Below are 70675 nucleotides of genomic sequence, written 5' to 3'. Positions count from 1 at the left end.
CTTTGGATATGGTAAACAGGAACATATCATCTGCATATAATAGCATTCAGATCAAATTAGAGTGACACCATTAGCATAATATTGGCAACAATGGATTAATACAGTCTAAGGCAATTTAAGAGAGATGGTGTTGATGAAGACATGGTTATCCGGAGTGCTGATAAACTGCCCCGCCTTGGAAGTGCGTGGGATTCCAGTCTGTACCTCAAACTGACTGGAATCCCACTGTAATCCTTAAACTTACCGTCACTTTTATAAAGTTTTGCCCTGTTGAAGTTCTTTGATGAACCTACAGTGTTGTACAAAACCACCAGTGCTAAGACCAGAAAACCGTAACCATAAAGGAACCGGTGTTGTACCAATGTCTGATGCAATCAAGGTAGTGAGTTATGCCAGCCAATAGAGGCTCTGCTGCGTCTTCATCAAACATTAATGTCCCCCGTCTTCTTTCTCCTCTAATCTGCTCATGACACAGACGGATATACAACAGATGACATCGTATTCTTTTGGGAAGGAGATGACAAAGCTGTGACCGGGGTTAAAGAGTTGGAATTACCTCAGTTCTCCATTGTGGACGTCCGCCTGGTGTCCAGGGAGGTCAGGTTTACTACAGGTAAGATATTATTTGACTTTCTGTCCGAGTACCTCTAAAATGGCAGTGAAGCAGTCCATAAACAACTGTTTTATAGGTACAGTATACAACGCAGTGAGTTCTGGCAGCACTAGCATTGCACGACTTAAAACTCCGGGCTTTTAATTGGCACAAGGATCGTTGGTTTCACTGCAGAGTTTCCTCAGATTCACTCACTGTGTATATACCCCATATTGTTCCAGTGTAAAGGCGTGAGCACCAATCGTCCAATTTTAAAATGCTCATTTGGTAATATTTAGAGGACAGAGAAAGTGCAAAAAAAAAGAAAAGCGGAAGCAGCTCGCTGAGACAATTCTCACAGGGACGCTGAAGCTGCCTGCTGAGATAGGGGCTTGCAGAAAAATGTGCCGTGTTTGCGACTTTCTGCCATGTTTAATTGGAATCGAACTTGTCCCTGGAAAGGAATCTATCGCTTTGGGGAAATTAAGTGCTCCATCTGAACAAATGGAGAAATGACTACCCCGTGCATTGTCAAAGTGCAGACTTTGGAACTCTTGACTTGTGTCGACGTTTTCCCCCCTACTCCTTCCTTTGGCTTTCTCTGATTTTAGTTTTTGTTTTCCTCTTGCCCTTGACTTCACTCCATTCTATTTCCACACAGGTTCATATCCAAGGCTCTCATTGAGTTTCAGGATTAAGAGGAACATAGGCTATTTCATCTTGCAGACGTATATGCCCTCCATCTTGATCACCATCCTCTCCTGGGTCTCCTTCTGGATCAATTATGATGCCTCTGCAGCTCGCGTGGCCCTCGGTAAGACACAGCCACCGCTACGTTATTAAACTTCTTACTGCTCCCGTAAGAATCCGCTAATTATCACAGAAGCAAATAACACACAGCTGTCACACATGTGTAAATGTTCCTGCACAAATCTTCCACATTTATGGACATGGAATAAGGAAGCAAACATGTTGCCGCGGGTTACGAGCGACTCCTGTTAATTTCATTTTGCCATGTTTCTCATTTTGAATTTCCCCTGCCTCTGTTTGATGTTGCCACAAATTGGCTGGTGTTGTGGGGGTAAAAAAAAGAAAATAGGAACAGCAGGGATACAGTGTAATCCACACTAATATTGTATATAATGTGGGCTGATTATTAACCCTGAAAGAGACTACACCCAGTGAGGCTACTATTAGCAATTTCATGTCTAATTGTCTAAATGTATAATGGTGTCTCCAGTTGCCACTTTTAATATTAAAAACTGCTAAAAAATTTAATTTGTCATTTGTCAGAAGGAAAAGCTTGGATGACTCTTGCATCTTTTATTTTTCTGTTTATTGCTAATCCTGGCAATGCAAAACAATACAGAGCTACATCTTGCAGCCTCTTCCCTTTCCTAGAACTAAAGTAAATATTATAGGTGTAGAGGTGTGCCGATCGATCGGTCACCGATCATAATCGGGCCGATTTTCGTGAAAAAGTGCATGATCGGTGATCGGCGATCATTGTCTCTTTTACCGATACCGATCACCTACTTCTCATTTCCCAGCCTGCCTGTGCAGCTGGTCTCCTCTTTCCTTCACTCTGCGCAAACGCACAACAACAAATCTTAAGCGATGTGTAACTATAACGCACTGAGTGAATGGGGAAGTTTGCTGCGTGTTGCTGCGGAAAATTGAAGCACGTCAAAATGCATCAACATGACGAATATAATATGGCATAAAAACAATGCCATACTTGACGTAGTTTGGCTACATCGAGGCTCACTGCAGTAAAAAAGACATACGGAGGATCAGATAGCAGGTAAAGCAGCGCACAGCTACAAACACTCACCCGGATTAGCATGACGGTCAGAAAGCTAAACAAATAACCCGCAAAATTATTTAAGTCTTCGAGCTGCGATGTAAGACGCTGGTTCTCCTGTTGAACCGCTGCTACGCTACAGGTAGTAATATTTCACAGACGGAGCTTCGCTTCTGCTCCACCTGGTAGTGACTCTCACACCGAACCTGCTTAAAGCTGCAGCATCTAACTTAAAAAAAAAAACATTTTACATACGTATTAAAACTTTCGCTGTCCTAACATGAGACAGATAATCTCTGAAAAAATAATTGATCTCCTCCCTGATCTGCATAATTACTCCGCTCAGTCAGAAACAGCCAATCAGAGCTAGCAGTAATCAGCTAGCCGCCATGCTAACAGGAAGTTTTCATTCAGTAACTCTGGATTGTTTATTGTAATGGAACCTGTTTTTGCCTTTGAATGTTAAGTTTTATACTTGAATTTTTTTGGCAATGTTGAGAGGTTTTATTTTGGCTCTTTGCATTATTTAGCCTCTTCAGAGCCTTCATATGTTATCAGTCTGTTAAAGATAGTATTATCAATAGCAGTACAATTTGCACAATGCCTGTTTTGTTTAGTTTTCTTCTTGAAAAAAGTAATTAAAAACAAGTTTTTGTCTAAATTAAGGTGAAATCATGGTTCCTTTTTCCACATAATGTAACCGGTAGTGCTTATGATAAAAAAAAAAAAAAAAAATAATAATAATAATTATGTGATCGGTATCGGTGATCGGTATCGGTGTATCGGCCCTCATGGGTGATCGGTATCAGTATCGGCAGGAAAAAACCTGATCGGCACATCCCTATATAGGTGCATATTATTTGTCAGATTACTGTCAAATAAAGTCCACTAGTGCTAAAAAAAAAAAAGACATTCTTAAAGAAAGAAAAAAAAAACACTACGAGAGACATTTGGATAAAACCAGGGCAGTATGTAGTTTACTTATTGCAACGGTGGCTTATCCTTCCACTGAAGCACAGCTAGTTTATAGTTACCATCTCTAAATTATGTTTGGGAAAAAAAGACTTCTTTTAAACCTTCATAAGTATGAAATCCTGGAAAACCGTTTGAGACAATAAATCGTTTTCTGAAGCATTCTTTAGAAACGTTCATTTTTACGATTCAAGCTTACAACGTTAAGCACAGCGATTAATTTTGATTAATTTGATGACATTTTACAGTCAATCGACAGCGTTAGTCTAATTACAAAAACTAATTTAAAAAGCAGATGAAAAAGTAAAGAATGAAGGCTTTTCCCTGATTCTTTTTAGGATGTATTTGCTTGTTGTCTGTATAATGTAATTTTTATTTTTGTCATTACTGTTGTTTTAATTTTTATGCTTTCTGAAGTGAGGTCTTAATAATTTGGGAACATTTTTGTTAAAAATGTCAGTAGACCTTCCCTGGAGAGAATGGGTCCGTTTAGAGAAATATTTAAAAGCACAGGACAACAAACTCTGAGATCTGTGTCTAACAAAGATTCCTTGGCTTCTCTCTCTCTCTCTCTGTGTGACACAAGGTGTGACAACGGTGCTTACCATGACCACGATTAACACCCACCTTAGGGAGACCCTCCCAAAGATTCCTTACGTGAAAGCCATCGACGTCTACCTCATGGGCTGTTTTGTGTTCGTGTTCCTGGCCCTGCTTGAATATGCCTTTGTAAATTACGTGTTCTTTGGCCGGGGCCCTGCGCAACAGAAGAAAATCAATGAGAGGCTGGGCAAAGTCAACAACGAGCGTACGAGATACGAAGAGAAGCGCCTGAGGGAACAGGTTTGCATCTTCCTTCTTCGCCTTATTCCCTTACCTCTTCCGCGTCGGTCAGAGTTCGAGTAGGAAACAAGACTGTTCGGCGCGAAAAGATTTCTGACCGTAGCCGTATCACGTGAAGCCACTCGTACAGTACGCAAGACCCCGAAGCAATCCTCTCCACATGCATACCGATGTCACCACAGCCTAATACGCATTCACCCACCATCATCCATCGCTTCTCCCTCAAGCAGCGACTGCTTTTTATCGAGCACAAACTTTCTCGTTGAGATAGCTATTCATCTAACTCAGCGGTGGTGTAAACGTTCTCATTTCTTATTTAGATTGTTGTCTATGTTGATCCTGTAGGCTTTATTCACTCTCACTCTGCTACCTCGTATTTAAAGACTTTTTATTAACAAATGGGGGGGGGAAGAAAATGCCTTTTCAGAATTTCAGAAAAGTTCTTCCTGTTGATCTCTGTCTTACACGTTGTGCAATTTCTGAGAAACTATGACTATATATCTGCCTGTATTTCAGTCGTTTTAATGTTCTTTCCATTTTTTTTTCTTTCGCATTGCAAGGACTCCATTTCCGTGCCGTTTCAAACCAACACCTTCAGGTCATTTACACAGCGAAGAAATCTGTATCTCGAGGAACAAAGAAAAGTTGGGGTACATGCATTTAGCAATCCTATCAGCTGTAGGCCAGCCCATGCCATTTAGAGTCATCTTGTCAGCATTTCTCAGATGACTTGCCTTTGTCTTGCAAGTGAAAAGCATCAAACACTAAATGTCTATATGAAGAAGCTAACTATTTCTGTTGCATGCGAGAAAAATACATCCCATATCATCCCTGCATTTTGCTTAAGCTTGACAGCTAAAAGGGCGGGAGGGGAGTTTTTATTTTAGAATACCATGTTAGATGTCTAAGGGGATTGTTGGGGAATGCTACTCAGCATTTTTCCCCACCCCTCTCTGATTTTGGGCGTCTTTTCCGGTCTCCCCCCCGCAGGTGGACGCTTACGGGAACATCCTCCTCACCACGCTGGACATGAACAACGAGGTGATGCCTTCCGACGTGGGGAGCAGCGTCAGTGACTCTCGGAATTCCGTCATGTCCTTCGACAGCTCCGGCGTCCAGTTTAGGAAGCCCATGGCGCCCCGGGATGGCTACGGCCACCACTCGCTGGACCGGAGCGCCATGCGGAGCCGCGCCAACTGTCGGCTACGGCGACGCTCCTCCAAGCTCAAGTTGAAAATCCCCAACCTGTCCGATGTTAGCACCATCGACAAGTGGTCCCGGGTCATTTTCCCCATCACCTTTGGATTTTTCAACCTAATCTACTGGTTGTACTATGTGAATTGATGCGCATCCCACTAGGAATCATGGGCCATATTTTGAGAGCACATTAAATTGGCTTTGATACAGTTCCAAAATATGTATACACATATACAAGTTGAACATATGTATATGCATATTTCCATATATTATATTTATATATACACATGTGAAATCCGAAGAACCTTTCTGCTGTACAAAGTATTACTAGGATGACTTGAATGTTTAAGAATACTTGTGCGAGAAGAATTTCAACGCTTTTTTTGTTGTTGTTTTTTTCCTCCTGAAACAAACATGAGATCCTCCCCACCAGGGTTTTTTCAGAACTGAAGACTGCATGATATTTTTGCTAAAAAAAAATAAACACAAAACAAAACAAAAAGAAAAGTGAAAAAAATAGCAAACAGAAAGAAGGGGAAGTGAAAGCTCTTGAGAGAGAAGATGTCTCGGAGTCCCATTGACTTTTTATTGATACTTATCGTACTCAGAAATCCTCTTCTGCAGCTCGAGAAATCAGCGGTGGCTCGCGCGTCCGGGCATCGACTCACTGAGGTCCTTGACGCCACCTTTGCCCCCCCTCCCCCCCTGTCGTTACCCCACAGGAGGACGACATGCACGGAAACCGCTCTGTTTCTACTATGTACAGCAACCTTGTTTGGATTATGTGTTGTTCTTTGGCTTTTTTTTGTTTTGTTTCTAGAGTGAATATTGTTCACCTTATGAGACACCAGCTCCGGCCAAATGGTCTCCATTCAGTTGGCGTACGGATAGGATGTCTGACTGCTGCATTTCCACCCAGAGTCAACTTGTATTACCTTTTCATTCTCTTTTGTTTTTTTGTTGTTGTTTTTTTCTATTTTATTAGAAACACATCCTCGGAGTGGTGGGATGTGGGTGGGATCGTGGTTGAGGTTACCGGTGGAGAAAGAGGTGGGGATTTTTAAATTTTCTTTTTCATTCTAGGTAAAAAAACAAAAAAACAAACACTGCTTATTGTAGATATGATTTCATCTTAACAAAAACTGTGATTTCAGAGAGTCAGACCATGTTTTAGGGGTTGGGCATTATGAGATAAAAGAGTAAGAGGCGTGCATTGCTGGGTCTGATCGTTTGGGGGAAAAAGATATTCTGTACATTTAAATCATTCAGTATTCTCACAAAGGTATGCTTGTGTTTTTTTTTTCCTTCTTTCTTCCTAATGATTGACTCGCGTTTTCTTTAGATGCAGAGTTCATTGACGTCGGATCCTGCTTTGTGTTTGCTACGCAGGAGCAGGAAGGGGAGCGGGATGGGGAGCGGGATGGGGAGCGGGATGGGTCGCCTTTGTTGTTTGTGTGAAATTATTTCTAGGTGAAGATGTGAGATCATGTACATTCAAAGAGATCCACCAAATCCTCATTCATAACACGGCATATCTTTGTTTGCTCAGCCTCTTTTTTGGTTTTCCCAGTCAGTGTGTGAAGGGAAGAATATTTTGGATTCGGATTGTACCGGGAAAGAGGCGCACGGAGGAGGGGGTTTCGTCATTGTAGCCTTATTCGACAGCATGCCCCAGAACTGCTGCTACAAGATCAGGAGGGATTTACTGTTTCAGAAAAATAGCCATGAATTGAATGAAATGATGACCAAAAGGCCTGTATTTCATGTATTCCCGTGGAATACACACACGTCGCATTTCTAGCGCTGATGTACCGGCGGGGAGGGGTGCTGGTTATGTTCCCTCTTTCGCCATTTCCGACCTCTGCAGTTTTGGTTTTTCAGTATCCAAGATTTTCGATTATGAAACATCGCCGTTCAGAATGTCTCCTACCCGGTGTGCATCAGTTCACCCTTTCCAGCGGGATCTGTCACACCCACTTTAGCAACTTACAATAACTGTCTGTATTTTACTCATGGACTATTAAGAGTGTGATACAAAAGGAGATAACGTAGAGTATTTGTGGCCATGAGCTGTCAAAGATTATAACCATAGCCAGGTTCTCAAACATCAGATCTATGAAACCTGGCTTTTTCTCCCCACCTGCATATTATTCATACCCTTCTGTATGATCAGTAATAAAAAATCTGAGCTCTTATGAAACATTTAAGCTACTTCTAGTCAGAAAAAAATAAAATAAAATTATTACCTTAAATGTCATTCTGCTAGGGGCATAAATAATTGCAGCTACAATAAAAAGACAACAGACTATGCCAAAAGTTCGAGATTAGTGGTACAAAGTTTAGGGAAGACGGGACAAAACGGAGGTTTCAGTTGGTGAAAGGGTGAACTGACGCTGCTGCTGACTCAAGAATTACTATAGGATATTATCGTGTGCCAAATCAGACTTTACTGTAAGACATTTCTTATTAATATTTTTACAAAACGACACTTTTTTCACTTGCCACTTACTTCGGTTGAAAAGCTAAACAGAAAGAAATTGCAGTTGTACATGAAGAACTAGATGAATTCCTGCCTGGGAGAGCAACATAACGACGGAAGAGCTGCAAACATATCGATTTATTGTCGGATATCTGCTTTCTTCTCTGGAGCGCTGGGTATCCAAAAGATTCCTTCAAAAAGGAAAACTGATCAGAAACCAATGTCTACCTAAGTAATAGTGAAGTTTGTGCAGTGCTGTGACCAGTGGTGCAATATGACTTTTAGTTGGGTTTTTGGGGGGGTTTTGGGATGAATTTTATACAGCAATGACATATTTTCAAGCAGCATCTTTAATTCTTGAAATCTCCACTTTTGTGTCTGCAATTAGGAAATTTAAGTCAAAATTAAAAAAAACAAAACAAAACAAAAAAAACGGGTGGCAAGATAAAACAAAAAAAAATGATAAAATGCCTTCTCCAAGCAATAGACGGGAAACACTCAAAGACTGAAGGTTAGATCCAAATGTGTCCTGCTGAAATTAAATGAACTCGAAAACAGACTGTTTTAGCCCAACGTGAGGTTTGCGAGCACTTTACTGATTTCACACAACAATCTAATATCCCGCGCTTAGCTGTAAACTTCTCACAGAGACGTTTACGGCCACAACAAACCAGAGCCGTCGTTTATTTATTATTCCCTTCATTCCTCTCGCCTGGTAAATCTTTGCCCTCCTCCCCCAGCAGTAAAAACCCGACCTGCTGAGATCGTTTGGGGGCGTAAAAGCTTTACTCGGCCTCTTCCCACATATGCAGTAGCAGCCCCCAACACCTGTAAGCTCACGCCAGTGTTGCTGTTCCCCTTTAACTCATTGCTGACGTCCCTGTGACATGTATGCTGCAATTCTTAACTTCTGCCTTACAGAAGTTGTCTTACGGGGAGACGCTCAGCCGGCGTCACGACTAGACGAGGCTCTCTTTTAGCCAGCCATTCGTTGCAATCAGATCAACGAGTGGAAAGTGACTGCGCGTTGCCACAGTGTTGATCGCGTCATAATTGGTACACTTTATAAATTGTTAGATGTGGAGTAGTAATTTTGACTTAGGGGTGTTTCAGATGGGTACATTTTTGTTACAGTAGTAACTATGTCAACTGTTTTTTTGTTTTGTTTTGTTTGCATATTTCATTGTTAAATTGTTTAAATTGAAATATGATGGATCTTTATGAAATTACGCTTGGATTCAGACTATGTGGCCAGAGGATTTTGTTTGCTCCACTGCAAACCAGGCAGATGTTTCTGTGTTTAACTGCCTGCTCTGTGGTCTCAGTGAGATGCACTCGCAGTCTGCGTTTTTTCTAATGTAAACTGACTCAAGTATTAAACTCTTATTCAGGTTGGTGTTATTCCCAGAAATGAAAGCCTGTTCAGGTATTGTACTGTTTAGATAGTACACTAAACGCATATGGAGGGGAGAAAAAACAAAAACAAAAAAAAACATTCTCACAGTAAATATATTCACTGTTCATTTCAAACACCACATGTACTACCAGCTTTCTGGACATGAAATTAGCACCTCCATCCCAAAGGCTGTGAGGACATTCTGTTCTGAAAGTTTTTCTTGCTTATATAGAGAGTTTCTTTTTTCTTTTCCTTTGAACACTTAAGCTCAATAAGTAGAGAAGGAGGAGGGGGAAAAAGTGTTGAACTGATTTCAATGTGAATTTTCTTGCCTCTAGTGTATATGTGTAATTACATGTGAATTGTACTGTAAATATGATATCTTTCACTTAATAGTTCTTAATGCATGAACAAAAACATGGCAGTTCTTAATACCAGCTAGCCTCACTGCTAATGGCATGGACAGCTTTTCTAGCATTGGCATACTTCTGCAAACGAAACCTTAACAAAAAAGAAAAACGAGAAAAAAAAAATCTGAAAACATAAAGGAACACATGGTGTGAACAAAATAATGGAGAAACCATGACAAAGTTCTCTCGCGGTGATGGAGTTTCTGGCGGTTCAAAGGGAACGCTAGCGCTAAAAGCGTGCGTTCAGCTAGTGGGAAAGTGATGTTCTGGCGATTTAGGCTTTTTGCGTTTGTCCGTTTAATGTGACCGGAAGCCTTTCAGGAGTTTTCAGCACATTCTACCCACTGCACTTACCTCAGCCATTCACAAACCACTTAGTCCACAAGTTCTCCCAAAAAAATATGATCAGCTAGCTAGCTTGCTATGGCTAGAGGAGCAGGGTTGCCTTAAGAGGGCGAGTGGGATGTTTTTTGTTTTGTTTTGTTTTTATTCCTGTTCCTCACCAAGAAAGTCTGTAGTGCCCTTGAGCAAGGCACTTTACTAATTGCCCAAGTGCAAATGGTTGGAGTCTGTGATGCATTGTAGCAAACATCTTTAGCTATCTGAGAGCAAGGCTAGCAAATCTGTCCTGGACTGTAGCAAACACTTTAGCTAATTTAGATCATGGTTAGCAAACTGTAGCCTGGAGAAATAAATGAAGAAGTGTCCCTTTGTTCTGTAACAGCACAGAAATCCCAATATGGACAGCTGGAAAACGTCTTTTCACTTACCTGAAGTGCGCTAACACCGTATTACATCCGTCAAATCACCAGAACAAAGTTAGGAGGCTCCATACTGTCGGACGAATTGTCGCTGGTGGATTCATTATTTTGTCCTCACTTTGAAGGTTTTGTTTTGCATGACCTGAGTTAAAAAAAAAAAAGGGTTTATTTTCGTATATTTTTACTCTACACCATCCGACTCATATCCACAGCCAGGAAGTAAAAAATAAAATAAAAAAATGTTTGATTCAGTGTTTACATGCTCAAATTGCACTTGTTTTACAGCCAGCTCTATAAATCTTGTGGAACAAACTGTTCATAAAGCTGAAGGACAAACATCACAGTAGAGCGCACATTATGTGATTTCGTCTTCTTCTTCTTTTTTTTTATTTGATGAATCACAGTTGTGCACTTCTACAAAAAAAAAATATTGTAAATCAGTTTGAGATAGATGCACCAAGTGCATGTTAGAGTTTTATCCGATTCAGCTTAAGCATCCCATCAAACGCCCTTCAACTACAAAGGATGTAGAGGGTGCTCTCCTGCAGCATCTTAACATATAAGCCATGTGATTGCACACTGAGTGGGTGTTCCCTGTATTTCCTCTTTGATAAGTTGCCTCTGGTTACGGCCTGCTGTCAATTACTGTATGAGGGTGACTTGCAAGACACTGTGCCGATTCCCAGTTTCCCACATGTCAGTATACTGTACCTCCCTCTTTTTAAGACCCTTCCAGAAAGACTGTCTCATATTTAACCAGTAGGTAAAAAAAAAAATAAAAGAAATAAATAAAAAATAGAAGCTTTTTCAGCAGTTGCAATTATTTGGCAATGAAAAGAAAGAAGCCCACAAGATCAACACCTTGTTTCTTTTTCAGTAAGAATTAGTAAACCATTTATTTAATTGCGGTGTTCATTTCTGATTTATCGTATTTGTAGCATTTGTTATGGATTGTTATTCTTACTGTTGTAGTTGTTTTACTTTCATGAGAAGGAAATGTAATTCATCCGATATACAATACGGCACTGGAAGTTTTTGAAAACAAACAAAAAAATGCATTTGGTTTTTACGTACTGTAATTGTTTTGTTCACATTGGGCGCTTCTTTGATTCATTTGTTTAATACGGTGTTTGATTTCATTTCGGGTAAACAGTACTCATGGAATCAACATTTGTGTGGTATGAAGTTGTATTTTTTTCTGTCAGTGCAATTTAATGTTATGGTGTCAATCAGCTTTTTTAGGTGTTTGAACAAAATGTGTTTTTTACAAATACAAAGTGTTCAAGTATGTGGTATAAAAAGGGTTATCATTCAAACAACCAACTTTTTACAAATAAAGGCTTATACTGTAAAAAATAAAAGCTGCTGTCGTTTCATTTGCCTTTTGTGAACTAATGTGTAGCACTGTCTTTTCACTTTCACATTTTAACTATTAGGTTTCATATATTAGTTCCCAAAAGGTAAACTGCATAATTCTGTCACTGATGATGTAATCATTTTCACCTCTTAGTTGGCGTCACGGTTTTTGAAAACAACTTCTAGATACAAAGCAAGTCCGAAAGACAACAATTAGTAAGAGTAAAGAGTTTCTTCTTTTAATTTAATTTAATTTAATTATGAAAATTTGCACGTTTATGAAAATATACCTATTTTCTGAATAAAAAAAAAGTGACTCCTGACGTTTGCCAACTTTTTCAGCTTGGGAACTTTTTCATTAGGAACACTTTTTTTAGTGTTAGGATATAAAACTGTATTTATTTATTTTTTAGTGCAGAAAGGCAGGCTTGGGGCAATTTTATTTATTTTAATCTTCAAACGACTCGGTTATTAGTCTGTTTGGTTAGGCCACTTTGCCAGGACTCGTCCTGCGATTCAGGACATGCGCCGCTGTAAATGGTTCTACATTTGGACCTTTATTTCTGTCTTTCCGATGCCGATGATGTTGAGATGCTAAAGGTGACTCTAACAACCTCTAACTCAAACTCCTCCAACAGCAGAGCATTAATGACAAGATTCTGTGCTACATATGGCCCTTTCCAGATGAAAAACGACATTTTACTGCGCAGTTTGCCTCAGAGTAAAGAAACTCTGAGTTTATTTGGGCGCTTCACAGTTTTTGTCTGATTTCGAAGTGCAAACATAATTAGAATCTCGCTCTAAAAATAAAGAACTGAACCCACAACTTTTCATACACGCTCTATTTAATTATCTGCAAAAATACAATATTGATACCCTAATAACTTCTTAACTTAAAATGAAATCCCATTGACTTCATAAGCAAGGATAAGAACATTGGAATATATGTTTCTAAATGACATGGTAACACAAATTATTCCTGAAGCAAGGCAGATTATTAAGGGGAGGGACGACTGAAGGAGAGATAATAAAGACGTATATTTTTACTGTTATTTAAATTTGGAGGTGGGATTAATTTGGACCCCACAGGCGTGAACAACCGAACCAAGACGAGACTGATCAGCCTCACTTGTTTGATGCTCAGCCTGGATCACTGAGGTAAGTGGCAGCAATATTCAGATTACCAAGAAACAGACATAATTAATCAGCTCATAACATCTTTCTTCTTTTTTTCACAGTAACTGCAGTAATGTTTAAACTAATAACCCATATCAATTATTACACTATGCGACTTGTGTCCAAGTTACTAATGTCACTTGAGGGCTCAGCTTCAGAAAATCAGCTGTGGGCTACTTCCTTTACGTTACGAACCACGGCTATGATCACAGTCATAAACCGACACATGGATTGTTTACGTCTTCAAGGCCCATCCTGTGATTGCTACAACAGACGAGTCTAAAATTGAATTATTTTGCATTCCAGAAAAATCAACTTGTTTTTCTGCAGTAGGACTTGAGTAGCTCACCATCACAGAATCCACTAAGAATCCTATAGCGGGGAGGAAAATGTCAGATCATCTATAAAAAGAGTGAAAGGAGATTTGGAGCTTAATATATGAGAATGGCCCAATAAAAACTAGTAAATGAATACAGTAACCTGCTGAGCGTTAAGAAAAAGCTCAGATCTTAAACTTACTGAAACGCTGTTGAGTGGCTTGAAATGGGCTGTACATGGAAGAAACAGCTGAAAATGAAAACTTTGCAACTTTGACTACAACTCATCTTACATCAGTCAGTTATTGGAGGATATGACCACCTTATTCTGTTAATGGTCCAAAGTGAGGTTAAATATTGTTGCTAAGAGATTTTTATTTTTTATTTTTTTACCAGAAATAAACAAGACAACAAGACTGAACACACATGCAGGAGGTTTAGTCACTCTCTACCATTTACCACTTGTGGCTTCGGCACAGAAAAACGAACGACCTTCATCTTTCACATTCTGACTGTGTCACCGTCACATACGGTTTGTCTCAGACGGTTCACCGCGTCCATCTCCTCCACTAGTCACGGTGACCCGGGTAACGACCTTACGCTCGACCTGTCCCTCCCTCAGACATGACGCAGATTTAACGCAAGGGTCTTTTCTAATTGATTTCTTTTAATTTACTTTCAGTCGACTCCACAGCCACTCCAGCCGCAAATTGCGCTGAGCTCACCTTGAGAGAGAGGGAAGTTGTGGGGGGGGGGGGGGCAGGGGTTGGTTTATATATAATGTCCAATATGCGATGATGTAGAGAGTTCACCTCTATGAAGCCAAGATTAACATATGACCTCATCGAGCTCATCAGAGCTCACTGAAGTCCTTGGGGAAACAACAACGCTGTTTGGCGGAGGGAAGGTTTTAAATGAACCCTTTAAAGGAGTGATGCATGTTGTGCTTGCGAGGATTTTCTGTTCTGTTCTTTTTTTGTTTACTTTTCGACGCACGGCCTCCTTATGCGCTGAAGTGCACGGCTACGCTGAGAGGACAGAATCAGAGCAGGTGGAGCAGCTCAGCAAAATGTTCCCTCCATTTCCGTGGTCTATTGTCAGCACTCCATATAAAAACATAAAATATTGAAAGGGTGCATTAACATGGGTCAGGAATTGATGGCTTTTCCAGTATGCTTGTGTGTGTGTGTGTGTGTGTGTGTGTGTGTGTGGGTGCGTGTGTGTGTGTGTGTGTGCGTGCGTGTGTGTGCGTGTGTGTGTGTGTGTGTGTGTGTGTGTGTGTGTGTGTGTGTGTGTGTGTGTGTGTGTGTGCGTGCGTGCGTGTGTGTGTGCAGGGAGGAATGTTGCATGGTGGAGGGGGACAAAAGTGAGCTGAACTGCTTGGTTTCGTTTTGTAAGATGTAAGGCGATATATCATTAAACAATAAAAAGTAGAAGGGAAAAAAATCAGCAAACTGATTCAAGTGACTTTAACTAGAACTGATTTCGAGTTAAAGTCCAACAAGCTTGTAGAATAGGATTTTAATAACCGTCGAGCATTCTTCACATTCACAGAAACAATCCCATGTGAAGAAATGATAAACATTTTCATGCAATCAGCTGTTATGAGTGTCCCTGCTGTCAGTCCAGAGCCACATCCAGGCACGTGCAGACTGTTGTTGTTGTGCTATTAGCTAGCTGCTAGCTAACGACTTTGCTAGCAAAGCTAGATAACTAAAAAGCTTCTTTCCTGTATCGCTAATGATATCAGTCATTCTTCAGTATCGCTTATGCAATAGGGGCACATGGCCCGTCCAAAACCGATCATCTCCATAATGGACATATGTCTGCTAATTTCCTTTACTGCATAATGTACACTGCATTTATTCTGGCGTTAGGTAAATGTGTCTTGAAGGAGAATAGCACTTAAATAAAATCCAACAAGGATATTCATTTAGAATTAAAAATAACTCACCCTGATCTACCATGATAGATATAATGTATGTAATAAAAGTGTGTCGTCATTAAGGAAGGGGAAAAACTCAATTTAGGGTCTGGTTCGCAGAGTATGAAGTTATTTTTGTTTTTTTATTTAAAAAAAAAGAAAAAAAGACCTCAGTTAAGTAAAATAAAATTGTTAATAAAACTTTTGGAATTGTAATGATTTTTTATTAAAAAAAAAAAAGTTTTGTTTAAAAAAACTTTTTTTTTAAATTTAATAACTCATTTTTGTCTTGTGAACTTAAAAAGTTATTTGCCAAACAAACTTTTATTTGCACACATCATAAATATTTTGTTGTGATTTTAGGCCCTGCCCATGATGTCATGTGAGAATCACAAATAGTTTTTTCACTTCATAAGACAAAAATGTGTGATTTTAATTTTTTTTTTAAATTAAGCAAAACTCAGTAGGCTTTTCTCATGGTGACATGCATTAACAATTCAAATTTTTCTTGTTTTTTTCTTTTTTTCTGCAGTCCCACCTTAAAGTTTGATGCAGCTATGCTTTCCTGAATGGACCATCTTCATCTCCACTGCAGTAGGAAACAAGCAGCTCTTTTTTTATAGATTACAGTTCACTAAAAGGTTGCATTGTGCCCTTGTTTACATTTTTAATAGTGTAATTCTGTAAAGACAATATGTCTGGTGGTCCAGCTCTGATTTACATATCTTGCTAAATTGCGGGTTTGAATATTGCAATACTTTCCTATAACAAAATAGACCTGCAGAAAGAAATTAATAAAATATCTTGCTTATGCATAGTTGTATGTTCTATACAAAGATTTTTCTTAGCTTTGATTGCAAAATGACAAAATTTTGTAATTTATCATTGTTTTATTAAACTCTGAAAACTGCGTGGCTTTGATATTCTGTCCTAAAATGCGGTTAGATGTGCCCTTTTTTTTTTCTTTTTTTTTTGAGCACCTGCCCCTTTAGTGGTCTCTGCACAGCCCTGGTCTTTTCCCATAGCATCTTACAAGGTTGAAACTATGCTATCTTAGTTTCAGTTCACTCTAACTGTTTTCTGTTGGGTTTTGGTTTGTGGCCTAAGAAAACCTTGGGAAAAAAAAGGTTCATTTTGTGCCTGGGGAGCAAGTTTTGTGTTGATTTGTCCATATATTTTTTGCACCATAGTTCTGAAAGAAAAGCAAAAATATTTTTGCTTCAAACATCATTATAATCAAAGACCTTCCATATCATTACAGTTCCTCCACCGTGGCTAACAGTGGAGTGGAGTTATTAACAATTTGCAGATGCATTTTTGGATATATTGTTTCACACCAACCTCAACTGGAACAGTCAAATGAAACACCTACATGAAGAAGTAGAGGCTACTTTGCAGCTCTGGATAAAATTAAGAGAACCCTTGAAATGATTGGTTTCTCTGATTTTACTTTTTATAGGTTCGTGGTTAAGTAAAAATTAACATTGCTATTTTATTTGATGAAATACTGACGACATGTCTGAAATTCCAAACAAAAATGTTATATTTATTTGCGGAAAATGAGAAATGGTCAAAGACACAAAGAAATAATGCAAAGAAAACAAGTTCGCATTCATTTAGAAACAACAATACTGATGTTTTAACTCAGGAAGAGTTCAGAAATCAGTATGTGTCATGGTCATGGGCCACACAAAATACATTTCACCAAAGCCATATAGTTCAAGAAGCAATGCCACAAAAATGTTGCTATTCTGGATATCAGCATGTACAAATCATTCTGGGAATAACCAACTAACAATGAACCTGGTTGTCACAGTAAAAACTTACAGGAGACAACAACTGTGGCACCTAAACCCCATCAATAAGTCTCGTCTATAACCAGGACTGCTCACTTTCTGTACTCTACATTTTATTAGGCCATGTCCAGAACTCAAATTGGGAATTATGGATTCTATAGAACGTCCAGTTGAAGAACAAAATCAGGTACTTACTGTTATTTCTTGCTGAAGTAGCAGGATGCATACTGTGTTCACTTACATAATCTAAAACAATGCATTATTCAGTTAATAGACATTTACTGGCAGATTATCCCAAATAACATCGAACAGGCTATCATCTACATTTTTTTTTTTACTGTTTCAGAGTTTTCATTGGCGTTGCTCCAGACCTCTTGCTTTGGGCTTTAAAAGAAAATCCGCAGCATGTGTCCAATAAAATATTCAGAGCTTTTATGTAGTGTGGCCACAACCAAAGCACAAACTCAAAGTCCTCTAAAATCCGAGAGAATAAGGAAACAAAAGGAAGCTGCTGCAAGGCCTGAGGTGTACAATTTGCACAGTAGGGGCAGGATATGTAAACAGGAGTGCAACGCGTCTCTGATTTCATGTGGCTAACAGACCAGATAGGCTATAGCAGTAGCCCACTTATAGCGCGGTTCTCATTCTGAAAAGGGCGTTGATTGGAGCTTTCTAAGTGAGGTTCTGCTTACAGTTCACAAGCAGGTAATATTTTACCTCTATTGGCATCTTTGTTTTGCATAATTCAGGATTAGTTGGTTCTAGAGACTTTAGCTAAACAGCATGAAGAGAGGGGGGGGAAGAAGAGCATAGATTCTCGTAATCCCACTCCAATCCTAAAATTGTCAATTGTTTAAGTAAGGAGTTTTATGAACATTTTAGGTCAATATTAATAAATTCATAAAGCATGACTATTTCAAATTGAAGTTGTTTTAACAACATACAGGCTGTCACCATTGGTTTTTGGGGGCCCTCTCAGAATAGTTATCTTCAGATTATTTTGGATTAATGACGATGCCTACAGAGTGTTTTTGCTGCAGGTAATACGATCGTAAGCGAACTTCAAAAACACCATGGTCTGGTATTTTATGCTTGACACATGGAAAGAGCCCTAAAACATTAAGGTACGATCTTTTCCTCAAACAATATCAGGTCATGTTTTTTTTTTTTTTTAGCAGCCTGCTTTTCATCGTATTTTGGCGTCTGTGTGCTGAGAAAGATCAGATTTTAGGGAGCAAAACATCCTCAGTCCGAATGGGTATAAAACCTAACGTGTGGTGGGAAAGCAAACCGTTTCCTTGAGCCTGTCTGGGTCATCTGTGTGATTGCTCCTTTTTTTTTTTTTAACCGTCTGCACTTTGTGGAAGTTATAGCCTAAGTGCAACACTGACAGGCTGTCGATGAAGCTGTAACCTGATGTAGATGCACTTCCATCCTCTGTTTCCCCCCTCATCTCCCTTTCTTCCCCCTCTTCCTCTGCCAATTCGCTATAGGTCACCTTTTCAAGCGTTACACTTTGAAATTGAAAGACGAAATTAAAAGGAAACGCGGCCTCACCGTCCCATTTTCTCTCGGTTTGCTTGTGCAATCATGTCAATCTTTGTGGAGGCACACTGTGTCACACTCGGATTTGACGCCGATGTGAAATGATTGTTCGGTGTCACTGGGTTTGGCTTTTGGAGTAAAGAAGCAAACAAACGGAGCGCGGAGGAGACCTTTTCCTCAGCGGCATTTTGCCGCTGCGTGTTCTTGTTTTTGCATACGATTTGGATTTGATTCTGTGCTCTTTCCCCCCTCCCACCCACCTCCTCTCTTATGAGTGCAGTGCTTTGCTTGGTAGCTGTAGGGACATAATGTGAAGTCATTCTAAATGCCTGCCCTATTTTTTATTTTTTTTTTCCCCAAGTTGGAGAGGAGCTGAATCCGTACTGTGCTGCCCTTGGCTCTATTGCCATCAGCAGCATTAAACGCTCTATAACACACACACATACTCACGCATGCATACATACAAAATAAATCCCAAGCATGTAACAGCCTGTCCTGCCATCTTGTGGCTTTTGTCTGAATTACACCTCAGTCTTCCCAGAAGCTCTACAGCTGTGATAGCAGCACAACACTAGGCAGATAAATCACTGTCTTTGACGTAAATTATAATTCTGCATGGCGGGTAACCAACGGATACAACATCTATGATGTTTATGCTACTGATTCTTTGCCAATTAATTTATTTATTAAATGTTGGGAATGTTCATCAAAGGAGTCATTTGTGTTTTTGACACTTATTTGAGGTTGAAGGCAGAAAATGTTGATCATAGAGCATTCCTCCCTGGAAATCGGAGCAAAAGTCAAAGATTCCAGACATTGCTGAGGGGGACAGCTTGCATCGAGGAATGATCTTAAAGTTTTAATTGAATAAAAAGAAAAACGACGGTGTTGTCTGAAGAAATGCTAGCATTAGCATGTAGCTAAATTAATTTCTGTGCTGCACTGGCTCACAAATTTGACCCCGTTCTAAAAATGTAACTTATAAAAGCACTTTAAAGCATTAAAGTGCTTTATTAAGGTGTTTAATTGCTTATATTCCATGGGATAAAGGCAAAGGCTGACTTCTTTTAAGTTTTAATAAAAGACAAAGAAGAACAAATGGTGTTGAGCAGATCAGTGATTATTTGCTAATCTTATCATTTAGCTAAAATGTCATTTCTGTTCTGATATTTGCAGCCGTAAAATCACGTGTTTTCTTCATAACACAGTCTAAATTGTTGATGTCAATTTTAGCATTTCAATTTGTTTCAGTTACTTGGCTGCAAAAAGAAAGACGAATGTTGACATTAATAATATGAATGCTAATGTGCTTGTGTAAACATGTACCCCAAAAGTGGCTGCCTCTATGCATAAATCTGACCCAAATGAGACACAAATGCATGACTTTGTAATAACATCATTTACCCATTTAATCATCTTAATTATGAATTTGTTATTTATATAGTGCTTTAGTGGTAAGAAAGAAGATTTTAAAGTTGCATATATTTATGGTCTTTGGCTTTAGTCCGGTGGGTTTTTTTTTATATTTATACACATAGTAATTTCATTCAGCTAATGAAAAATGGTTCAGTCTTTACTGAGAGGCCAATCAGTTGTGTTTTAACCCTCATTTCTTAATAGCGAGAACTAAATAAAAAAGGTTGCACAAAAATAGGAAACCAAGCCAGGCACTGAAACGAAGCTTGTAATTTTCAAAGTGCAGCTGTGAAAGTTGCGTTCCAAATGTCCATTTCCTACACAGCTTGAGTCATTTCCCTTGAATTGTTTGGAGGATGAATAATTTGTGGTCTACAGGGTATTTTTCCACCTCAGTTTATACTGGAGTAACAGAACAAAACTACTGCTTTTAAGTAAATATCCTCATCCTGAACGCGGTTTTTCACGTCCGTCATGGTGGGAAAAACCTCCTGAACTGTCACCGGCTTGTCATGAGTCCTGCTGTTACGTTTATTTGTAGAGCCCCTCCACACACACGCACACACACACGCGCACACACACCACCCTCTGTCACATCAGTGCACCCAAACACACAGCTGCCAACACATGTTGTTTTGATCAGAGTCTGAAGACACCGAGGTCGTCTTCTCTTCCCAACCTACAAGTGTCTTCTGGGTAATGAGCTCCACACACTTCCCTCCCCTTTACTACGCGCTCCTCTCACCTCCCTCTTCTCCTCCCTCGCCCTTCCAGTCACCCCTGATCAACATTCTTCACATCCTTAATCACTTTTGTCAGCCTCTGGTAATTACAGACAATTAATCATGTATGATTCACCGTCTCTCTCCCTCTGTCGGCGTACGGGCAGACGCTGACAGAGGAAAATTATATATATATATATATATATATATATATATATATATATATATATATATATATATATATATATATATATATATATATATATATATATATATGTACTCAATGTTGTTTTTCAAGAAAGGTGGATATCGGACGTAGCAAATGGGAAATTACATTTTTTTTAAATAATTTTTTCTGCTAGGTTCCCTGTTAAGGCAGGAAGATAGTTAAGTAGCAGTTACTTCTACTTTTAGAAAACATAAACTCCCTGCAGGAGCGCTATAACGATATAATGTTTTATATTATAGCTACTCATTGTGAGGCTGAGGTGTTAAGTCAGAATAAATCCCAGAACGACGACACACGCACACACACACACACACACACACACACACACACACACACATGCATATTTACACAAATGTTTCAGCGCTTTGTATGCTCCTTTTTGTGTTTGTCACATTACCAAACTTATCAAAACCACTGGCCCTGAAAGCAGGGAATTACATTCAGCTGGAATCGTCTCATTCACCCAGTTACCAGGACAACTTGGTGGGCACGCCTCCGTATCCTCTGTAGTTTCCATGGATACCGCAGCAGTCTCCTCATTGTCAGTGGAAATTAGAAGAGGACTGTGACTGCATCTCTGTACCGCATTCGGAATACGCATCCATGCCTGCTGCATGTAAACGATGCCGTTCGGAGGGGGCCAGTCCAAGTGTGCGCGCTGTAAACATGCACAGTGCTGATTTACATGGTTTCACCCACTTACTCTTGCATGCAGTTATGATGTGATGTCAGATAACGAGCGGCATATCATGAATATGGACATCCATTTCCGGCAAAATCATCGATCTGTTATATGATTATATATGTTATAGGTTTTAGTAAAATTTAAGTGGGAGTGTACAGTTACTTTCAGTTCATTGGCAGAGTTGTAAGGTGACATTTTGAGGCTAATAATGACTGATTTACACATGAAATGCACACAAATGAATCATTCATAAGGGTTTGCTTGATTAACACATCCTGCGTTTGAGCCCACCTCACAGGTTTTGTCTCAGCAGCTCACACAGACTGAACAGGGGACCCTTACACATTTGTTTTTTGTTTTGTTTTTTGTACACACCTCTGCTTTGTGATTTGTTCACTCAGGTCAAAACCAGCCAGTGAGGTGTGGGGCCGACACTCGCTGTATCGAAGGCACCCGAAGTGAAAAGGACGCAATCAGAAGAAGAAGAAAAAAATAAATACATTCACAGATATTGATAAATTATTTCTCAATCTGCACGTTTTAAGCCTTTACATTACATTACATCAGACTTATTGTCTGTCAGAGAAATTCATTGCTTATTACTGTTTGAGTGTTGAACTACACTGTGATGCATTTGAACCATTGTCAGTTATGCAACTCACAATTCAACAACAACCAAATTTGCTGTCTAATATGTATTTGCACAGCAAGTGTTACTTGACATGTTTTATAGCGAGTTTGATTTTCAGCATGAGTTTATGTGGCTAATTAAAACTCAGCTGGTAGATTAGCTCCTTTAAATTGACTGTTTTCTGGCACAGCGGTGGCTTGAAGGCTTTTATCTGAGGTCAAGGATTAAAAATATGTATATAGTGTTGGCCCACTTTATCAACTTTAAAATCATATTTTATGTGCATTTTTCTGTTCGACAATAAATTTCTCAGAGTTTTAAGGGGTTTGTATAGTGAACAGTCAACCCAGCAATATGGAGTTAAATTTGTTTCACAATTATTCAACCAAAAAAAAATGAAAAAAATGGAGCATCAAAAAAAAAAAAAAATTTAGACTCAGCCAAAAACTTAAGCTGTCAACCAAAAAAATCTGACATGCGCAAATAAAAGTTTCAAACAAAAATGAGTGATTTCAATAAAAAAAAGGCTTTTTAAACAATTTTTTTTTTCAATTTAAAAAGTGTTTTGACTGCAGTTTAATTTTGCTTAGAGATAAGTTTTTTTGTTTGATTTTTTTTTGACATGTTTTTTTTATTTTTTATTGAATAATTGTGAAACAAATTTAACTCCCACAGTCTTAATCCTGCCCTCCGGAATCTGGAATATGGTGAACATTAAGCACAGCTGACGTCTGCCCACAATATATACATTCTGACTGCATTTCAAACCTTAGAACACTGTACCAGCACTCAAGCATGGCAGTGGCTGTATCATGCTTCAAACTCTCCCCCTCAGCTCAAAGCAACAATTAAACTGTAGAAACTGCAAATGCATAGATTTTACTTAAAGGCTTGCTAACTATGTAGAGACCAACCAATTCAAATGAATAATTCAGTTTTATTTAGTTAAGAGTTAGAGTGAAAGTTCCAACTGGAGTTATGCCAGAAACTTGCTGATGGCTGCAATAATAATAATAAAAAATAAAAAAAATTGGATAAGAATCCAGAGTGAATTAATTAAAATGTGATCAGTTTGTTGTTTTTAAAACTTATTATGGTTGAATAATAATTTGACCTGTAAAAAAAAGAGCAGTGTAAAATGAACAGACTAGTCATGGTCAGGAAGATCAGTTCTGATTAGCTTTGTATGTGTGTTTATATACACTGCTCAAAAAAAAATAAAGGGAACACTCAAATAACACATCCCAGATCTGAATGAATGAAATATTCTCATTGAATACTTTGTTCTGTACAAAGTTGAATGTGCTGACAACAAAATCACAAAAAAATCATCAATGGAAATCAAATTTATTAACCAATGGAGGCCTGGATTTGGAGCCACACACAAAATTAAAGTGAAATGTTCCCTTTATTTTTTTGAGCAGTATATATTACAAGGACTAAGGTAGGTCAGCCTTTCGTGTTTTTGTGACTTTCTCTGGCAACCAGATTCTTTACACCCAACATTGTTTTCCTGGCACGTTCACTTTTGTTTCTTTAGAGTGTTGATAGGCTTAGACTATATACATATACATATCTTATGTCATTTTATTATTAAGATTTTAACCTAAAAAGTGGAAGGTAAACACTTTCCTTTTCCACTAGAGGGAGCCACAGATTCCTTGGGTAAGGTTTCTATAGCAACTACATCTAGCAACCTCCTTTGCTGAAGAGACAGGGTACACTGAGAGCAACTGGATGGACGTCACTGGTTAAATGATGGACCATTTGGAACTTTTGTTTAACATGAATCACGACCAGACTTCACTTCATAAGATGAAACTCATCATCTTCATTTTCCATTAGCTTTTTATTACATTTACTACTTTTCCATCCAACTCGTACTGATGTAGACATAAATGTCCCAGACCCTGATTAATGTCAGACTCTGTTATTCTCCTTCATGAAGACTTCAAGTTGCAGGACATCTTGAAAGTCCTGCAACTCCTTTTAGATACCTACTTATATTTATCATCAGGGAATCATATTGAGAACCCAAAAAGTACTAATAAAATGGCTGATTTGGTGATTTCGCCAGGTAACCAGAGTAAAGAAGGCTAAATACAAATGCATGCTGCAGTTTTATGATTTTAATTTATAAAATTAATATTGAAAATCATCCACCTGTTTTTCCCCCCCTCAGTCTCACAAATATGCACAGCTTTGTTTTTGGTCTATCTGAGAAAAGCTTTGTTTTTGGTCTATCTGAAGCTTTTGGTTGCCACAAAACCAAATTGGAACAGGTGTAAGGGGTATGAATACTTTTGCAAGTCACTGCAAGTGCACTGCATCAGATTTTCTTTCATTCAGTTTCTAAACATTTAGAAAAATCTCTGGATCTTTCTATTGACAGAAAAGTGTCTGGTTTAATTAGAATCCATGTACAAATCTGCATACGTAAAGGCATACATTTATTTTACACCAGGAAACGAACTACTATATTTTAATAACTTCTTCTTTGGCTTAGCAGCACATTTAATAAATAACAGGCCTCCTGCCCTGTGCCAATGTCAAAGCAAGTGAACATTAAATTATTACTGATTTGGCAAGAGTAAAGGCAGCAAATAAATGAGCAATGTGTTTCCCTTAACAGACCTACAAAGTAACTGCTGGATGCTTTTAAGAAGTAGCTATTTTTCGACATGCCTTTAGCTTTAATAAAAGCCTCACATTACCTGAAAAGCAGCCTTTGTTGAGCCATTCATTCACTTTCGCTGTAAATGAATGGTCGGTTGCAACATTTGTAAAACTGTAAAACCGTTGGGTAAGAAGAGGCAGCTGAGGTCATGAGCAAGCCTTCCAAAAATTCACTGTGTTTGCTGTAGTGGTCAATCACTACTGCTCAATCAAGAACTAAATATTTATATCCTTTCACATTTCACATTTTATGATATTACTACAACACATTTTATTTGTTCTTTTTTTATATAATAAAGTTCTTTCAGAAATAGGAAAAGTACGAAGAATGTTCATATTGACTCTGATACACAGAATTCAGCACAGTCACTTCAGCCTTGTTTTTTAAATTTAATCTCAGTGTGAATCTGTAAGTTTTGTGAAGGCCTCAGAGGTTAGTTAGAACAGCACAAGTCAGGTAACGGAGAATCTTAAGGATTAGGTTCTAAGACAATATCCCAAACCTTGAGCTTCTCACACGGCACTGCTCAATTCTAAAAGAAAAAAAAAACCCTGTAAAAACAAGCAATATTACAAAATACATATGAGTAAAGCAGAACATCTTCCTGGACTGAAGGGACTCCGAGTCCAACGTCAGACAATTAAGGCACTGAAATGACAGAATCTGTATGTTTAGGCTTGCAGTCCAAAGCAGCGTGCAGCACTGAGGACGTCGTCTCGGGTCAGATAACATCCACAAAGCTGCCTCAAGCCGGTGAAAGATTCCCTCCCATGCAAGACCCTCCAGTTGTCAATAAAAATCACCTTAGGGGACAAGAGAAAGAGGATATTTACGTTACATTTAAGCTTTGAACTTCAATTGTGCAGCTTTTATATTCCTGATTAAAGCTTCAGCTTTCTTACTTTGCCTGGAGTGAGTTTCACCCACAGCTCGTTCTCCGGCCACCGTAGCTCTGTGGTGAGCTCTCGATGTGCTACGTACCATCGTCGGATGGTGTCGTGGGGCATCGTGTTCATCACCGACCGGTCGTAGTTGTTATATCTGGAGTCGTTAGGACACCAAACAGTTAGCATAACTCATCAACATCTACGGCCCAAAATCCATCGGATTTCAACGTCAGCATACCGGATCATGTAGAGTTCATTGTTCCAAGGGTAGATGTTGAGCACGGGGCCAATGCCGGTCATGTGGTTTCGGTGATTTTCTGTGTTTTCAATGTACTCGTGCCTGATGGGGACGCGGCACAGCAGCTCGAAGTTCTCGGGGGAGCGCTGGCGGAGCTTCTCCGCAGCGTAGAAGCCATCCACCAGCAGTGTCTTCCCTCCAGTACCCTCATGTCGGAGACAATGAAACACCTGGATTCTGCAACAGTGGCCAAAAAGACACTTCTCAGTGATAAAACAGCAGCTTGTTCTACATAAAGGCCCACTGGGGCTAGGCTTCTACCTCATATGAGTCAGAGTCTTGCGTACAAAGTCCCCAGAGTCTGGAAAAGCTAGAAAAGGTATGGCACATTCTATTGTACCTACCCACATGGCTCCTGAAAGTAAGACGTGTCAGTGTGACGGTCGAGGGCCAGCTGACTGTAGGCAGTGTCGCCTCTGGAAAAATCGGATGTAAAACTCCACATTCTCCCATAAGTAGTCTCTCTTTGAAGAATCACACACAAAAAAAGAGATCAAGTAGTCAGTTAATGTTGCTCACGTGGTAATGCAATCTATGACGAATATAGCTGCACTAGAAACAAAACAATCCGAAACAAAAAAAAAGTGCTACCTGATCAGACTGACTCTCCTGGTGACTTCCTCAGTGGCTTCCACCGTCGCCGGAACGTCGTCCACAAAGGCAATTCCATAGAGAAGGTAGTTCTGAAGGAACTTCTTCAGCTCGCTGTCGCAGCTCATGAACTTGTCCCATTTGGCTGCTGGTATGCGAGCGTTTTGGTAGATGTTAGCGTTCCACAGGATGCGCGGCTGCTCCATGACCGTCTTCCTTCCTTCATGGCTGTTCTCGGCCAACCAACCGAGGCTGAACTTTGACACGTGGCCACCAGGCCCTGTAAGCGGAGTGGCAATGCAATCAACTCTGAACTAAATTGAAGTTTGTTTCTTATTTGGTTTGTATTTGAAGGACTTTCTTTTGTGTGTGACTGTCCCTTTTCTCAAGCCCTACCTACCTACATGGGTTTAGAAGATTGAGCTTTTACTGAAATGAAGGTGTCGGAAGCATGGCGCTCGTGAATCAACACACGCAGCTGACCTTGAACATGCTGAGCTAACATGAAGCGCCACATTATTCCGTACATCACCACCATCTGTCTCGAGGCTACCACCTCCTCATTTGTCACTTCATGTAAGTTGTGAGGCATACTAACACTATGGCAGACCCACTCCCATAATTTGGTCCTAAGATGATTCCAGGGAATGGTATTTCTCTAAACATGTGTTTTAAAAAAGTAAAGGTCTGGAAATAAAAATCACGTTGGCCAGGATTTAACGATGCCGATTTCCTTCATTTTGGGAGATCGGTGACCGGCCAATACTTACTGTACTTACATGTGAAGCCAGTTTTTTCTACCTCAGCAAAGGCCTAAAAATCAACCACAGTTACACACAAGACAAACAAACCAAGGGGCAATTTATTTCAGACACCAATTAAATGTGGGAGGAAGCACTTTAAACTCCACACATTAACTAATGTGAGGGGTTAATGAGTAATGACCAGGGTAATTACTGGTGAGAATTACATGTCAATAATGACAATATTATCACTTTGCATTTTATTAATTTAGATATTAAAAGAAACATGCTATTCACACATGGGGGTTTAATTAGATAGAAGTAATCATTAGCTGTTTATTATAGTAGGTTTCACTGGCTGAAGAAGAAGAAAAACGTCTTTCTGAGATGCCAGCTATGGTGACCAGACTATTTCTCGTTCGTCTCAAATAGTCTAGAGACGCAAAATAAATTTTTAGCCCATCTAAAACATGTTCATTCTTGACCTTCTAACCTCTTACCAATGAAACATTTTATTATAGAATGAGGAAAGCATGTTTTTTTTCGAAATTCCATACAGCTAATTTGTCTTAGTTTACATCTTTCGCAAAAATTTTTGGGTCTGTTTTGCATCCAAGTTATTGTTGGAAAAAAAAATCAACAACTGAAAACCAATTGTTTTATTTTAAAAAATGGGAAAAAAAAGCTAAAGGATTCTTGGCGTCACCTGCAACGAAGCAAATCTATATCGTCTGTCACTTTATAGAGACAAAGGGTAAAGATCATCATACACTGTATACTGTAAAAGTACTACCGTATCTTCCCATAGGACCCGATCTTAACCCTAGTTTATCCTGCTGAAATAAAGAGTTGGTGTAATTTTATACTCCAAAATGCATCCTTCCTATTTTATAAAACAGCAGATATGCTTTAAATTATAGTGGAAAAAATATTTGTTCTGCTATACTGTGAAGTATTACAGTGTTAAAACAGATTATTTCTAGGTACAGCTGTACTAGACAGGCATGAGAGCAAATTCAATTGGGAAAACCCGAATTAATAAAAGCAACCGAAGGGGCTGTACTGTGTTTAATCTCACTCAGCATTTCACACTCACATGTGAGGACGAGCTGACCGTCTTCCACCGCGGAGCTCTCAGGGCGCAGGGTGAGCTCTATGCTCCCGGTGTCCAGGCTCCTCTGGTGGGTTGCGGAGTTGTAAGAGGACGCCGAGCGGCAGTGGTCCCGCAGCCACACGTAGTTGAAACGCATCGGCGTCCCCTCGTAGCTGACCTCTGGTGATTTCCACACGCAGAGCGCATGAGATCATTATGGAAGTAGATGTGCACTAAAGCAACGGCTGTAGGTTAAACTCACCGAGGCAGTCTTCGAGCAAGCGGAGGGTCGCAGAAGCTGCAAAGCGGAGCTGCAGCAGCGACGTGCGGGGTTCTGAGCGGGCAAACGGCAGCTGGAACTGCCTCATGGCAGAGCCAGCTGCTCTGGGAAGCACGCTGAACATGCCGGCTGAAAACACAACCGAGTATGCCTATAAATCTGCAAAACACCGTTAATCCGATACCTTGCAGATTCCAGACAGACTGAACTGCCTGGTTATTCCCGTCTTTGCAGATAAATCGTTCAGGTCATAAAACATCTCAGAGTGACGTAAAAACCCAATAAAAGCTTAATCATTAGACACTTGCAGGACTTAAATGTGTCTCTTTCACACACACATACACAAAAAAACGTTTGTTCAGTTCAGGCATGCGTATTTCGCGCAACCGGGATGTGTGACTACGTCAACGTCGCCGCCATATTAGAAAGGGAGTCATTTACGAACACAAATTAGAACCTCACGAACTGTTGATGGCGACACTGAGCACTGAGATTTATGTTTTACCAAGTTACATCTGAATTATGACCTACTGTACAGTAAGTAAACATTGTGATGTCCAAGGAAATTCCACTTCTTAGGCCAAAAAACTATTGTATGTTAGTGGTGGCCGGATCAATCCAAAATGTTAATATCACACCAGATTAGTATCAGTGTCTGCGATTTCCTCTTGAAAATTTTTGTTTTGTAGTTTCACAACTCAACCTCAAGAAGAATTTTCTTTTGATTTGCTCTCAAATGCTATTCTGGTTAGGAAAAACATCAAAAATAATAAACTAAGAGGTGTGCTGTGGTGGTGCAGGGGCAAAGCACAACCCACATATTGAGGCCTTGGTCCTCGTGGTGGTGGTTGCAGGTTTGATCCCCGCCCTGGTGACATTTGTCGCATGTCTTCCCCCTCTTTCCTGTCGAACTACTTTCAAATAAAGGCCACTAGAGCCAACAAAACCTTTAAAATAATAAACTATGTAGACATTTTTACACTTTGTCCAAACACCTGTCCAAGGCTTGAACAAAATAATTCAAAGGAAAGAACACAAAAACACTTGAAGGTCAGGAGTTTGATGATCAAACTTAAATGAAAAGTATCAGTATCAGCATTTGTATCGGCAATATCCTGCATGTATTTGGTATTGGATTGACACCAAAATATGTCCAGTATCACACATCTTTATTGTACTTTATCCAAAATAATGGACATAAATGTAGAACGAGTTTATGTTTGAAATATAAATGCTTTCATTTGAAAATACCAACGAGGGAAAAGCAGATGGAGCTTCGTCACAGTTCTGTCCAAAGACATGATTTGAGAGCTGGATCAATGAATCTTTCATGAAAAACTTCTGCCATCAATTGAAACATAATTTGGAAATGATTTTTCAAGCATGCCAGAGCACCGTGTCACAGGACAAAAGTTACAAAAAGTAATAAGAATGAAAAAAAAAAGCTTTGAAGCTTTGGACCTTTGGCAGGAAAACTCCACGATGCAAGGAAATATACGTCACATGAAACCCACACAAAGTCATAATTTTGACTTCCCTTGCTTTTGAATTGACTGAAATAAATTATTTTTTTTAAATGATCATCTAATTTATTAAGACACACCTCTATGACCACTGAAATATATCATAAATGATTAAAACATCAGACCTGTTAAGCATAGTTCATTTTCCCTAGTACTTACTTGTTATGTTTTTTCCTTATTACATTTATGCAATTCAACATTAGAGATAGATTCCTCACAATAACCTTCTGTCAGGATTATGAGCTCTGTAGTTTCAGGCTATGAAATTAAGTTCATAACTTGCGTATGAACTCAATTTCATACGCAAGCAGCAAAAACGAACCACTTAAGTCAAGGCTGGAGATGTGAAGTGGCTCATGAGGGAGAAAAGGGAGGTTAGGTTATAACCATCAGCTCAGGTGATTTCATGATGTGCACATATAGACGGACTCACAGCAGATAATTTGATTTGTCAATCAATAAATCAGAAGGGTGGTGGCTGACTACTCCCCACGTACTCAGTGGCTCCCTCTGGAGTTCGTTGTAGAGGTTGACAAACTGGCCTCCCAACTGGACAAACGATTTGGAAATAAAAAAAAGAACATCATCTCTTCTCAGGCATTGTTTTTCACCAAATGTTATTAAACATATACACTTAATGGTCTGAAAAGATGACCAAGTTGTAGGGCAATGATTCATACTTTAATCTCCAAACAAAATGCTGTGGAAGGCTGTGCCAATGCTGAAACATGGTGGTGGCAACATTATTCTGTGGGCCAGGGAAGTAAGTTGGCGTTGATACAAAGATGGATGAAGCTGGACACTTGAGCAAAAGTGAACCCAAAGGACCCAGCTCTAAATTTAGAGCAACTCGGAGTTAATGGAATGGTTTATTTTTTTGTTTTAGAATGGCTCAGTCAAAGTTCAGACCTAACTTCAACAGGCAATCTGTGACAAGAAGTGAAGGCTTTCTCTCTAGGTAGACGCTCTCTGTCCATCCAATCTGACTGAGCTCCAACTGTTTCCAAGAATCAATGAAGACAAATCAAAGAATCTTCAGCCGACAGTCATTCCCAACTCCATTTTAAGTGCATCAGAGTAAATGGGGCTGAATGTAGAAGCCACACTTTTCCATTTTTGTTGTAAACCAGTGTATTCATTAATTTTTATTTCCCAATCATACAGTTTGTTGGTCTGTAACAGTAAAACATGGAAGTTTGTGGTTGTAATGTGTAAAAAATAAAAAATAAAAAACTTGAAAGATATAAGCAATCTACTGTAGTGGTCTTGTTAAAATAAAGTGCAACGGGTTCATACGTAGTTGTCCGTGTTTTATTGTCCCCTAGAGTGTAGCGTCACATCAAATGGGCGTGGTGTACTGTACAAACTCTCTTCAGTCCAGTTTTGCAAGTTCGCGAACCTTAGCGAAGGAAATAATGCTCGTTCGGGTTTTTAATCTCGGCCCTGCTACTTTTATTTGTAAGCGTTGCAGGTCGCTGTAGGCCCCGATGGCAGCTGTGAGTGTTGTGTAAGCTCCCCGTTGCAGCTGGGTGCGCTTTCTGGGATCACCGTGTTCTTAAGGACGGCGTTGTTTTGCTTCCTCGTGCTCCGTTAGCGCAGTCTTTCTGAAAACGCTGCGGTGGTGGCGCATTCAAAACCGTTGGAAATTTGCGTATCTCAATAAAGACCTATCCAAAGCGTTGAAGGACTTGGTGTGCTTTCTTGCTTGTTACTTTAACAGTTTAATCCAAGTCTATTAAAACAAATTATCATATGCACATTAACTTTCTTTATCTGTCACTCATTCCAGGTTCTGCATCCATCCCCTCTTATAACACCAATATAATAAAAGTCCTAAAAAATTATTTTGTATTTTGGTTTAGGTGTGCCATGCCAAGACCAGCCCTGGATCAGGTACAGGTAGACAATTAATATTGGGGATGTTATGCAAAAATAAAAATAAATAAAAATCTATGTGAAGTAACATTTGAATTCCTTACTCAAGTGGGTCCCATACATAAATATTATCTGGGAAGTTTTATATTCGAGATTAAAAATTTTGCGGAACAAACCTCAGACTTCCAACTTAAAACTTGGAAATTCCGACTTCCGTGTGAAAATGGTTTGTAATTCTCTTTGATTTTTGTTTTAATTTAAAAATGGTAAAAACAGCTATTCTTGTTTATTATTATTGTTATTGTTTTCAACTTAACCTAACAAATGTGTTTGAAAGACACGTTTTGAAAGTTTAATGGTACTTGCAAAGCCATTATTTAAAGCAGTGCAAGATGTTTTGAAACTTTTTCACGCAACTGGTTAGTTTATTTCCCCTCAAATCACAGTAATAGACTAAAGTAGTGTATGTTCGGAGCTTAGAAGTGGCACTTGAACGCAGCACGAGCCTGACTCTCTGAGCGCAGCAGCAGCAGCGGCAGTTGTGTGTTTACTTGCTTCGTCAGCGGTGTCCCCGCTGTAGTTATCTCCTGTTCGTCACCTGCTGCTGATTAAAACCTTGGACTTTTACCCCAGACGGCGACTTATCCTGTCGTCAAGAGTCCTTATCAGCAGTTTCATCAAGCCTCCCGTGGACCTCGGTCTGGGGGCAAGTCGGGTTCACAGTTTTTTTTAAGCTAACAGAAGAAGATGACGTTAGAATCCAATAAAAACGGACCTGCCCTCACACTAGAGCCGGTGAACAGCGTCCGGACAGCCCTTTCTGATCTGTACCTGGAGCAGCTCCTGCAAAACAAACCAAAATCTGACAAGGTAAGATGTCTGCCTTATTTATTGTGTCTCCCCCTCTATTTTTTTAAGTGTTTGCTTCCGGGTAGCAGATTATGGGGTGCTCATTGTTGCCTGTAACTTCGTAAAATCACAACACAGTCTTTCTAGCTGTGTTTATAACCGCGGAGTTGGTTATAAACACCATCATTTTCGAAATAAGAGCTTCAAGTGTCTTTTTTTGTCAAATCAGCAGGTCTTTGTCAGCAACCGTTGCACTTTTCCAGTCTGTCAACCTTATTTTAGACTCCAGAAGACACTTGATTGGGAATTTCACTTCTGCATTTTACGCCAAACTGCGTCCAAATACAGCTGACAAGTGTGTATTTCTGGCTGCGATCATAGGACAGTGAGTAAGCAGTTGAGGTTATAATAAACTGTTGCACGCTGAACATTTAAAATGATCACCAACAGGCCTCTTGTATTTTCCTTAGGGTTTTTTGCATTCTACATTTTGTACAGTTTGCTACCCAGTTGCTCTTTGCTTTGTTCAGTTTGTTGCGTAAAACTTTCCCACAGGCTTGGATCAGGAATTAGCTTCAGCAGTCAGATGAAGTCAGGTTGTTTACTTCATCAAGCTGCTCCAGCCTGTGTTTCTGTTGTAAGAACAATAATTTTGACTCAAGTCAAATGTCCAGGGAGCAAAACGCAGGGGATTTGGACATATACTAAACAGGTCATTGTTGCAGAATATCTCTTAAAAACTTGAAAGGTCAGCACTAGTGAGATAGTGAGGGGAAGGGAGGAAGCTTCTTTCCTCATATCAGCAGTTTACCACTCCAATCACACGACTTTGTCCTTGGGCCCAGTGCAGATTGGTTAAATCACTGTCTCCCAGTGAGGTCACGTTATCTTAACAGTGGGGGATGCCGGTTTAATGAAAAGGGGAACTGCCTATAACTTGCGTTTCTTGTTGAGGACATGCCCTGTCCTGCTCTGTTTTCTGCGAGGTTGTCACTATGTCCACCGGTGGTGTTTGCTTTCAGCTCATCACGAATCCTTTAAATCACATGGTTAAAGGAAAGATGGCTGTCAAGCAGAACAAAGTGAGAACTGAACGCCCTGTTTGAACATCAACAACCCTTGAAGCTGCTGCTGAATCCCCCCCCACCCCCAGTGTTTGTTCCAAGGAACTGTAATTTTTGTGCTTTTGTTTAAACTGTTATTGGTGTCATAACAGTTTAAACTTGAGTGACCACAGGGTGGCCACTTCGAGGAATCAGTGGATTCCACTCTTGGCAGCAAATGAGGTAAATAGATCCAGATTAAAGCAGTTTCTTGATCGAAACCGTTCGGGCCTGACTGTCCACTGTCTAGTCAGAAAATTAAAAATCTTATCTAACCTACTACCACATCCTGAGTGATGTAAGCGCATGCATCAGTGAGGTTTTTAAATGGAATTATGAGGGGGCACAGAGATGTCAGTTTAGCTGCCAAAGAGCAAGAGAGACCAAGACTTGTAGCAGATAACAGGAAGACTGTTTCTGTTGTCTGTGTGGTAGAAACCTTGTTTTATTTTATACTTCGGAACTTTCAGCCTCTGTTTATCATGTAATGTGCTGGTTTTGGAAGAGTTTTGTGAATCTAAATAATTAAGGTAATGATCGGAGGAGTTCACATAAACATCGGCGTTTACGGTTAGCTGTGCTATCAAAAATGATAGGACGCATCATGCCTTTATATACTTCCTTTTCGCATGGAAATCATTCACTTTTGGTCTACATAAAGTTGAACTGCAGTGCTTTAGTCTGACTTCTTCATTTTTGTAGCTCCACAGACCCCTGAGGAGCATTTTAGAGTCTGCTTTTGTTTGTCCTGTGTCTCCATGCCCAAAAAGTGGCATTCAAGTTCAGCAAGGATCTTGTCAACCTTACTCCCCCGCCCCCTTTTATTCTTTTCTACAGTGGGGGAAGAAAAAAGGAAGGGAAAACGAGATACCAGAGAAAATGTCAGACGTGAGACTTCTGTAAAAGAGCACTGCCCCTCCTCCACCTGTTGCCTCGCACTGCAACGGGCTGAAGTAAAGCTTACTAAAGTTGTTTTATTGGCCAGAACTTGGAAATAAATTCAGGAGTAACAGAAACAAGATGCAAAATTTGATAAAACAAGAACATTTGTTGTTGCAACTAGACAAGTTTTATAGCTCATTATAACGACAAAGTTTTTAGTTTTAACAAGATAAAAATGCGCTCCTCTGACTGATTCCAACTTTGTCTCTGACTCTCCTCCTCACCCTATGTCTTCTAGATGACACTTAAAAATCCCAAGAGGTGCTGCTGTTTCTCTGTTATGGCCTTTCTTTATTAAGAGAAGATATTTTGGTTTAGCTGAGTTATAAATCCTGTTATAACAAACCCTTTAATGCTTTGTCGTTTCAATGAGTTTTGCTTTTCGTTACAATGAGAAAATATTCTCGTTTAAATGAAATGCTGCTCCTGAATTTATTTCCAAGCTCTGGCAGTTAAGTGCTTCCGTAAAAGCTGATGGTTCCACAGTACATATACGAACCTTTAAGGCAAAAATCTAGAACATGAACCTGTTGTTCCATTTAAAACTAAAACTATGTCAAATTTAAATTCTGACACATGGACTTAAGCAAAAGTTCAAAATAAAAACACCCGCAAAATGCTTGTTGCCATAAATATTATTGTTTTATTTGCTAATATTGGTAGGATAATTAGTCAGTCTATCTGCTTAGCCAGCAAGTCAGCCTTTTGACTTTGAGTTTCCACACCATGACCGAAAAGCAGAACTAGATTTTTTTTTTTTTTTTTTGAAAGCGAGGGAAAAGTGTGGTTGTTTATAATGAGCTGAGCAGCAGTTCACAGCAACAGGTCGGGGAGGGACAGTGTCACATTAGTATCCTCCACGCCATCAGTGGAAATTTGAATCGCTCCATCACTCTCTCATGAAAAGCCTTAGAAGAATGCGGACGCCGTGATGGCATTTTGAAGGCATCCCGTCTAATTTGAGGTCATTAAAAAGTCCCGCTGCACCAATCATGCGTGAGCTGTAACCGTCTCGGGTTGTGCAACTTATTTAGCTCCAGTTGTCTTAGCTCTGTGAGGCTAAACAAAGTGAGCAGGGAGGACTTTGGAGTTTAGCCCCTCAGGATGTTTACGGCGACACAGAGGATGTAACTTCATCTGCCGAGCGTCGGATCTCTTCCTGCTCGCACCAGGCCGGTATAAATAACCCTCAGCCTCCCTGGCCGCTGTTTAGTCCGCAATACAGAAACCAGAAGTGGGATTGAGGAGAAAATGCGGCGCGTCCGGAGGAGGCGCAGCAGAGCGATGATGATATTTATTGGTTTATTGTTGTGCTGAAGCTCCCTTTCTGCTGAGGTGGCGCTGATGCGTCGTTTTTAATGCAGGAACTTTGTGCTGATGATGCAGGCCTCCCAGGTCATAGCTCAGAGATTCACTTAGAAAAGTTTCTGATCCTGCAAACCATCTTATCTTGACATTTAATGCGATCCCTCAGCCTTTCCTGGAAGAATGTTGTGGTTTATCTGTAGCATGAAGCAACTTTATTTCGGTGTTAAATTCCAAAAAAGTCAGAAGATGATTTCTTTTTTTTTTTTTTTTAAATCTTTTCATCACCTGATGTCGCTCGTTGTTTCCATGACTACATGAAGCTGGGGGGTGGGGGGAGCAGATGACAGGAGGTGCTTAATCGGGTGTTAAAACGGCAGGTTAATATTCAACCTTGAACACACAACGAAGTTGCAAATGAAACAGTTTTTTTTGTTTGTTTTTTTTTTGGGATGCACACAAGTGTGAATGTGTGAATATTATTATTAAAACCGTCGGATCGGAGTGTGAAAGTTCATATTTTGATCCATTTTTTATGCGACTGCCTCATTTTGTCGTCTTTATCCCTCCCCAGTTGGCCATGCAGACCTTGGAGGACAGAGGAGCTGAGTCCTACACCAACGGTTGCGCCGGACACATGAACGGATCAGAGCCGACCAGCATGAAAGAAGTCGCCTTTGAGAAGAATCCCTCCGAGCCGATGGTATGCTCTACGCCGCGAAAGGCCTCCGGTCGCTTCACGCCTGGATATGAGTTGCTGACTGTTGTCTTGTGTTGCTCGCCTGCAGGGCGTCACGCTGAAATTAAACGAAAAGCAGCGCTGCACGGTGGCCAGGATATTACACGGGGGAATGATCCACAGACAAGGTGACTTTTCATCTTTTCTTTGGTATATGATTCATGTGATGTTGGGGACCCCGAGACGGAGTTTAAACGATTAAGCAACATGCAGCTTGAGGTCTTTTTCTGAGTAAAAATAAAATAAAAAATTTGAGAGAGTACACAGTTGAATTTATTTAATGTTTTCTTTCCTAAGTATGTCCAAATTAACATTAACATTTACACCAAGGTATCCTAGCAACAGGGAGAGAAAAAACACAGTTTTGAAGCTTAGCTGGAATAACAAAGATCTTTGCGATATATCGCAAACACTGATTACATGATTGCGATATTTTTTTGTGGCATATCGTGCAGTTTTAATTGTGAATCCAAAAGAAACACAGGACAAAAGCTTTGGCATGTATGACATGTGCTTAACAGCCAGAACAGGGCTAAGAAGATTTTTTTTTTTCCAAATATCTTTCAAGTTTGTTAAATATTTAGTTTTATGTACAGGCCAAAACCTAGGCAGAAGTCCTAAAAAAAAAAGCAAAAAAAAATATTTGGATTGTTCTTTTCAGGCTCCATACACGAAGGGGATGAAATAGCAGAAATCAATGGAAAAAGTGTGACAAACCACACTGTGGATCAGCTCCAAAAAATTCTAGTAAGTCGGAAATCTTAAGCTTTTAAATTCGTCTTTTGTTTCGCCTGATTCCTCAAATTTAAAACCTCGCCCTGCAGAAAGAGACCACTGGCGTAGTAACGATGAAGATCATCCCCAAGATGCAGGGTCGACCCAGAGTGTGTGAGGTAACGCCGCCGTCACGCTGCCCCCTAGCCTTAGCATGTTTTATTACTGCTGTAATCATGTTTTCTTCACTTTCCTGTTTGAAATGATTTTGTTTAGGTGACTCTTCTCTTAATCAGGTGACTATGAAATTAGTTTACGTTGAAGGATAATCCGAACCGTTAGCAGTAGTTTTTTTTTTTTTTAGCATGAAACGCACTAATAGTGGGTTTCATACTGCCATCTACTGGACACAGTGTGCTAATTCAGGCATCCATTTTCCTGCCGGGAAAATGGATGCTCTTGATTCAAAACACACTGAAAAACCGCAGCTTGTAACATGCTGCAGACGAATCTAACTAGAAGAGGAATTTAATAGTGATTTTTAATGACTAAGCTGTAAAAGTGATTTTTATTCCCCAATGCTTAAGACTTTATATTTGCTGTGATCAGTGATGGCAAACCTAGCTTCCAGTTTGTAGACCATTAGTTGGTGCAGATGAACATTATCTGCTTTCTTTATTAAGAACATTGATTTAGTGATCCAGCACACTCCACTGCACTTTTATGCAGATTAGTGGTAAAAAAGTGTCTGTGTGCTGGGAAAGTTCCCAGTGGAGTGTTTTGGAATACTACAAATCTCCAGTCCCATCCAAACTTATTGACACCCTTGGTAAAGAATGTAAAGCAAACACACTTCTTTTATTTCTTTAATATGTATTTTTTTCCCTCCATTTTAGTAAATATACCCTCATTAAAAGGTGTCTTTTTCTAAATCTATTGTTGGTATATTTTGTGATTAAAAATAAAAGATGACATTTCTTTGTTTTTGTTTTTTTCTTTGTACACATCTGTATCTGGGGTGCCAAAAAGTAAGGAAGACATGTGTTTTAAAATACTTTTGGACACTTAAAAGAAAAAAAAAAAACACGAAGCAAAATGAAAATTATTAATTTATATAAAAATATATGTTATTTTCTTTTTAACATACTTACTTAAAATTAGATGTTTAGCATCCAAAAGGACACCTGGGACATCCACTCGCATATACAAAAATCTGGAATTATTCAAAGGATGTTTAATACCTTTTTAAAGGTTATTTGCAAAAGCTCTAGAGTATTGAATGTGTATATAATTATCTGTGGTCCAGGTTGTTTAAAACAACTTATACTGCAAATGTCAATAAGAAATCAGCAGTTTCTCATTCCTTTTTGTTTAAGAATTTTAATTTCAGTAAAGAATGATCAGGCTCAGAGATTCATCTCTCACATTTCTGCTCTTTGTAAAAGAATTGGTGAACTAAGCAGTTCACTGGTATTGTTTTTCACACCCAAGTAGAAGAGTTGACAGATTACTCATCGCACTGTTAAAATAATATATTTAGTTTACTTAAAAAATAAATAATTAAATAAAAAGGTCTTTCACTGCATCACATGGATCTGACCCTAATCTGCAGATGTACATGAGGGCTCAGTTCGACTACGACCCTTCCACGGACGACCTCATTCCTTGCAAAGAGGCCGGTTTGAAGTTCCAGACGGGCGACATCATCCACATCATCAACAAGCAGGATCCAAACTGGTGGCAGGGCCGAGTGGAGAGCAGCGCCGTCGACTTCGCCGGACTGATACCCTCTCCAGAACTCCAAGAATGGTAAACGACTGACGTTTCTTCAGTGCAGCCGAAACGAAACCCTGCGGGGTGACGGACGCACGCAGGCGCCGCATTCCACAGATTCCCGTCTCGATCCGTGTATGTGTGTGTGTGTGTGTGTGTTTTTTCTTTGCAGGAGGGTGGCCAGCAAAAGCAAGGCCAAGCAGAGCAGGCAGTCCTGCAGTCCGTTCGGAAAGAAAAAGAAGTGTAAAGACAAGTACCTCGCCAAACACAGCTCCAGTGAGTGCAGCTTTTTGCACATTTTGTCGCAGACTCCTTGCTGCGAGTTTTGTCTAAACAAACTAAACTGTCCTCCTGCAGTTTTCGACCAGCTGGACGTGATCTCGTATGAGGAGGTTGTGAGGCTCCCTGCTTTTAAAAGGAAAACTCTTGTGCTAATCGGTAAGCTTTGTTGCTTAAAATAAAGGGCCAATTGTCAATTTGCAGGAACTTCATTCCAAATTTTGAACTATAAAACACATATTTGTACCTAGGAGTGCACTTCTTCTAAAAAAAATGTGATACATTTGAGTTCATTTTGAGCTACAGTGTCTCTCTAAAGGTGACATTTAGAGAATTTTGCTCCTTCCTAGGGGCGCCTGGTGTTGGGCGAAGCCACATCAAAAATTCTCTTTTAACAAAATACCCTGAGAAATTCACTTACCCTGCACCACGTGAGTAGAAAGACTGCTCACTTGTTTTGTTTTTGTTTTTTGTTTTTTTGCTCATCTCGTAGAGCTGTTTCCGTTTACTCTTTAACGTTGAATGTGCGCAGACACCACCAGGCCCCAGCGAAAGGACGAGGAGAACGGACAGGAGTATTACTTCATCTCAAACGAAGACATGACCAAGTGCATCTCCAAAAACGAGCTGCTGGAATACGGCAGCTTTCAGGGATTCATGTTTGGAACCAAGTTCGAGACCATCCACAAGATCCACGATCAAGGCAAAGTTGCCGTGCTGGACATAGAACCACAGGTCAGCGTTTGGACTCCTAACTTTTTAGATCTGACATGATGTACAAATGTCAAACAAAAAAAAAACAGTAGGAATTATGTGCTTTAAACAGTTGGATCTGAATATTGGATTTTCACTTTTTTTTATGGTGAGGTTATATTAATGAAAAAAGAACATATGCTAAATTCATTTAAACTCTTTTTACCCACCTCAATCCAGGCTGCCAGTACATTTTGGATGTTGTAATAATTCCAACATTACACTTTACATTCGCACATGTTCAGTCCAACTGTAGCATTTTGAAAACAGCCAACATCCTCACATTTCAAAAGAACCTCATTTAAGGAAATTTCAAAGGTAGAAGAGAGACCGTGTTTTGATTTCTGCTACACTAGATGATTATGTTTTATGTAACAAAACTAATAATATTGTTTCAAACTACCAGTTTATTGAATGGTCATTCCTCTTCCAGACCCTGAAACTTGTTCGGACTGCGGATTTTGCTCCACTGGTGGTGTTCATCGCTCCTACCAACACAGCTGCACAGGTGCTACATGCAAAAAAAAACAACAATAATAATACAAAACAGTACCTCTAAAAATAATTAAGTCATTCTTTATGTGCTTTTTTCACCTTTTGTCACATTACAACTACAAAAGTCAATGCTTTACTGGAATTTTATTTGGTAGACCATCATAAACCTGTTCATAGTTGTGAAGTTCATGTTTTTTGATGTATTTTGCTTTGGGGTATATATATATATATATATATATATATATATATATATATATATATATATATATATATATATATATATATATATATATATATATATATATATATATATATATATATATATATATATATAATTTTTATTTTTTATTTATTTTTTTTTTACTTTATTTTATATTTATTTCACCAGGAAAATCCCATTGAGATCAAAAATCTCTTTTTCAGGACAATCCTGGCCAAATACTATAATTTTATTGATCTACCTTAAACTACTTATGCTAATTTATCTGGATTTGTCACATTATTTTTATAAGTACAAGAAGTTCTGAATACTTTTGCAAAGCATGGTAGATTTGTTTGAAAAGCTGAACAAAGTAATAATAATACTTTAAAAAATTATCTGATATTTATTTTATTTATTTTTTTGCAGACTGAAAACCTTCAGATGATCCAGAAAGAGTCGGACGCCATTTTGAGCACATACGGACACTACTTTGACGTGGTTCTCGTCAACAACGACGTAGATGAGAGCGTGAAAGGCGTGGAGGAGGCCATGGAGCAGGCCACCTCCACCCCACAGTGGGTGCCAATATCGTGGGTCTACTGAGAAAGGGCCGTCCGGCGCCCGTCTGATTCAGAGCCGCGTTCCCAAACGTGGGCGCAATACGTCACTCCTTCCACCAAACGTCTGAGTTAGCGGCGCGTTTGATTCCTTTGCACTGTTGTTTGCACAATAAAGCAATATGTAGAAAGGATGACCTCGAAAGGGTGTTTTAAATATGTTCGGCTTTAGGTGCTGCACACCTCTTGTGATTGCTGACAGATTATCAAATGCAAAACAGGACCTCAACTGTGAAAGATATAAATGCTTTAAGGTAAAAAGAAATTGTCGCGTGACACATCGCCTCTAATGATCCTCTTTTCTGATCCCATTAGATCAAGCCATGAAATTAAAGTTCTCAGACTGCTTGTTCTGTCTGTGTAACTCCATACAACACCCTCAGCACAAAACCTTCTAGTCGACCACTGACAACCTCGCAGGGTTTTACACTGGATTTTCTCCAAACTGTATTCGTTATGGGGGGCTGTAAAGGCACTTTTCAGCAAAATAAAAACAGAAAATAAACAGCTCCTAGCTCTGTTGCAATGTTGTTTTTCATAATTCTTTTTGTCTCTCTCTCTCACAAAACCTGATGTAAATAAATTTAGATAAACTGAAGTGAAGAAAAAAAAATGCACGCTGATTTACATCTTAGTCCATCGTATTGAATAATAGTGGTGCGTTTCAAAAAAATCATTTAAAGTTAAAATTCCTCAGAATAGCTTCTACTGACATTATATGCAAATGCAGTAGGAAGTCTTCACATTCTATTCTAAAGTAAAAACATTAAAAAAATACTTGCTTTATCCCAATTGGGAATTAAATGCTGCAACATTTAATATCCAAGTGTCTTCAAAGAGTCATTGTGGATGGTGATGTGGACAGGAAGGATCTCCAGTAGCTTTAGAGATGAAAAAAATCTCAAAAGCACACAAGTTGTTGCCACACTTGTGTATCATAAATGTCCAAAAGTAAGAGCAAAATTCCTTCCAGCAGCACGACATCCAAAACCAGCGGGAATAAATGTCCAAACATGCAACATTTCAACATAAACAAAAAATAAATCAATTGAAGAACAATTTATCAAATTTGCTGACAGTCTCTAAAAAGTGAAGAAAATACATTTTAGGTTGTTTAAAAAATAAATGTGCCTTTTATTATGTTCCATTTTTGTAAATTGGTGGGACATTTACAAAAAAAAAAAAATCCCATTAATTTACATTTTGTCTGTAGCCAAAGAGACAGACACTTCTTCTGTTCCTGCTGCATTCCGCCTGCTAATCTTCTGGGTTAAAGTTGGGAGAGCATCTCATGTTGGCGTGCTGTGCCAAATGACCGTGACATTGTGACAGAGATGGTTACTAAGGCAACGTTCACCGTCTTTTCCGAGTTATACTTAATGTCGCAAAGCTGTCCTCTGGCACCACCATGTGGTGAAACCAAAAACTGCAGGTACGACGCGTTCCTAAAAGATTGCTTAACGTTACGAATAATCAAATAGCTTTTAGTTATCAACGTTGTCCTTCCTCTCAGGAAGTAAAGCTGTTCAGAGTGTGGTTATACAAAATCTATGTCGGGGAATGTCTGTTTTGAGTGTGAAATAACAGAATAATGAGCCAAATGAAGGTGGAAATGAAGCCATATTTTATTTTGAGCAACTTGATACTTCTGGAACAGTTAGCACAGATTACTGGGTAAGATATTTGTGGTTATAGGGAACTGGTGTTTTTTTTTTAAGTAGTTTTAGAAAACTTAAGACACATTCAAATTCCTGTAACCTTTTTTTCTTCCTTTTTTATTCTTTATCCTGGCTGGATATTTGATCAAACTTCTTGGTGCAAAGAACCAACATTATGATCCAGAAGGTGCTGGAAGACCCAATAAGAAGACCATCCTTCTTCCAGAAGCATACAGTTGCCAGCTGGAAACTGATCAACTTTGGATCCAGGGATTTTTTTTTTTTTTTTAAGATGTAGGACCTTTTCTTGCCAGCAAAGGATGTCATGTGGGTTTCCTCCCTTATAGAGTCCTTGAAGGCAGGCAAAGAGACAACTTCTTCTGTTTCAAAGTTTTGTTGACTATGTCACATGATCATGCTGTTACACTCAGTATCTGTGTAGTTCAGTCCTGAATGATATGAATTACGTCAATATGACACAACTCATATCATCCAAGTGTCTTCAAAGCACCACTTTGAATGGTAATTTTTGGGCAGAAGGGTCTTCCAGTAGCAGTCAGTGTTGCAACATATCTGAAGAAACCTATGACTGAAGACGGTTGCTGTGGCCGTCTCATGACTGTCATGACATTCTAACAACTCAATTTTCAGCCAGTAGAGATGATACTCCACAATATTATGTCCTTAAAGAGCCCATCAGTTGCTGGTAAGCACAGCTAACCCACCTCATTTGCTTTTGCTGCTCTCCATTAAATTTTAACAGCACTGTAGAAAAATAAGCAAAGCTGATGTTTTTGAATCAGGCTTAAAGCCAAACTATTTGGATGAACCTTACTGTTTCCGATAAGACGAGTAGTAAATGTGGACAAAATTATGCCATCTGCAACAAAAAGGATTTTCTTTTAGTTTTATGTAAATATCAAAATTCAAATTCTGTCTCATAATTTTCCTCCAATAATCTCTTCAGTTATTTCTGAAGCCAATGCACTGACAGCCTATTAAGAGAGAGTGCAACAGTGTATATTTGTGTAATTTTCATTGTAGCCCAACTCTGAAAGAAGGAACTATTTGAGAAAAGTGCTATTAAAATTAATATACATTATATCTTTTCACTTAATATTCATTAATTCATATTTTACGACAATTGTATGAAAACACCGAAGGAGGAGGAAGGAACCAAACTTGAAACATCTGTCATTACATGAATTAAACACATCCAAAATAAAGTGTTAAATGTAAAGCATCAGTCCAAAAATATAAGTTACCTAACTATAAGGGACATGCTAGACAATTTAGTCTAAGGTAGTCTTATGCCCCAGCATGTCCAACATTCATGTTTACTATGAATGATAACAGGCACCCAGTGTGAGCCTCGCCACACCCCCTTTCCAAGAACGCCATTTTGTTGACATACAGTCTTGAAATCAACATTAGCTCTATTTGAGGAGCTTAAAACTCCGTTCTGCACAGAACATGTATGGTCTTTGAAGAGCGTCCGAGGAGACATCCAGTTACTGTATCCGAGGATAAAAACATCCCTCTCCGGGGAGGTAAAGCGGTGTGTCTGAAGTGTAAGCCACCCATTTCAACATGAAACTCGCCGCTGCTGACGTCACCGAGCCATCTTTGTGCACCTAATCCAGGCGGCTGTTTATTACACCTTCATTACCACACAGACCCGGGCTCTACTGACAGCCTGCAGGTGCCGCATCGTCACAAACAAGGAGGAAAACAGAAAGAGAACCCTTTTGTAGTGCGGGGACACAATTCAGTGCTCCTCCTAGGATATATAGGCAGGGAAACGCCACAATAACCAACCAAAGGCTGCCAGAGGGTAGAGAGGAGCGCAGAAGGCAATCCACATCCATCTGCCAGCCACTTAGTGCGCGCTAACATCTCCAGTCCGGATTTCAGCGCAGCTGTCGAGCTAATACAACCAGGAAAATGTAAGTACAAGCACCCTTGTAATGCTAATTTGAAAATAAAATCCCGAGTTGATACAATTCCGCACTGACGACTGAAATTGATAAGCTATTTTGGGGATGTGCAGCGACTTCTCCGCTGTATCACGTAGCTTTTCTCAACTGTCACGATATTAATAGTCGAAGATTGTTGGATTTAATTTCATTTTAGGAGCCGTCTCTGTCTGATAACGTGAGCCGAACGTGAACACAGACGCTAACGAATCGGCCTAACCTTGGAGCAGATGGAGGCATCGGGTTTATCTCTCTATTAGGGACATTATTAGCCGTATAATGTTCTCTTTTTAAACGAACGAGGCCGGCTGTTTTTTCTTTTCTTTTTTTTTCTCGCTTTCAGTTGGTCGTCCGATGAATTCTCGCTCGCGCCTGTACGTACGCACGTATATATATATATATATATTTTTTTCCAGTTTGGACTGGTTTGAAATGAAAAGGACACCAGTCTATGAAACCACACACCGAGTCAATTAAAAGTATGTAATAACGTATTGCCTAACATGGACATTTTTTTAGTGAACACACTCACGGCTTCGTTTTGGTGTTACCGAACAGCAGGTGACGAATTAAGCTAATTCCAGAAACAGCAAGGACACAAAGCTCAACAAACCCTGACTGTTTCAGCCGCGTCAGTCTTTTGAGGGTTCAAAGTGTCGACAGTAATTGCCGAATATTCCAATATGTTATTATTTTTGGCAGAAATATTAGGCTTGAATTTGGTTTAGGCCTAGTTCCCGTGATATTTGTAACCTACAGCGGGGGGTGGGGATAGCCTAGCCTCCTACTGTATGTCGTCGATTGTCATGCGAGGGCGGACAGCTACATATCTGTCCACATTTCTTCTTGTTCGTGATACCTCGGTTAAATAATACAAACAAAATATATTTATTGATGTATTTTGTTATCTGCTGAATCATTTCGATGGATTTTGTTTTTAAAAGGTGGAGGTAAAGAAAAGGCAGCATTATAGTTCCGTCTGCCAGTCTTTATATGACATTTACATTGCCTCGTGCCAGCAACATATCACCCACCCGTGGCATCACGCTCTATAAGTTTTTCTACATTTGTGACCAGAATAGAAAACGTCTACATAAAGGCACTGAGAAGCCCGAACCCCATCCTCGTTAGTGTTATAAGATTTAATAGTTGTAATAGTCACACATGGCCTTATTGTAGCTCCATAGGACGTAATGGTGGACCTTAATGTATGAGCAAAGTCATGTAACATCAAACAGAAAGAGACAGAGAGGCTTAGATCAGACGGCTGCTGATGTGGGATGCTGAGGCGCTGTCCAGTGCTGAAATGTCACTGTCCAGTACTGAAAATCAAACGGCATGCATTTCCAGTCACAACATTTTATTTAATAAATTATTTATAAAGCATAGTCACAAACAACTTCGATAAAACTGAAGTAGAGGAGAATTCTAAACCACAAAAATGTTTGTGAACTAAAATAATTTCTTAAGGTTCACAAACCATGGTTTATTTAAATTAATTGTGTTTTGTTATAAGAATTACTTGGCAATATAGTTGGGTCTTAAAGAGTGATATGGTTTCACTTTGAATTGGATTTGCATTTGAAACCTTGCATAAAATTGATTTTGCTGTAACCAACAGCCTATATGGATACTGGTATTGGAAATGAGTTTAGACTATAAATACATGTTTTCCTATTGAAATAAGCTAAGCAATAAATCTAAAGGAGCAAATGAAAAAAAATAAAGAACCAAAAATATATTTTAAAAAGGGAATAGAATATTTACATAATCAAACTAAATGATAAAACAGTATACAATATTGAAACAAAAGAAAAACTTTTTAAAAAAGATCTGTCTGTCTGTCTGTCTGTCTGTCTGTCTACTTTAAGGATCCATCAGTGTTTCAGCAGCCTGCTTTATAAGCCACAGGGAAAAACTATATTAATAAGCACTGTCTCAAAACAGGGTTGAATATATTTAGCTTTCACAGCAAATCTCACATCAGCAGTAGCCTGTAGAGTCATGCGAACCCTCACCTTCCCCGTTTGTCATTTCAGCTGCCTTTGCCAGATCACATTTCCTTCAGCATCCTGTTTTTTTTTTGGTGTGTTTGTTTGTTTGTTTTCAGAGCCATGTTATAACAGACACAACAATCATTTGCTTATCAAGCTGCATCTATATTCTGACTAAGCTTCAGTTTTAGAAATACAAGAAGACTCCCCTGCGCTCAGCATGTTCAGACAGAACAGCAGAGTGGCAGTAAATCCACACGGCTGGATTGAAACACAGCTGGTGGTTTTTCACAGGATGCGGAAGCTGACGAGTAACCTCGCCGCTGCACTGGCAAGTCTTCCCGGCGTTAGTTGGGAGGTGATGACAGCATGAACATCTACACACATTGTGCCTTTGTCATGGTGCTCATTGGAGGCGCACACACACACAAAACACACACACACACACACACACACACACACACACACACACACACACACACACACACACAGCGACGACACATGTTAAAAGATCATTTTTAAGCAGTAAATGTATTTGCTGATTTGGACACATTTCAGTTCTAATGGGACAGTTCTAAAAATAAACGTACCTTAGAGCTCTGTGTCTCTGACTGCTTGGGATGGCGTTGACCTCAAGCACCAATAGGCCAACTGTTCTAAAGGATTTGTTTGTTGTTAACGGATTAGTAATGTCTGATCATAAAGGGTTGACCTTTAGACAGAGTTACACAAAGTCAACTCTTTAAAACTCCAACCTGTGCAAATGAATAAAAACAAAGCCTATGAGCAAAAGTGCACTGATATGACCTTACTGGGCAAAGGCCAAGTTTTGATTTGATTTAAGGTCAAATGTCAATATTTTAAACTCATTTATTCACCGTGAAAGATAAACATGCTCCACATTCCTTGATGAAAAGGACTAGACTATCCCAGTTTGTATGTCAAAGCACATTTGACAGCTTTTTAGTAAGATCAAAATAGACTGCATGAAGGAACTGAAAAACATTTTCAGTTGCACGAATTCAATGAAAGGGAAAGAAATGGAACATTTTCCTTGTTTGACCTGTTAATTGCCTTTATGGTTTACTTTACTTTATTCTGTTTTACATCGCTGAGCTCCATAGTCTTCCATTCTTCATCATTGTACCAAACGCACAATGAAAGAGCGTAACATATGGCGCCTAAATAAGCACAGCAGTGGATGATTAAAAAAAAAAAATGTATCTGCATTCCCAATCACTTTGCTGTACAGAACAGGGTGCCAAGTAGCTGTTACATGTTACCATGGGAGGCATTTCCCTTGACTCTCTCACTTTTCAGTCATAAAATGACACTTTCGCTTTAACTTTCTGTCAGTCGCTGCAGCCATCATCTGTGGACATTCAACAGAACTGGCCAAACGAGCTTCGCTTTTGCAAAAGCCCGCAATTGCGCTCTCAGATCCCGATCACGTCGGATCTTCCGCAGTGGATGGAACTACCAATAACTTATAGTAACTTTTAATTAAATGAATTAAGCACTCCAAAATTAGGTTTGTTCTCCTTTTAGTATTTTTCTACAGATCATAAATACCTACTATTTGAACTCCAGCTGTAGCAAATCACCGTAAGTTGAATTTGAACTTAAAAGATGTACTTGATTTATTTCTCGACGGTTTGTGTTTTTCAACCATCAGGTCTGCCCCAGCTGGAGCCCCTGCGCCAGAGGGAGGAAGTCAGCAACCTCCCAATCTCACCAGCAACCGCCGTCTGCAGCAGACGCAGGCACAGGTGGATGAGGTAAGTGAAAACACAAACAACACACACACACACACACACACACACACACACACACACACACACACACACACACACACACACACACACACATTTACTTAAGTAACCTTTTGGGGGCAGGGGGGGAAATACTTTTAGGAGTATTTTTACTACGCTGTACTTTTTACTTTCACCTGAGTAACTTAGTGATGAAGTGTCACTACTCTTACTCGAGTCAAATTTCTGGATTCTCTAACCAGAAAGTTACTAGACACAGACACTTTTTGTCAAAATTGTATATTGATTTGCAAAAATGTTTAATTTGGCTGATTTTTTAAATTTTTATTTTGGTCTTTAAAATACCAAAACATCCACAAAATTGAGTATTTTTGTTCGTTTGATGATGGAATTTTTACATTTTTAATGATTGATGTTTTGCTCTACTACAATCTACAGTCGCGTTTTTACCAAATACATTTTTATTCTTACTTGAATGATTTCTTGGTCTCTTACTTTAGTACACTTTTTAATTACCCACCTGTGGATCAGTTTTGGCGACATTTATCGTTATTGTAACCCAGACTCACGTCGGCCCTCGGTCTGGATCTCTGAGTAAAGCTTTTGCCGCGTCTCTTTCCTCAGGTGGTGGACATCATGCGCGTAAACGTGGACAAGGTTCTGGAGCGTGATCAGAAGCTGTCAGAGCTGGACGACCGGGCCGATGCCCTGCAGGCTGGAGCCTCTCAGTTTGAGACTAGCGCTGCAAAACTGAAGAATAAATACTGGTGGAAGAATGCCAAGGTGAGGAAACGGCGGTGCGCTCGCTCAGTTAGAACGCAGCTTTGACGTTAAGTAATATTAACAAGATTAGATTATGGCGTGTTGAAAACTGTTCTGCTTTTCTAACACGTGTTTCTTTCCCCCCAAAATTTGCTGACTGCAGATGATGATTATCCTAGGTGTGATATGTGTGATTGTCCTCATTGTCATTATTGGTAAGAAGCCTTTTCTTTCCTTCTGTGCGCATGTAGAGTCTTTTTAAAATCTTGTAACACTTTGTTCCGCTCCGTCTTTCCACAGTGTACTTCAGCACCTAAGAAGAGTCGCTCCTACCCCAGTCTGATCCAAGCTTCCTTACTACAGAAGAAAAAAGAAAAACAACCTCTAATTGATGACAAAATTAACCACAGATGAATTAATTTATTGTATGTACGTATATCTCCGCCCCCCAGCTAGCCTCGATATAACACCCCTAAACCCTTCAGGGCCCCCGTGGCTCTCCTCAGCCCCCCGCTCCTTACTTTCACAGCCTCGTCTCTGGATCCCTGTCGATATTTGTTCTGTGAGTGTGTGAGCCTGTCTTCTTTCTGAGTACTCTTGGCTTTTCTAACCCTGCCATTCTGGGAACCAAACCCCTCCCCCTTACCTTTGCCCCCCCCAACCCCCCGTGACGATGCAACAACAGAAACCGGTACAACAATTGGCGATAATTGTTACATAGCTGATATATAGAGTTCTTTGTAGAGTTTTATTCTGATATATATCTGATATACTGTTTTGTAGGTGTGTGTGCGTGCGCGTGTGCATTTTGTACTTTTTATTTTTTGTATTAATTTGATGTATGCTTTAGCGTTGACTACTGCCTATTAATGAAAGTGTGCATCTTGCATGTGCTCTACATCCCCCTCTGATTGTTTTGTTGTCCAATTAGCCTCCTTAAAAAAAAAAAATTCTACCCGTGTTTCTCTTGAAGGCAGACTGAAATTCGCCATCTTACCGACACTTATTTCCTTTTTCGCCAAAAAAAAAAATGGTTTTTGCTTCTCTTTTTTTTCTTTTTTTGCTACAGCTAATGCTCACTCACTGATGTTAGTGAAATAATGCATGACTTGTGCGACGAATCCTTAGCGTTCATCACCTCTGACCCCATCCAACTCTCCTTCTTTTTTTCTGAGAGGGATTCTTAAACAACGACCGTCTGACGTGTCTTTTGGCGCCGTCTTGTTTCTCAGCAGCATGCTTCCCTCGGACAACTTTAAACTGCCATAGTACGGTCGGACCAATGTCTGTAGGTGTCTTCGTTTTTTTAAATTATTATTATTTAAAGATTACGTAGTGTCTTATTTCGAAAACATTCCTTCATTGCAGTCTAGTGCAGATGCTCTTACTGTAGCACATTTAAGTGTGAGTACCTTAAAAACAATGAACGTTGTGTCAGTAATAACAATAGGAGGAATAGTGACTAGGTGTAAAGTTACTTTTTTTTCTTTGCATAGACTGGATTGTCCTAATAATTTTTTTTCCTACAATTTTACCTTAACATTACACTTATGATAACATTTTGGGTTGGAAATTGATTCTAGCATCGGGGGGGATAAAATGCTTCTGCAATGGTTTGTGCAGATTTTGAATCCGTTCAAAACCTGCGCAAACGTCCGTGGTTTTGACAGTGCCGCCCGGCTGTTTAAACGGACCGCCAGTGCAGCAGAACCCCTCCACATTGAGAGCACATTTAAAAAAAAAAAAAAGTAAAATTAGCTGGATCGCCAGACAAATGAAGAAAGTAACGCCTAAGAAGAAAAGAAGCAGTAACTCAAAAAAAATTTTAAATAAAATAATCGTAGCATTCCTAAGACGAGTGTTTTGCTAGCGCTGTGGTTCTGTCTTCGTGTTTCTTCTTCTTCTAGTTAATGCCTTTTTCTTTTTTTAAAATATAATAGACTCTATTTTTTAATCATAGTATATTTTTGTGTGAAGCAGAAGAAGCAAAGAGGATGCGAAGTGTCAAGAGCGAAGCTCCTCTTTCCTTCTGTCTGGTGTGTTTTTGTAGTTCAGCTCCGCGTTACACACTGCCAAGCATTAAAGGAAAACAGTTCTTTTCCTTATTGCGGTTATTTCTTTCATTTGTGCACTCACTGGTTTGGTCTTAAAGTACTTTCAAACCACCTTTTTTTAAATTATTATTATTATTATTATTATTATTATTATTGTGTGCATGATTGTGGCTACTTGGTCAGTAAAAGAGCAGGGTAAATACGAGGCACTCTTCGAGACAAAGAGTTGTACATGTTCCTCAGAGGCGATGCATCAGAACTTCCTGAAGCTAACTATTTGTGGAGAGGGGGATTTAAAAAAAAAACAGAAAAACATCCAACCACAGCAGAATGTCGCTTCCAAGAATTTCCATGTGGTTTGGAGTGAAATCAAAGATCAAACAGTTGTCTGTTAAATCTGTTAACATTTTTTTGTTTTTTAAGTTCTGTTCTGCAGTCAGAGCTTATTCCAAAGACAGCCTTTGTGACTCTGCCTCTTTTACTCTCCAGCCAGCTACACGGAGAAACCTGCCACCTTCTCTAACTCCTACTGTGTATTTGGTGTGTGTGCGTGTGTGTGCATGTATGTATTAGAATAGCTCCGCCTTTGGAATATCCCCCCAACCCCTCCCACCTCCATCCCTCCTTCCGTTTATCCCGACGGATTTAGGCCGCTTAACTCTCAGAGTGAGGACATGTCAGTTTTCCTTCGCCTCTGAAGTACACGAGCAACACGAGGCTGCAGATCTGTGATCCTCAGCAGAAGAAAGTCCCACTTCTCGATGCTCCTTCAAAAGTTAAATAACCAAAGACCAAATTACTGAGCTAACGCTGCCAATACTCACCACAAACAGGTTACTACCCGAGCCGTCCGGCTCAGATTTAAATTCCTTCTGTCTTAGGGACGTATTAGCTTATCATACAGTATCTATGGAGTCAAGTTTGGCTTTGTGAGTGTGCCACCCTGAGATAATATGCAACTTAAATGTCGAACGGAAACTCCCACCCGACCCCGCCCTCTGCCGTGTGGATCCAGGTCCGAGGAGCTTCTTTTAATCTGTACAAAGTTAGTAGACACACAATCTTGTAACTAATTATAGCACAAGTCTTCTTTCTTTTTTTTTTTTTGTCTTTTCTGTCTGCGTAGTGCTGCCAGGTTTGAAAATGTGTAAACTAACTATAGATAACAGAAAACTGAGAAACGTTTTCCCAAAAAAACAAAAGAAGAAAAACCTGCATTGTTTAGTGTTGTAATATTTGGGGAGGGGGTGTTTTGGGGGGTAGGGGGTCCTATATCCTCAGGTTTAAGTTGTTTGCAATTTACCAAAATACATAAGAGGACAAAAAAAACAAATAACTAGCAAACTGTAAAATTGGATTCCTTTGGCAATATTATGTGATTTAAGGGTTACAATGTTGTCCTTTTAGCCATTTGTACAGGACATAAACACACAGTGGGCTCTGAGGTGAAATAACACGACTGATTGGGGTAGGATTTGTGTGTTCTCCATAAATCCAACTGTTGTCCAGTGAGTGCTCAACCGGTTTGGTCACAATGGTGAAAATGAAGTGTGCTCTCTCTCTCTCTCTCTCTTTCTCTCTCTCTCTATCTATCTCTCTTTTTTCTGTTTGTTTTTATTGCTTTATTGTCTATATGAAAACCAATATGTGCAAATGCTTTTAACACCGTGGCACTTTTTTCTCTCTTTTTTGTTTGTTTGTGTGTGTGAGTGTGTGTGTGTGTGTGTGTGTGTGTGTGTGTGTGTGTGTGTGTGTGTGTGTGCGTGTGTGTGTGTGTGTGTGTGTGTGTGTGTAATTCCTTGGTTTCGGCGGGAGTGGAGAACACGATCTTTCGCCGGTCACCAGGAAAGTTCAGTGATCTCAACGCTGCGTTCAGGTCGTTTGCGGAGCGTTCGGTGAATGTTGTCGGAAAGCCATAGGAACGGTTTTGAAAGAAAAAAAAACTGAATCCCAGAACGAGCTGAACGCAGCAACAGGAGGGAACCTTATTGAGTCACTGAATCTTTCCTGGATGGCTTTAGATATATGATATGTTTTTTATTTCTGAACCAAATGTCCTTTTTTTTTTTTGTTTCATTGTTTTGCATCTGTTAAGTAACAACTCCAGATGTCACTGAATTGTTTGTCAGCACTGATGGGTCAAGCTAAGTAAGGAAAATGGCAAGTAGATGAGAGAAGAGGAAGTATTTTTGTGTGAAGGATTCTACAGTTTACACCAGATCGCTGTTTGTATCGACGAGATATATGATTTTTTTTCTGTTTAAATCAGTTGATTTGTAAGGGATGGATTCTTTCTTTTTACCTCCGTTAGAGGCAGGACCACAGGGATGAAAGCACACATTGCCCTTGGTCGTCTGGCCTTACAGGAGGGACAGGACTGGAGGATCATGGGCAATGTGCTTGGTGTGATTTTCTTTTCTTTACTTTACTCTTTACGCTTTTATTTAGATTTATCGTGCCGTCCTTTGGTTTGGGATTAGAGTTTAAACAAGGTTGATTCAACGCAAAAGAAGAGGAGACTTAGTGGGGGGAAAAGTACATGAAATAATTGTAGTGTAAATCTATCAATGTCTTATTATATTGATGAACATCATGAAATATATGTATATTGGAGAAAAAAAAACAGTATCTATGACAAATTGTACTTTTGTGTGTGTTTCATGGTTTCATGTGCTTTTGTGGGTGTGCAGCAAGGGGATAATGTCATTTGGACTGCCATTCTGGGACCTGTGTGAATAAGCATAAATTTACTACCAATACAGAGATGGACCTTTTCTCTAATTGATCCCTATTATGTGTTAAGTGTGCCAAAACAAATACATGGAGACCTGGAGCCATAAACTGCACGTTTCTGCATTCGTCCAGAGTCCTTGTGTACAGTGTGTTACCATCACACAACACACACGCACACACAAGACTTAGGACCAGATAAGCAAATGATAACAAACAAACAAAAAAATTATTGCTCTATCTACTGTTATATTTCCTATAATTAATTTTTTTTAACACACTGACATAGAACAGGTCAAATGAGACAGTTTCTTTCACAATGGATGTCATTGGAAAAGATGTTGAGGGAAAACACATCCATTAGCTAAATTAATAAAAGAACAGTCCGGTGCACTTAAAAACTGGCTGAGTAAAATGGCACAAAGAGATCATTTAGATATACCTTGATTGGAGCCATCCGAACGGCATCGAGAGGAAAACATACCGTTGTTATGATTATTGAACACTTATTTTTCTCACCAATTCTCACTAGCTCGTCTCTTTTTTATTCCGCGAGAGTCACGTCACTCATTTATCTTCAGTGTGTATGTAGGTCAGTAAATCCGCACCAGGTTTGGGCCTGGAGAGCAGTAAAAATCTTAAATAACTGGCTAAAAGAAAAGCCTGGAAGTGCTTAAATAATGTCGGCTAGTTAATGCCAAACGGGGTATTTGCTCAAATAGGTGGCAGATAAACTTTATTTGTTCGTGATTTATAATAAACAGCAAACAACATAAGTTGCTGTCTACAGCAGTACACACCAACGGTATATAGTATGTAGTACAATGTACTGTTAAATAGTGCAGTGTGAGGCTTTTATTTTGAAACCCACGTGACGTAGGCCGCTGACATTCAGACTTCCGCCTCTCCTCGTCTACATTTTGCACCTGATTCATCCGATGAAAACATGTACGAAGAGACTCTAGAGATGCTAATAGGCACTTCAAATACAGAATAAGTCCTGTCAAGCATGTTTTTTTTGTTTTGTTTTTTGTTTTCGTTTGTTATTTTCTTTCTTAAACTGAGCTGCTGTGACTTCTTCTGGTCAGAAAAGACCAGATTTAAACCACACTCAAGCACAAGACGAATGGAGAACGTCACATAGGTGAAGAGCCCCTTATTACAAAAAAAAATGAGACTACTGCTGTATTGGTGTACGTCCCTGTTAATACAACCGGACCGACGTGAACGAAAGCAGGTAACCGCTTCGTGAGATGCAGTTTTAAATCTTCTCCACCAGGTGTCACCCTGTCTACTAAGCAAGGCATGGATTGTGGATCCGCTGACATGATGTGGCCGTAGGTGGGTTTATTGTGGGTAAACATGCTTTACATTTCAACCTGTTGTTGAGGCGGAAAGTACGGAGGAACACCAGACATTTATCTTAAGGTATCTTAAGAAGTTGCGTAAACCTTACAGATTTTGTAGCCCTCGGTAAGGTCCCGGTAAATTTCTAGCAATGTATTCTATTTGTATTTTTACACATTTTCAAGTGGGTTGACGTCACAACCAGAAGGTTTTCATGTTAACTCGCTTTGTTTGTTCCAACACCAATAATGATGAATTTGGAGCAAGTAAATCTTTATTATGCCAGGACTTGATTAATAGCGGGATGAAGTGTGTGATTTCTCAGAAACTTGCTAATCAAAATATTATGTGTATGCATAAAGCTGAACCTGTATTAATAAGATTAATCCTCAATAAATTCAAATATGCATCTAATGATTGAAGTTGTTAAGTTGTAGGCTATACCATCCTTCGACTCTGGGGAAAAGAACACAACCAAAGCCTAATTAAAAGCTCAGCCTTTAATTGAATTCAAACAATGCTTCTATTTGCTCTCACTGGTGAGACTTGTCCTGCTCTGCCACAAACCATAATTGGATAATTTTTCTTTCTACAACTGTAGACAGTAGATGTAAGACAAGCCACATCTGGAGAAAGCAGAAGCGAAAACAACTGTAATAAAATGACCTCTGTGAAACCATCAGAGACTGTCGGTGTCTCTGATGGTTGTGCAGAACCCCCAGAACAAGTTCCACTCAACCATTTTCCTTTATTCGTTTATTTTTGCTAACAAGGATGGGTTACGACAGGGAAGCTTCATTGACTTGAAAACGTGTCGAGCAAAAACAGTTGCTTGTTACTTCACAGAGACATGAACATGACCTCACCGCAGGGTTCAGTCAGAAGCAGCTCGTCTCCTCGTTAATCTGTCTTTCTGTCACATCACTTTAGGCTTGTTTTCCATTTGTCTGATAGCCAGCCCCCTCCTGCCTCTCCTCCCTAACCCATGCCTTCACCACAATCATCTGCTCCCCCACTGGTATTGCACTCCCACATCCATTCCCTTTGGATTCTCCTGAAGGAATGCTAGTCCCGCTTGAAGGGTTCATTTGGAGTTTGTGTGGGAAACCCACAGTATTGGCTGCCATCACTGCTCCCCCACATCATAGGAGCAGCTGAGCACACTCCTGCATTCCCGCTCCTGTTGATGCCTATCAAGACTTTGGGGTCAACACAAACACAGCTGGATAAGGAAATTCTCATTTTCAGCAAAAAGAAAAAGCTGCGAAAGACTTCAAGTTTTTCCAGTTGGCAGTAATTTGCAAAGAATTTGCTTGATTTGAAGCTGCTTTGTGCTTCCATTTTATCCCATCTGGTCCGTTGTGGTGTTTGATCCAGTCTGTCAAAGGGACTTTTATTAACTATCCTTAAAAATAATATCCCTTGTATTGGCCTCAGTAATTTAGGTCAGAGGTTTGGCCCATTCCCAAACAGAAAAAGAAAGAATATCCCACCCCTCTTCAGTGTTGTTTTTTGTCTTGGTGGATTGTGGAGCCAAAGGACCCCACGGAGTTCAGGAAACGCAGCTAGCTGCTCATTTAGACCATTTCTTTGGAATTTGTGTGGGAGTTGCGTTTTGCCAATGGTTGCAGCGATTGATTTTATGGGTAAGTAGCACCCTGGTTCATAGATGAAAGATCCCACCTCTGGTCTGCTGTGGAATGCAAAGATTTACGGCCCTTCTTGTTAAGAACCCACGCTCAGCCTCTGGCTCCATCTCTGTTTTTTCCACCCTTCCGATGACGTGCCACCCTTCTTAAGTGAGCGGCTACACTGCTTTTCAAGTTGGTTGTAAACCTTCGTTAAAAGCAGTAGTAGAACTAGACATTATCTGCAGGGAAGAGAGAGTCTTTTCTTAGATGTCCACTCCAGACACAGAGCCCAGGGTTTTTCTGAGAAGAACATCTGGCTCCCATTAAAACCTCCTCCTCCACAAGCTGCTAACATCATCCCCCCCTCTACTATTAAGTTTCCTTTCAGAAACTTTGCTTATATCTCCATCCATTCTCCCACCCACCTTTTTCTGAGTCCTCATTCTCTCCGCCTATTCCGACCAAACAGCTTCCTTCTATCTCCTCCCCTCTTTCCTCACCTCCAGTGTCCTGTTCCCCTCTTTCGTTGCTGCAACAGTCTGCTCTGCTTTCTGTGGTATCATGATGCGTGTGGACTGCATACGGGGGCTGCTCTTGCTCCTGTCTCTTAGTTTGGGATGGACAAAGGCTCAGGAGACCAATTACACCAGGTAAGGTTTGCCGTCTAGTTGGAAAGGCCCTGGAAAGATTTGCAAGTCATGTATCATTATTTGAACGATTGTGTGTTCATTTGAGGAATCATATGAGAGAAAAGTTCAAATAAGTGATCTCAGATTTGCTTTTTCAAGTATTTTTGGGGGGTTTCATTGATTGTTTTCGAGGCACATTGGGAGGTAAGTAGAGTTCGGACTAGCTCGGATGCTAATGCTCAAGCCTTTGTCGGAGGGGGTCAAATCAAATAAACTTGGCACTTGCTTTGGAAAATACTCAGCAGCCAGAGTACTTCACGGGGGGTCCAAAGTTTGAGCCAGAACTGAGCAAAAACATGCTGCTATGCGACGTGACATCATCCAGGCAGAGACAATCTCTTGACCTCCTTGGAGCGCTCTCCATGTGGAATGCAGCTAATTAACAAGATCAGCTCTAGATGTTGTGAATTGTCAGTCGGCTGTTTTAAAGCAGATGTCAGTTACTTCTTTATGTGCTCGCTCTAAACCCTGCTGCTTTCCAAGATGTAGTGGCTGCTTTCTCTGTGTTGCCAGACCATCCCAGCTGGCATTAAAAAAAAAAAAGATGAATCACTGTCTAGCTTTGATTGCAACACATATTTTCCATGGCATCATTCTGATGAGCTTCTGATTAAGAGTTGCAAGAAAGTTTATTAAGGACTCCATGCACATTAACTGAAGATCAAAAACTGAATCAAGTCTCAGAGGTTCTCAGTGGAATCTGGCCAACAAAAAACATCACAAATACTAAAGAACACAACAGACGGGACAGGGATAAAGTTGTGAAAAAGCAGATGTAGGACGTAAAACAATATGGGGGATCATTTTCAGCAGAAACAGAGAAACAAGTCAGAGCTGATGGTGAGATGAATGATGCTTAAAACAGGGCAATCCTGGAAGAAAACCTACAGGACGCTGCAAAAGACTTGAAACTTTTGAAGGAGGGTCGTCTCTCGGCAGGCCAGAGCCCCTAAACATACAGCCAAAGTTACAAAGCTTAAGCAGAGGACATGTTAGAATGGCCCCAGTCGAGACCTGATGCCACTGTCTATCCAATCCAAAGAAGCTGGAGCTAGTTTGCAAAGAACGGACAAAACGTTTAATGCAAAATCTTTACTCAATTGTTGCTCAACTCCATAAAATCCCTTAACAGTGCAGAAGGGGACCAATAAAGTTTATGGTAGTAATGTCATAAAAGGCACTGTATTCAAACGATGTCTGACAGATCCTTTTTGAGTCCAGCAACTCCCTGGCCTTGTTTATGCTGCCTAACATTTCTGAGCACCATCACCGACTCATGGAATCTGTTTCGGTTATCCCTGTCAGACATGTGGGGTGGACTCTGAGCAGGACGAGTGCATAACTAAAATCCCTTCAGAACAGGATACATCTGGACTTGGCTGATCTGCTGACCTTCATCTACTGCTCCAGAGACCAGTCCTTGCGGTTCAGAGCAGTCAGTTGTCTAATTAAAGATTTATTGCAGAAGTAATTCATAAGCAAGAGTTTAACATTTTTGTGATTTTTTTTTGTATTTCTTACAGTATAATGCACAGAGTGCTTAATTTAACCAATGCCTATGCAAGGTTTTTCAGTGGAGTTTTGTGAATAACACCCCCACAGAGGATGAAAGCCCTGCTGCTGCAGTGAGTCCAAATTCAAGTCCAGACTTGTTTAGTTTGCTCAGTGTCATTCCTCTCTGCCCCATTTCCCACACACAGCTAGCTTTTTAAATGGAGACGTCCAACAATCCGAGGCAAAAGATAAGCTATCCCGACTCTTGGCGGATGATCAGTCAGTTGTTTATTTTGATCGCAAAGAGAAGAAAGACGAAATTAAACAGTTTTACTTTGCAGTGGAAATTTCTGGTTCAGTGAAAAGTGCCTTCAAAATGTTATTCCGTAGTCCTGATTAATGCCAAAAATGTATAGTTTTATAGTGGGGAGAAATAAAATAAAATTGCTTGTTACTGAAGGAGAAAAACGACGCATCAACCCCCTCTGCCAAAACACACAAAGAAACCAAAAAAAAACTTTGTAAATATTACTTTGCTCCACCAGTCAGGTTCCAACATTCTCCTGATCAAATTTCCAGAATTGGATCCCGTAGCAATTTCCACCATATTTTTTTCAACAGTTGCTGGCTAGAGGAAAAGCCTTGAAGATCAGTAGCAACAGATGTATTATCATCCTGAAACATGACTTGAATCACTGGATTGATTCTGTTTTTGTTTTTACTTAGACACAATTTTAATTGATGTCTTCCTATTGTGTTTTTTTCAAGCTATATTTTTCAAAGGTAGAATGTTCAGCTGTTTAATTTATTTTTTAAGCAATATTTCTGACCTTATTTTTGCTGCTAAATAAAGGAACAACAAATGTTCTTACAGTTTCACTTTGATCAGTTATTAGCAGAAAACACACTTTGGAAAGCAAACCACAAAATATTACATCCACCTTTGGAGATTCAAGCAAGAATAAAGGATTCCTTTTAGGTAACACATTTTGGACAGACTCCTAAAATTGTTTTTGAGACTCCAATAACATAAGCGTTAGCATGTGTATGTGTTTAAGTGTTGTGAGCTTATTTCCCATGCATGCCAAATCATCTTGTTCTACATTGTTGATGGGAAAATTCCCTCCTAACATCATAAGTTACAGAATCAGCAATTCCTCGATGATAGAAGACGCTGACCTGCTTCCAAAAAAATGTCAAAAACAGAAACTAGATGTAGGAGTGTGACTAAACAAGGGTTAACAGAACTTATCTTGTCTTAAAGTTGGATGCTTTTTTGTCTCATCAACCCCATTCAGATTTTACTGGGGGGCAGGGGAATAAAAAGCATTTTTTTTATTGTAGGCCTGTGTTCTACTGCGGAGGAGACCTGGTTGCTGAGTCAGGCTTTGTTGGCAGCGAGGGCTTCCCCAGCTTCTACAAACCCAACAGCAAATGCACCTGGCGCATCACTGTGAGTCACTCTCCGAACGCTTGGCTCTCTCACAACCAGCTCCTCTCACTCACAAACGGTTCATCTGGTTTCCAGGTCCCGGAGGGAAACGTGGTCGAGCTCTCCTTCCGCATCTTTGACCTGGAGGCTGACTCCCAGTGTCGCTACGACTATCTGGATATCTACAACGGCCACTCCAACTTGGTGCAAAAACTAGGTCGGTTCTGTGGAACTTTCCGGCCCGGCACTCAGGTATCGACCACAAACACCATGATGCTGGAGATGGTGACTGATGAGGAGAACCAGTCCAGAGGGTTTTTGGCTCATTTCATTGGAACAAAACCTTACATCAGTGGTATGTAGTCGCATTTTTTTTTGTTTTTTTTTGGGAAGGATTAGAGGATTCTTTTTTTTCCACTCTCAGATTTTACTTTAAAAAAAAAAATTAGGGATAGGGTTATTGCGGAAAATGAAAGTCAAGATGAAAACACAATGCTTAGGAACTTAGCAGACACGCCAAGCAAAAAACGAAGAGTATCTTTTGAGAAAACTGAAAGACTTCTGAATTTTACTAAACACCTTCTGCTAAAGATTTAGCATGATGATGGAAGGAGATGCATCAACAGCTGACTGCAAACCTTAGTCACATGAAGTAACCTAGTTTGGAAGAAAGCTCCAAAATTCCTCCAGAAAAGCTGTGTTTTAACCCAGTCCCATAATAGATACGTATCTTTAATGATTATGATTTTAACTAGCACGTGACACGCAGTCAGCCTGGTTCCAGGCCTAACCTTCAACTCATCGTTTCAGGGGAGCAGTCCTGTGGGGGGAAGATGACAAAATCCCAGGGAGAGATCAAGACACCCAACTGGCCAGACGGGAAGTACCCACCAGGAACCACCTGCACCTGGCTCATCACTGTGGAGCCCGACAGAGTTAGTGGTGCACTCATTCACCGCATGTAATTACTGTTTGAGCGAGAATACATATGAGAGAGGCTGGGGGCAGCCACACATGATAATGGAGAAGAAAATGTTATCAACTTGTGATATTAGCCAGTTTTCCACCAACTGCAACCTAAAAATCTAATTTGGCCACCAGATATGTATATTCGGAGTATGTCTGCATCATTAACAGTGCAAAAACACAGAATCTTACCAATTATTTTTTTCTAGTTTCTAGTATAACATGACCCATGTTATAAGTGAAAAGGTCTGCCAGTGGAGCTGGTATGTTTTTAGGTCAAGATTAAAGAATTTTGATCCAACCCTAACCCTAACACTTATAAGTAACTTATCTTGCTAAAAAATTACTTGTAAGTTAGTCTTGTATCAAAACGCACATATACACAGGTCACCTCCATGTTTACGTTTGTTTCTGGTTACCAGGTGATCCAGGTGAAGTTTGACAAATTCGTTCTGGAGGCTGACACCTACTGCCGGTTTGACTATGTGGCCTTTTTCAACGGTGGAGAGAGAGACAATTCTCGCCTGATTGGAAAATACTGCGGCGATCAGACACCTCAGTAAGGCGCCGTACTTCAACGCCTGGACTTCGATGCCGCAAAAAGTCGCTCCGTTATCCTAAATCTTTGCTCCGTCTCCTGCTCAGACCCATCATCACCAGTGGCAACGAGCTGCTGGTCCAGTTCGTGTCTGACCTCAGCGTGACATCCGATGGATTCTTCGCCTACTATACCAGCATCCCCCGAGGTTCTGAGCCCCCGATCGACAAGTCAAGGCCTCGTGTCGGCTCCGCCTCCTCAAGGCGTCCAGTCAGACCTGCCCGACCTGAGCGACCAGCCGTCGCTACACGGGCCCCCATCCCCACCACCACCGCCGCCCCCAAATACGTGCCGCCTCCCCGTGTCTCACCCACAAGGCGAGTGCCAAATCGGAGTAGGCCAGGTGGGTGAAGATGTGTGCTCACATTTCAGAAGGCTCCCAGTACTATTCAATTCATTTTTTTCATGTGTATTTCTTTGAATTTCAAGGTCCTCAGAAGCCACCGTGTCCCAGAGTCTGTAAGAGAGCTGGAAACATCAAGACCAGTTTCTGCTCTAGTGAATTTGGTATGTCTCCTGCTGGTGTCATAAGTTATTTGCACTCCTGGTAAACGTATTCATGATTGCATAAATTTACTTGAATTAAAAGTTACATTTTTTTCCAAGATGATGTGTTTTAATTGAACACTCTGTTGTTTCTCAGTGATAACTGGAACCGTCACCTCTTTGGCCCCCGGTCCCCGAGGCAGCGTCACCATGAACGTCTCCCTCATTAAGGCCTACAAATCAGGGAGACTGACCATCACACAGGCTGGAGAGACCATGTCGGTGAAGCTGGTGTCACAGTGCAAGAGGTGTCCTTTGGTTCGCCGAGGTACGAAAACCGCTTGAATTCATTTACATGAACTTTCTTCTGCATTTTTGTCTGAAAGCGATGAGAAAACGTGAACCTGGATATTTTGTCTCACCTGTTCTGTTAGGCGCCAACTACATCATCATGGGTCAGGTGGATGAAGAGGGACGTGGCACCTTGGTGCCTGGTGCATTCACTGCTCCATACAAAGTTGCACACCACAAACTACTGATGAATATCAACAACCAGCCATGTTAAGACCAAAAACGTTCCGACAGTTCAGAGTGAACTATAAAGACACTATATAACAAAGCAGTCGAACTTTATTTTATATACAACCTTAAAAAAAAATATATATTATTTTGTAAAAATACCCACTGAACCTTTTATTTGTAATGCATATGCATATATTTATAAATAAAGGTTTTAAATCACGTTTAACACTTCTGAATGCTCGTCCATAATGTGTTTGCTAAAGTGTTTACTTTGTCTCCACCTTGTGGTCATCTGGTGTAATGTAATTGTTTTAGTAATACTAAAAAATATTTAATCATACTCACCGTGAAACAGGGAGGGGGAAAAAATCAGTATTGCTTTAAAATAGTTTGTATTTATGTCACATCTTATAATTGCTAATGTAACCTGTTAATGATAGTCTGTGATCAGTCTTGGCTAATGATGTAAAGAAGTTTAAATTTAGATCAAAAATAGTAATAATGTGGTGCAAATTCATAAGAAAAAGAAAAAGAAACATTCTATGAAGACCTAAAAAACCCTGTTAACATTGCAACAAAAGTGAAAAATTGTTTCCTTGGTCAATTTTCTTTGTGGTGTAACAATAATTTCTGGCAAAAATCTTTTACATATGTAGGAAAAATGTATTTTTGTGATGAGTAGTTGAGTATATGGGTTGAACGCCGGATTGTTTTCTCATGTCATCACGCTGCTTCTATAAAAAGTTATACGGTATTAGCAGATGACTTTTTTTTTTTTTTTTGCCTGGATGCAATGCATATATTTTACTGCAAACCAGAAATACATTGACAAATTCAGCTTTCTGCCAGTATTGGTGTTACATTCAAATTTTTAGGGTTGTATCTTGACAAAATATGAAATTTACTCATGACTCTGATTATGTTGCTGAAATCTGAATATGTATTTTGCTACCAAAATTTGATTTAACCTGAGCTGGTCGATACGACCCTAAAAGAAAGCCTCAGATTTTTTTAATAATGAGACTCTTTTGGTAGAGTAGTCATCTTGTGATTGAAAGGTTTGATTCGGTTTGATTTCAGCCTCCTCGAACCACACATCAATGCATAAACGTGTGCATTTGTGAATGTGACTGTAGTGTAAAGTGCTTTGAGTGGTCAAAATGATTGGAAAATACTTAAGTTCAGTCCATTTACCGCAACAGATCCAATTTCCAATTTTAATAGATTACCCCCCCTACTTCTAAACAAGAAATTATAAACGACAGAAAACATTTTCAAAATTGTAGCCTTTCCCTAATGTCCAGTCGTAAAGTTGACCAGAATTCAACAGGCTGTGCTTGTCAAAAAAAAGATGATACATCTTGGGCTTGATGACGTCACTTTGAGCAATGGAAACACAGGTGCAAAAATAAAATCCAGACTTTCCAAAAATGTAATCTTCATATACCAAAATTTGAATGAATTGATGAAATCGTTTTATTGCCCAGCACTAATTTCACCAAACCGGTTGAAATTTAGCCAACTCTATGCCTTCTCACTCAATCTGTACAAACCTCAAAGCTGTGCAGATAAATGCTCATTTTATTGTAAAACAGGTATAAAACACTTTACATAAACAGTATGCTAACGCGACAATCACAATGCAAATACAACACAAAAGCAAAAAAAAAAAAAAAAGAAAAAAAAGAATCAATGCAAAGGATGAGATATTTTGGGGGTATTTAATTAGACTTTTGCTCACAGCTACACTGCCCATCCATCTTCTACTCCTACACCCAAACGCTGCCCTTTCCATCCCTTTCCTTTCCTTCCTTTTGGCCACAGCAGCCCCCTGCGCCGGGCCCTCGTTGGAGCGAGGTGGGCAGGTTCTTGTAGACGGCGCGGCTATAGGGAATGAAGCACATGCCGAGCTGCAGGTGCCGAGCCAGGCGGCAGTAGGCGGCGAGCGCCAACACCAGCAGAGGGGTCAGCAGCAGGAAGCCCACCACCAGAAGAGCCACGCAGCTGGTGTCGTCCAGCAGGTCGTCTGAGCAGTACAAGGACGTTCCATGGGGCTGCACCTGGAGAGACGAGGAGCAGATGAAGGTATACGGAAAAAAAAACATCTCCCACTCTGTCAATGCAAACATGCGAGGGAATTTCTGCTTTGCTTTTAGTGTAATTTGACACTCCACAACGCACTGAGCGAAGAAGCTGGGGCTGCATGTCACAGCTGCAAGACGTTAAAAGTTCAGCTCCAGAAAGTTCCAGCGAGATCCGAGACAACAATATCAAATCCCTGGGAAAACAGAAAACACCTTCTTCTTTTCTGTCAAAACAAGTCGTGATTTAAGTTCAAGTCCTTACTGTGGAGTGGCAGAGGAATCCGAACGTGATCATGACCAGAGCCGGGGTCAGGATGACGCCGAAGATGATGCTGGCCAGCCCGCCGTTGATGAGCGCGATGATGAGGTTCTGCGCGGTCACCAGCACGGAGCAGGCCCAGCAGTCCAGAGACCCCCTCAGCTCCAGGGGGCCGCCCGGGGCCTCGTAAGGGGGCGGCACCACGAGCGCCGACCCCGCTCTGGAGGAGGGCCGGGCCTCAGACGTTGTCTTTTCTAGCGTCCCGTTCCGTGACAGGCTCATCGTCTCTGCTGTGTGTCCTGCAGGAAATCGGTGGAAATGTAAAAGAATGATACAGGTTGTCTCACTGTTGGAAATCAGCCTTTGCATTTTAAAATGTGAGTCCCTGGTTAAAAAAAAATAATAATAATACATTAAAAAAAAGTATTTACACCCTTGATCTCTTCTGATATATTTTTTTTTTTTCAAATAATTGCTAGAAAATTTGAATAAAAGTCCACTGCATGATGCTGCAAGTACCATGTTTAGTAGCAGGGATGATGTGTTCAGGGTGATGTGCAGTGTTTTGTACCAAAGAGCCTTCTTCCAGATCAGAGGGTCTGAAACTGCAGACTTTTAGATGTATAAATAATCATCAGTTGGACTCTACAGAATGAAAAATATTGAGATTAATATGCACACAGGGCCACTTCTGAGAGAAATTGGTTGCACTGCATGTTAGTCGGAGGTATAAGAGTAAGAGACTGGAAATACACACCACACCTTTCAGATTGTTATTGTAAGAAATATGGAATGACTCTACTTTTTTTTCTTTTTTTTTGCAGATTCATCTATTTGCAGATGTTTCTGTGTAACATAACTCCAAATATTGGCAGAAAATTTGGCTAGTTCCAATTTTTTTTTCCACTCTCCACAAAGAAAATACAAGCTTGGTAAACTGAAACAACTAGGTGTAAATCTACTTACAGGCGCTTAGCAAAGCAGCCAATCCAGGGATTGCTTTTTATTGTTTTAGTTTCTGTTGGAGCACCAAACAGTTTCCAGTGTGCACATTAATGCATATTAAGGTATATCTGCTGTTTGAACCATTAACATAGGCGGTTAAAAGCCCTTTTAGAGGGGCTCTCAAGTCTTTGTTGATTTTAGCCATTCAGGGACTCCCTAAGCTAATACATTCCTCCACCGTATTCTTTTTCTTCCGATCATAATTGAGTTCCAGCATGTGTTTGTCTATCACTTAAAAATCCCAATGAAAGACACTGAAGCTGTTGCTGTTTAAGTGAAAACTTTAGGGGCTGAAGGGTTTCCTCTTGTGTTTCCTGATTAAGTCTCAGTAGATAATCGTGTCCATTTTCTTTTGATCAAAAAAAAAAAAAAGTCTTCTCTGGCTGATTTCCTGCACACACACACATACAAAGCAATGATGAAGGGTCTGAGCCATTAAGTAATTGCTTCTTAAATAGCGTGATGAAACGTACGGAACGTCAACACAGATAAATGCGTGACGCTTTGTGGGGAGGAAATGGGCTTTGATGACTCCACCCACCGAAAAACTTCAGGATAACCATCAACCCAAGAACAATGAGCCGCAAGCAACAATAATAGAACATACTGCCAATCACCAGAGTTACATTCAAACTTTATATTTTAGTATTTCTCTGTTCAGATACGGTTTGCACACATTTTATGTCTCAGAAAAAAAAAAATAAGAGTGAAACAAATTTGAACCATTTTACTATGTTTAATAATTAATTTCAGGCTTGTGTTTAATCAGCTGCCTAACTCTGCTTTCTCCATTTGGTATAGAGTTAAATCAGTCATCGAACACTTGGGTTTTCGTCTTTGCATTGACATAAAATCTGACGATCCACAAACCTAAAAAGCATCAGATCCCGCTCTTCGTCTTGAACATCCACATTTCACCCCACTGAGAAGCTTTCCCGCTTGCCTTTTGATGCCGTCATTCACCTCCACAACAAACTCAGAATACAGAAAGTGTCCCATCCCCTCTGTACTCACCGTTCGAGAAGCTCAGACGTAGAGAGGTCTCGAGAATTTCCTCCTGATCTCCACCTTCTCTCTTCAGATCTCCAGGGCGTTCAACAAACGAAGGTTGGGTCTCTAATCCCTGACTCCTTGTTTTTTCTTCTTACACATATGTTGACCAGTTGTTCTAGAAAATGTCTATGTTCTGCCTCAGGCCTGCCACGGAGTGACTCAGAAACAAGCTCTGAATAGTCGGAGCAAAGTGTGCTTTCCCAGCAGCTTCAGCGCTTCCTTCCCTGACATGCTGTTTCCTCACTCTGCCTCCAGTTTAAGATACGAGACGAGTTGGGCAGCCTGTATCCTGTGTTGCCTTCAGCGCAAATGCAGAGTGAGACCGGGCTGGGGCTGTATTAAAGGCAGCAGTAGGAGCCCAGGTGGGAAGGGAGGGGGGGTGTTACCGGGGTCTGTGATGACCCCTGGAACCGGAGGGGGGGTTTAGGGAGTAACAGTGTTTATTTGGATAGATTAGAGAAGTCCAGAGTAGGCCTTCCAATACATAACCATTTACACTCTCCCTGAGCACTTTCTCATTTTCCTCTTGTCAGATACTGATAAGGCTGCTGTGGAAGTGCAACAACTGTGCAGGGTTTTCACTTTGCTCTTTCATGCCAAGGCATTGAGAAGTGCACATTTCTGATTGCAGCGATGCAGTGATCAAAGGATCTGCAACTACATCCCGCTCTGCGAAAAAAACAGAAGAGGGCAGCAGCTAATATGCCAGACTGGCTTCAGATGTGTTTCACAGGCAGGCATGGCAGAGATTTGGCCCCTGACCCCTGTGATGAAAAACAGATCTCAGCTTTCAGCAAATATAAGGAAATGAGGATGGGGGGGGGAGTACTCTGGCTAATTTCGGAGGGGCTGAAGGAGGGAAGAAAGCCGTCATGGGACTGATAAGAAATCAGATGGGCTCAGTTCAAAGCGTAAAAGTGGTAAGTTTTTTTTTATTTTTTATCTTAATTTAGAGATCTAAGTTTATTTACTTACCACATGGAGAGTTATGTAAAGACCCTGGAGAGAATAAGAGTAGGTGCTTTAATGGTACAGAGAGCGATGATCAAAAGGCACCATGACACTAAGGCTCCAGGGTTGGGATGTGGGAGCAGTTGACTGTCTGTATACTGGCCGTCAACAATGCCACAGTGTGTGCTGTTTGTGCGAGGATGTCAGTCTCTGGGTGAGCTGGTGGAGGAAGAGAAGTCTTCCTGTCCTTGGAGTCGGGATATCCGCAGCTTTGTCCTCACGTTATGTCCACTTTGCAATGCTGATGCGCCTGCAGGTTCGGTAAAGTCACGTCCTCGTACGTGGAACTGTGAGACAGGAGGAAGTGACTCCCCATTTAATTCTCTGTGGAGCTGTAAAGTTTATGGGTGATTGCTGGAACAGTTGCTATTTATACTGCCCTGTGCTGACTGGCAACTTCAAGGTGGCGCATGAGGAAAACTTTTGAGTCAGTGATTAGAATTGTTCATCACATTTTACTTGGAAAATATTCCTGAACCGAACGGATAAACTCGAACTGTGGAATTGTGGAAAATTCTCGAACTGTGATAGTTCCTGGCCGCTCCGGTGGAGCCATCTAGTGGTCATTGGATGAACAGAACGGAACAGAAGTACAACACAGACACATGAAAAGATTTGTTTGCGAAAATTCGGCTCAAATGTTAATCTGGAATATAATAATAATAATAATAATAATAATAATAATAGCTGGTGGTTTCTATTTTCCCTGGCAATATGAGCTGGTTTGATTACAGTAGCAGATCATCACTGTAAGCACGTGAATGAATAAATGATAAGAAAAACTATTCATTAGGGGTCTTTTTTAATGTCTTTATTAGTTTTCCTCCTCAGAACAAGTTTTAGATAATACTCTACCACAGAGTCTGGAGATAATTTCTAGAAACTACAACATTGGAAAGAGGGTGGGGAAATTTGTAGGTCAGCATTTTATGGTTTAAGATCATTTGCTTATGAGATGAAATTTGAACACAGAAATGTGAAGTTAAGAACATGTTTTATTTTGATTTGTGCTCCGCTAAACGTCCATGCTTTAACTAACTTTATGGGACCCTTCGTACTAATAAAATGTTGCCATACTCTTCATTATATATCATATAATTATTGAGATTAACGGGATACTCTAAGCTGTTCTGACTGCTCCTTCACTTTGCCTGGTTTGGATG

At 40.0% G+C, this 70675-nt stretch overlaps 5 protein-coding genes across 5 annotated transcripts; 3 read left to right on the top strand and 2 right to left on the bottom strand.

Moving 5' to 3' along the window:
- Nucleotides 1-25297: 25297 nt before the first annotated feature.
- tmlhe (trimethyllysine hydroxylase, epsilon) lies at nt 25298-29185 on the bottom strand. Its single transcript, XM_014995481.2, has 7 exons — nt 28803-29185; nt 28544-28720; nt 26705-26984; nt 26458-26577; nt 26054-26290; nt 25831-25969; nt 25298-25731 (listed from the first exon to the last, which is right to left on the bottom strand). The coding sequence occupies exons 1-7, from the start codon at nt 28942-28944 to the stop codon at nt 25600-25602; spliced, it is 1227 nt and encodes a 408-aa protein (XP_014850967.2). The 5' UTR covers nt 28945-29185; the 3' UTR covers nt 25298-25599.
- Nucleotides 29186-32740: 3555 nt separating this feature from the next.
- mpp1 (MAGUK p55 scaffold protein 1) lies at nt 32741-42499 on the top strand. The gene is made up of 12 exons (XM_014995493.2): nt 32741-33088; nt 36992-37120; nt 37206-37284; nt 37818-37903; nt 37981-38049; nt 39483-39679; nt 39816-39919; nt 40001-40081; nt 40273-40353; nt 40455-40657; nt 41109-41183; nt 41799-42499. The coding sequence occupies exons 1-12, from the start codon at nt 32966-32968 to the stop codon at nt 41973-41975; spliced, it is 1404 nt and encodes a 467-aa protein (XP_014850979.1). The 5' UTR covers nt 32741-32965; the 3' UTR covers nt 41976-42499.
- Nucleotides 42500-45086: 2587 nt separating this feature from the next.
- On the top strand, nt 45087-54966 carry vamp2 (vesicle-associated membrane protein 2). Its single transcript, XM_014995517.2, has 5 exons — nt 45087-45593; nt 49293-49395; nt 50014-50172; nt 50315-50366; nt 50452-54966. Coding segments are annotated over exons 1-5 (333 nt in total). The 5' UTR covers nt 45087-45591; the 3' UTR covers nt 50469-54966.
- Nucleotides 54967-58405: 3439 nt separating this feature from the next.
- pcolcea (procollagen C-endopeptidase enhancer a) lies at nt 58406-64326 on the top strand. Its single transcript, XM_014995506.2, has 9 exons — nt 58406-58563; nt 61441-61549; nt 61625-61883; nt 62339-62463; nt 62917-63053; nt 63140-63435; nt 63522-63599; nt 63736-63906; nt 64013-64326. The coding sequence occupies exons 1-9, from the start codon at nt 58475-58477 to the stop codon at nt 64141-64143; spliced, it is 1395 nt and encodes a 464-aa protein (XP_014850992.1). The 5' UTR covers nt 58406-58474; the 3' UTR covers nt 64144-64326.
- A 1337-nt stretch (nt 64327-65663) lies between these two features.
- tmem88a (transmembrane protein 88 a) lies at nt 65664-68847 on the bottom strand. Its single transcript, XM_014995530.2, has 3 exons — nt 68463-68847; nt 66447-66742; nt 65664-66160 (listed from the first exon to the last, which is right to left on the bottom strand). The coding sequence occupies exons 2-3, from the start codon at nt 66723-66725 to the stop codon at nt 65870-65872; spliced, it is 570 nt and encodes a 189-aa protein (XP_014851016.1). The 5' UTR covers nt 66726-66742; nt 68463-68847; the 3' UTR covers nt 65664-65869.
- Nucleotides 68848-70675: the final 1828 nt, after the last annotated feature.

This window comes from Poecilia mexicana, unplaced genomic scaffold (genome assembly GCF_051168715.1).
Source record: "Poecilia mexicana isolate PSO_F unplaced genomic scaffold, ASM5116871v1 scaffold_14, whole genome shotgun sequence".
Classification (NCBI taxonomy): Eukaryota; Metazoa; Chordata; class Actinopteri; order Cyprinodontiformes; family Poeciliidae; genus Poecilia; species Poecilia mexicana.
The sequence above is the reverse complement of the archived record's forward strand: the minus strand, read 5'-3'. Positions and strand labels throughout refer to the sequence as shown.

What these genes read in the sequence shown, in the direction of transcription:
- mpp1 (XM_014995493.2), top strand. Translation starts at nt 32,966, where the DNA reads ATGACGTTAGAATCCAATAAAAACGGACCTGCCCTCACACTAGAGCCG. An exon ending in GGGAATGATCCACAGACAAG is followed by an intron (nt 37,285 to 37,817) that starts GTGACTTTTCAT and finishes TGTTCTTTTCAG; the next exon opens with GCTCCATACACGAAGGGGAT. An exon ending in TCTCCAGAACTCCAAGAATG is followed by an intron (nt 39,680 to 39,815) that starts GTAAACGACTGA and finishes TTTTCTTTGCAG; the next exon opens with GAGGGTGGCCAGCAAAAGCA.
- vamp2 (XM_014995517.2), top strand. An exon ending in CGCAGGCACAGGTGGATGAG is followed by an intron (nt 49,396 to 50,013) that starts GTAAGTGAAAAC and finishes CTCTTTCCTCAG; the next exon opens with GTGGTGGACATCATGCGCGT. An exon ending in ACTGGTGGAAGAATGCCAAG is followed by an intron (nt 50,173 to 50,314) that starts GTGAGGAAACGG and finishes TGCTGACTGCAG; the next exon opens with ATGATGATTATCCTAGGTGT.
- tmem88a (XM_014995530.2), bottom strand. Translation starts at nt 66,725, where the DNA reads ATGAGCCTGTCACGGAACGGGACGCTAGAAAAGACAACGTCTGAGGCC. An exon ending in GATTCCTCTGCCACTCCACA is followed by an intron (nt 66,161 to 66,446) that starts GTAAGGACTTGA and finishes TCGTCTCTCCAG; the next exon opens with GTGCAGCCCCATGGAACGTC.
- tmlhe (XM_014995481.2), bottom strand. Translation starts at nt 28,944, where the DNA reads ATGTTCAGCGTGCTTCCCAGAGCAGCTGGCTCTGCCATGAGGCAGTTC. An exon ending in AGGAGAGTCAGTCTGATCAG is followed by an intron (nt 26,578 to 26,704) that starts GTAGCACTTTTT and finishes GATTCTTCAAAG; the next exon opens with AGAGACTACTTATGGGAGAA. An exon ending in TACTTTCAGGAGCCATGTGG is followed by an intron (nt 26,291 to 26,457) that starts GTAGGTACAATA and finishes CCACTGTTGCAG; the next exon opens with AATCCAGGTGTTTCATTGTC.
- pcolcea (XM_014995506.2), top strand. Translation starts at nt 58,475, where the DNA reads ATGATGCGTGTGGACTGCATACGGGGGCTGCTCTTGCTCCTGTCTCTT. An exon ending in TCACTGTGGAGCCCGACAGA is followed by an intron (nt 62,464 to 62,916) that starts GTTAGTGGTGCA and finishes TCTGGTTACCAG; the next exon opens with GTGATCCAGGTGAAGTTTGA. An exon ending in TTTCTGCTCTAGTGAATTTG is followed by an intron (nt 63,600 to 63,735) that starts GTATGTCTCCTG and finishes GTTGTTTCTCAG; the next exon opens with TGATAACTGGAACCGTCACC.